Here is a 72,089-nt window from a genome sequence, read left to right on the forward strand (position 1 = left end):
GTATGTGCATGTGTGCGGGGCTTACATAAGTCAAATTTTTATGCAAATCTCGGGTACTCCATTTTTATTTGCCTTATTTCTTCGCACGCTTCAGCGTGCATCACGTTGCAAGCATAACGGCATAAACGCCCAGTGCCACATTGCAACTTGCATGCAACAACATAGAGTAAATATATGGCATTATAGCTACATTTTGCGCACATAGTAAATACATACATGCACACTTGAATATGTATATATACACAAATTCATACATACATTCATGTGTAGCCAGTTGGAGTGTCTGCTGCTTCAGTATGTTAGTGCCATCATCATTTGCTTTTGTGCTTTTGTATGTTGTTATGCCTCGTCGGTGCCTGTTGAATAATCAATTGCTAAGTGCCATGAATTTAAGTGGCATTCAAATTCGAATGTTCGATGCGCACACCCATTTGAACTGCACATATCAACATGGCCGTGTACATACCCACACATACACACACACATGTGAGTAGCTGTAGCATTCAAGTATAAATAAGTGTCCTTGTATTATTTGTAGTCTGCACACATTTTCTTATTTATGTGGTGCATTTTGTGGCAAAGCTTTACGCTCTCTGGACCAACAACTTAATCTCTATTTGTGAAGTGCTAAATTTCATAAGCTGATTAGCAATTATTTGCTGTACGAACTAAAAATCGTAGTGAAAATGTTGCCCTTTTGTTGTCAAATACGGTTTATACTCGTAGGAGCCAAAAAAGAATGCAGGAATTATTTCAAAACCGACTGATTGTTGTGTTGAGTGCAACAAATGTACTGGGCAGTGTAAGCGGCTTGAAAAATCATTACACGCATAAACGGCAGCCATTGCAATCTGTGAATAGTAAATATTTTTATAACTTTGAGGATTTATAAAGGGTATTTCAAATGACGCGCCTAGATGTCGTTTAAAATAAAATATATAAACATTTAGGTGTTTTCAGGTTTCAATATTTATATCACATATTTATGCCCTCTTTAAGTACTTATTTAAATGTTCTCCATGAGCACGTCTAAGGTAAAATCATTGATTGGCTACAATAAGACATTTTGGTATTTTCTAGTGCTGGCCTTGGTCTTAAAAATGTTTTATGCGAGACATATTGAGCAGTTTCGCATTGCCCGTAGTCGCTGGTAATCACCGCATTCACCTTAATTCCGCAGTCAAGTAAGACTTGCGTTGCTCAACGATTGGTCGAGCTTGCCGCACAATTAAAACTTACTTTTGAGTAAAGTTTGTTGAGCTTACTTCCCAGGCTTTCCATTGTTTGCTTGTACGTCAACTTATTCATTTAAATAAGTGTTTAAGGCATATCTATTCAAGCCTACTATTCAAATTAAGTGCTGAGCTAACCAACACTCATTTCATGCAAATGAATTAATCAATTAAATCGACTCTCTTTAATACACCTCCTTTATTCATCCAGCTGTAGAGTTCCACAGTAATTGGCTAAGTTCAAATTTAATTAATAATCGAATACCATATAAAATGCAATCTTCTTTTGATTTCACAAAATTGCTGCCAGACCCAAAATGCTGGCTAATTTTAATTACAATTACAATGCAGGCTTTATTCGTTTCATGCATTCAGTTGCACAGCAACAACTTACTATACTACAAAATAGTATGTGGGTAGAAAATTCTAAGCACAAGCAAGTGCTTCCAGCACTTACCACATATGTACGTACATAAATATGTATTAAGTATACCATTTTTCTTTCAATTTTTATGATACTGAGATTTTCGGGATGCCAGTATTGTAGCCTAGGGATCCCGAAATTAGTTCCCGGATTTAGATGTACATTATTTTGCATTTGGCGGCCGCCGTAGCCGAATGGGTTGGTGCGCGACTACCGTTCGGATTTCAGAGAGAACGTGGATTCGGTCTCGGTGAGAGACTAAAATGAAGAAAAGTTTTTTTCTAATAGCGTTTGCCCCTCGGCAAGCAATGGCAAACTTCCGAGTGTCCCTCCGTTTGAGGAACAACATCAAGACGCACGTGACAAATAGGCGGAGGAGCTCGGCCAAACGCCCAAAAAAGGGTGTACGCGCTAATTACATATATAAATATTTTGAAAATTTAAACTCGAAAAAAAAAATATCATATCGTCCCCTTAGTATTAAAATAGCCTATAAATTTTTTGATGTTTTGAGAAAATGAATTTCAAACTTTTTGTCGAAAGTAGCTCTCACTCAAATTTCGTTATGTCTGTAAATATTTATTATTTTTTGGCTGACGTTTTGACCCACTTTGTGGAACTAGAATTTGACAAAATTTTGACCACATATAAAATCGACGATGGAGAATCCGAAAATTCAATAAAAAAATAATAGCCTATTGTTATACTAAGGGGACGATATAATGAATAAATGTGAAGGGCTGGAATTCAGACTAAGAAACCTTCTCTGCCCTTTTGGCAGATGCTCTATTCTGGCGACTTACCACTAATTGCTGTTATTATTCCGAAATTTCAAAACCGACCTGGACGTAGGGCTTTCAGCTATGGATATGCTCTAGTAAATCAACGATTCCAAAATAAAGTGTTGCGAACCATCGTCAATGCTCCATTCTACGTGCGAATTTTTTGACTTCCATTGTGATTTTGCAATGCTACTCGTCACTGACGTGGCGCAAAACTGTGCTATGGCTCAGGGGCAACACTTCAGCGCTGAATCATTGGCTTTGATCCAGCTAAATACTCCTCGTCAACGGTTCAAACGTAAAACAGTTTTAGACCAGATGGGTATGCAGTAGCAGCAGTAACTCGTATATTTACACGTCCATTCTGAATTTATAAATATTGAGGAAAACTGTTTTCCATTCGTTTACTTTTTCGATGAAAATTACTCGTTCGTATTCTTATGTTGTACTGTACAGCAAATATTAAAAAAAAATAATAATAATAATAATTAATTTAAATAGTTGAACGTTGAAGACATACTATGTTGTTCAATAAGTTTTGCAGTTCGTTAAGAAAAACACAATTATATTATTCAGTATAGACTCGCTGAACATCAATATACTTGTTTCAGCGAGATTCCAATTCATGAATTGCATCCCTGTTGTGAAAATCTCGATGGGCTGCAAAGTACGTCCCCACAGCTGTTATAACCTCATCATTTGATGAAAAACGCTTTCCACGCATGCATTTTTTTTAGGGCTGGAAACAGATGGAAGTCGCCAGAGAGCAAATCTGGTGAACGTGGTGGATGCTCCAACAACTCGAAATGCTCGGTGCATTGTCCTGAATAAAAATATTTTGCAAACCGAATTTTTTCCTTCAGTGAGTCTGAGAGATTACAATAAAATTCAAATTAATTTTTCTTATTATTTTTAAACGCAAAGTGCTTTTTAATGTCTTTTTGTTTGCTATTAAATGAATTTTTCTGTCTCCATTTCTTATTTTTCGTATGGAATTGTAAATCCTGAAAATCTGGGGATGAAATGAAATGGAAATAATAAAAATAAAAATACTAAGATTTCGGTATTGCCATCCCTAATACGTATGTTTATATTATAGTATGCTTACTCTTTGACATATTTTTGTTGCTCTCAGTAAGCTCCGTCTGGATTGATTGTATTCGTACAATACATATTGATTTGCCTTTTCAGTGGACACATAGTAATGTTCTCAATGACACTTCATACAACAGAAGCGGTCTGCTAGCAAGCTACTTTTATTCTCAACGCAGTCTTTTTGGGCTTTTCGAACCACTTGCCTTGCTACTTCAGCTTGGCACCCACTCGTTAGTTGGCTGGCTGAGGGGGTTTCTCGTTGGTTAGCCTGCTGTTGTTGAAAGTAACATTGTGGTTAGTATTTTGTGGTTTGACAAATGTTCATGTCAAGGCAAACACCAGCACAATACACACTCACACGCACACTGAAATACACATACACACTGCAATAGGTATCACACTTGTGCGCTTTTAAATACCCCAATGTGTTGCATCGTGTCATTGGGCTGTCCAAAACACAATAGACTGGCGAACTTCCACCCCACAACCACCACGTCCACCACCACCAGCATCACTACAAAGGAGCTGAGCGTGCATTGTAAGCTGGCTAAGAGCCAAATGATAAAACATCGCTCGACCAACTAACTACCTAACCTTCAGCATCATAGATTGCAACACTGATGTGATGTGTGCTGCGTGAAGTGGCATTGTCAGCTGGTAATGCACGCCTACACGACCGCCTCACCTCACCGCACAGCTTAAAAAACATTTGCTGAGCTGTTGCTGGTGGCATGCAACTGACCGAAAAACCGGAAAATTTTACAGAAAATTAACTGCGAGAAACGAGCAGGCGCAGTCTACATGCAAAATAAAAGAATCCAAAAATCAAAAAAAAAAAAAAACATCAAGTAAACACAACCACAAAACGCATATACATACACACACACACACACGCTGTTAGTGTGTTTTTGTACGCGCGCGCTTAGTTACATTGAGCCTGATGTAGAAGGCACTAAAAGTAAATGTAACGGTATACTCCAAACTTGTGGTGAGTTGGTGAATGAACGGTTTTGATTGTTTACGTGAAAGTGTGTGTGTGTGGGTGTGGAGCATGACGTGTATGCAACGCTTGCATTATCAGCATCGGCAACGTCATCATCTATGTACATCAACGCTTTGACAGTTGTGCCGGTAGTTTGTTGGGTTAGTCGCAGACGGCGTCGGTAGCAGTGGGTGTGGCACACGCTGCTCGCATTCATGTTTGACTTGACAATGTCAGTGTATTAACACCAATACAAGTCAGCCAAACAGCGGGTTGTGATAGCTAGCACACCACATGCGCAACAACAAAGTCAGCATGATAAACAATAATAGCAGTGAATGCAGGCAATGAGCTGATGTGACTAGCATGGTGACAAAACCAAGAACAACAATGGCGACACTACTGCAGCGCATGCAACATGACCAATGCAAACAGGAAAATTGAGAAGGCCAAAGTAGAAGATTTGCAACCACAACAGCTGAGCTTTGGTGTTGAGTATTTTTGCGTTGTGTGAATGTTTGTGTGTATATACGGTACATTACATATGGGGTTTTGTGTTTTTTCAGCAAGCTGTTGTGTTTCATTTTTTGTGTTTTTTATCTTTGTATTTTGTTCTTGTTTTGCACTTTGTATTTTGTTTTTATTCTGTTGCCTACTTTTCATTCTGTTGCGGCAAGTGTTACATGACCTGGCCATTAGCAACATTAAACCGAAAATCACCAGCCGACCATAGCCGCCGTGCTTTTCCGGCACACGAGCAGTGAAGGCGAATGCTGAGGAAATAGAAGATGAGCTTAAGCTGCATTATTTGTAAACAACAGCAGTTTACAAAGAAAAATGGGAAGCAGGAAAGTTTATAAAAAGAAGCTCAGTTGAAAATCTCTTGGTTTTACAGGTACGTAGGTATGCGGCTTAAAATCTGGTGTTCAGAGGATGTAAATGCCATTGTACCCAAACGGACAGGAACAAGTGTATACAACACGTATTGAATGAGAGGAAAAAGCCATAATATGTGAAATATAAGTAGAATATGAAACAAAAAAGCAGGAATGTAATATGAATTTTTGTTTTGTGAACAAAAGTATTCCTTGAAAACTCAAATGAACAGTCTTAATATCAAATCAACTCCTTATATTATGACCTACAACCGCCTCTGCCATTTGTAATGGCTCGTGAATATTATTTTCTTCGGGTCTCGAGCTCCTCAATATCCACAGTTGAAAACTGGACACTAAAGATCACATTTTTTTCTAAAATCAGCTGTCTATCGGCAGCTGAAGTGAAACCTCCATGGCAACCATTTTTAATGTGTAGTCTTAGCTGCAACATAAAAAGTGCTCGAAACGAGTCAAATGAACACTAACAAGCATTTAAGGGAAAAAATGATAATCTTGGTCAATATACAAATGGTTTCAAAATAGTTGCATAATAAGTAAGAGTGGATACAAGTTAAAAATTTTGATTACTTCTGTTTTAATTTGTTAGATTTTTTTTAATTGTTGTTCTTTTTGTAGTATAAACTATATTTTTTATAAAAGTAAAAAAAAAGTAGAAAAAAATTTGTGTTTCTTCACACTGTTCGTATTTTGAACACAGCTGTACACATACAAGTCAATATCAAATCTATATAAAATCATTTTTTAATTCACATTTTATCCAAACCTCTTGTTTACCACTTAAATTTTTCAAAATTTTTTTTTCTTAATTTTTTAAATTTATTTTTCTGAATTTTTCTAAATTTATTTTTCTGAATTTTTAAAAATTTTTTTTTTCTGAATTTTTCTAAATTGATTTTTCTGAATTTTTCGAAATTGACTTGATAATTGTTATAGTTTTATGATATTTTCCAATCCAGTTTTCTGGTTTTATAGTCTCAAAATCACTGTCAATGTTGAGTAAAGTAATCGGACAATATTTGGCTGAGTTATTAAAAAAAATTGAGAAGTAGAGGTAAAAATCGTATTAATTTTTATTGCGTTGATTAAGCTTTTAATTTAAGCTTAAACTTTTCTATTATCTGAGGTTATTTTTTGGAACAAACAAAAAACATGTGACATATGAATATATATGTATGAGCCACTTTTCTATATAAAACATCCGATTGTTGGTGACGCAACGGTTTTTGGTGTACATGCAAAACGCCTGACACATCTTTCTTGTATTATTAATATATAATAATTTTTTTTTTTTCAATTTAAAAATATTGTTTATTTTGCAACAAATATCATGTAAATCAAAGTTTAAAACTTTGTACAAAGTTTAAAAAAATTCAAAAAAATGTCATCAAAACTTTAAAATTTTCAAACAGAATTTATTCACAAAAAATTTGAGTACTCAATTTTATAGCCCTTTAAATTTTAGCACAAGGTGGCTCAAAATTAATCATCCAATTTTGTTTTTGAATAACTATTTTACTGAAAAAAAAAAATTATTTTGAGTGAGGGAAATCTTTATCCTGACCTCTGGTTTTATACCACAGCTGTCTAGTTTATAAGTGTAAAATATGATTGACATATATCGCCATTTGCAGAAATAAATCTTTTGCTGGAGTGATTAATTTGCTGTTTATATGTACCCGTCTTAGAAATGCAAAAAATGTTCCAAATATCAATGCGATTTGGCTTATAATGCCGAAGTAGTGAAGCTATGACTCTTTTATAATATCACATCTCTGAGAAGCGACACAACCCTGTATCTCAGTTATGTTTCTACACCAAATTTCAATGAAATACGTCTTATGATTCATTTTTGGCATCCAACAAAAATGTGTGCAGTGGCATAAACTGGATCGAAGAGACCAACCTAAATCGGGCGAGGTTTAACTTGAAGTTTTTATTATTTTAAAAAATTGTGTGTTGTTTTTTTTTTTTGTTTTTTATTTCAAGCGCAGCGTTGTTCTTAATAGGAAAATGCATGTACATCACCTAACAGTGAATACTCAGATTAATTCGTGTTCAGGGATATAGACAACATTTTTTGGAAATAATTTTTTGTAACTCAATGTGGGTGAGTAACATTCAGTATATTAATTTTTCATTTCCATGAGATTTATATTCCAAAAAAAAAGAAAGATGAGACAATTTTTTTATTTTTTATTTACTATTTTTAAATCTCTACCTCTTTCATATACCAAATATTTAGGCTGACAAAAATAGGTAATACCTCGTGGAAAAAGTACACGACCTCCTTCATATCATCCAAAATAGTTGGCTGCGAATTTGTTCAAGCGAGGCAAATGCAAATTCCCAAACATTTATTGCCATATAGTCAACCACAAATTCACTCACCTTCTTCAAAAAAACCGAAACTTTGGAATTTTCAGAATGTGCGTGTGTGTGTAGTGACTCTCTATAAATTTGTTTTATACAAAATTTTGCTTTTATCGCCAATTTACATTTGAGATTTACTATGACATTGGCTTTTATGCAACTTCCACTCTTCCACTTCGACCCTTTCCTTACCTTGGCTTACTGCAGCAACTATTTCCATGAGCTCACTCTGCTCCATATGATCACACACACACACACAGCAGAGCACTCAATCAATGTCGTTGCACACTGTGCATATGTCGGCAACGACGACTCGACGCCTCATTTACATTTGCATAACAAACAGCAGCTACCAGCCACTACTCAGCACTTTGCCATTGCTAGCTCTCTTATCCTGCTTGCCTCGTTGCCTAGAGTTGCCAGTACTTCTCGCCGCTCTGGCCCTCTACTGGCATTTGCGGTTTCTTAGTTGTTTCGTTTTGTTTTTATTTTCGTTTTTTTTGTTCTGCTCTCTTTTATACGTTTTTCGTCACTAATGCAAAAGTTTTGCTCTGCGGTAAACAGTTGGCTGTTTCTTGCAGCTTGCAACAAGTCTAGTCCATTTGCATATGGCAACAGGCAAGCGCTGAGGTTAGTGACGTTGCAAGCAGTTAGTCGAAAGCCAATTTGATGTTAAATTTTCTTAGAGGGGGAGCGAATAGCAGTGAATGAATTTTTGGTTTCGTGGCTGCGGTTTGACTTTTCTGCTATTTTCCTTTTTTTGGTATCAGATTTTTTTACTTTTAGCAGTGATTGTTGTTGTTTGCCTGTGGTATTGCTGCTTGCATTTCTTTTACATTAGTGGTTTTTGGTGCATTTTTTTGTATATCTACTATGCAAATGCTCTACAGCAAGTATGAAGAAATCCGATCGGGTGTTGCATATTCTATGGCGCTGTGGTGAAATGTTCTCTCTTCCTCATTTGAGTGTTAATTAGCTGGTGAAAAAACGTTTGATTTCTGCGCACATTCGTTGGGAAAAGTGCATTTTTTCTCTTAAGTATATTGTGCCCAATGTGAAGAATAAAAATTGAGCACAATTGATAAAACGATTATCTGCTTGGTCTGAGATCATCGCCTTATTTTGTCTTTGGTTTTACATCTAAATCTGTTCATATTTAACAATGTTTGCTTTCATTTCGGGAAAATTATTACTTAAGGAGGAAATTGAAAAAAAAAACTACTTGTTTGTTTTGGTGAAAAGATATATCTCTTCTTCTTAAATGGCGCTATAATAGCTATATAACAAAGCGCGCCAGTCGTTTCTTTCTCGTGCTAACCGGCGCCAATTGGACACACCAAGAGAAGCCAAAACCTTCTCCACCTGATCTTTCCAACGCAGCGGAGGTCTTCCTTTTCCTCTGCTACCACCAGCTGGTACCGCATCGAATACTTTCAGAGCCGGAGCGTTTGTATCCATTCGGACAGCATGACCCAGCTAGCGTAGCCGCTGGATCTTTATTCGCTGCGCTATGTCTATGTCGTCGTAAATGTCATATAGCTCACTGTTCCATCGCCTGCGATGTTCGCCGCTGCCAACGTGCAAAGGTCCAAAAATTTTGCGTAGAATCTGAAAAGACGTATAGATGTATAAAAGATGAATACTCTAAAATAACTTGTTCAAAGGATTATGAAAAAAAAAATTATAAATCCTTCCTTTATTTTGAATTTTGGCGTAACTTCTCCCAGTTCGATCCGTAACGTACCGAGAGCTGTATACTCAGTAAAGCTTTAAACTTGGAATAAAAGGTTTCAAGCTAGGCAGACTCTTAACTGGACCAAATCTTGGCTGATTGTCTAAATTTTAATTGTATATTTAAAATTACAGTCTGCAAAGAAGTAGGAATGGATTTTGGACCTCGATTTTTAATTTAAAATTTTTGTTTGAAAACGTATATTATTTTTTTTTTAATCGTATATAAGAAGTATTCTGAAAAGATTTTTTCAAATTATTGGAAAATTTTTTAAAAGATTCTCCGAGATTTTTGGTTACTTCTATATTTTTTTCTTCTTCTTTTTTTGCGTTTTGAATATTTTGAGGATTATTTCGATTTAGAATTCTTTCGATACATTACATAGGTTGTTTTATAAATAATTTGGGATTGGTGTGGAAATTGTGTACTTGTCCTGAAAATAGTTTTTTTTTTCTTGTGCAAAAATCGAGGTATTGCAATCTAACTCGGTTTTTTTTTCGATATATTGCTAACTTGGTCAAAAAATCAGACAAGTTTTTTTAGTATTGATTGTGTTTTAGAAACGAGTTGAGTTGGAAAATTCGATACAACAACAAAATTTTGATAATGATTTTTTCGATACATTTTCAGTTTTTTTACGAACTTGTTTTTCGGTATGTTACAGAGTGTTTCCAAAAAAATGTTCGGATTTTTATGTTTACTTTTGAATATTTTTTTAGAAACACCCCACTTTTGTAAAAATTATATTGTAGTTTTATTTTTTATAAATAACATAATCATTCGAGTGTGAAAATGTTTAACTTTTTTTTTTAATTTCAATTTTTTCGCAAAAATCGATTTATCAGAAATATTATAGTACCATTTTTTCCAAAAATCGCAAATTTTTTTAAAAAATTTTTTTCGGACTAACCACGCCGTGTCTGCAAAGATCGACACATCAAAAAACTCTTTTTTCTTCTCGAAAGATTCTTTCGATACATGGCATATTTTTTTTTTTTAAGGGTGGCTAACTTTCAAGGGCCGGTGTTGATTTTGAATAAAATATAATTTTTTTAAGAAATTGTGATCATTTCTCTTTATTATGATAATATTGGTATAGCTCAATTGCGTATAGAACAAAATATCGGCTAAATGGCCATCGCGGACTCGGCGGCACACCTCCATCCGATGGTCCAAATTTTCGATGACGCTGAGGCATACTTAAGGTTCTATGCCGGTTCTGTGCCCAATTATCTCATCCTTTAGCTTTTGAATTGTTGCTGGCTTATCGACGTACACCTTTTCTTTCAAGTAACCCGAAAGAAAGAAGTCCAACGGAGTCGTTGACGTTTAGGTGTGGTTCACATTCAACATCGGCCCTTGAAATTTAACCACCCTTTACATAATTTTTTTGTTTTTCTCTTTTTTTGGTTTTACAAATTCGATGTATCCAGAAATTTCTAAAGCGGACATTTTCGAAAGCTCTTTTTAATTAATTTTGAGACGACTTTTTTATAATTTTTTTCTTTTGTGTTTGAAAATTTTGATTTTTTCTCGATTGTATTGAGTATTTTGGACTTTTATTTTAAACGCGCGCTATTTGCAAAAATCGATAAAGAAAATTGTTGAAAGTTTTAGGAGAGATAAGGCCAAGCTCCTCAAGCGGCATCGCCATAGGCTATGAGCCTGAGCGTATTCATAGTTGACAACCTCTACAATCTAACCTAACCTTAAGTGGAGGTGCAGTTGGTCTCAAGCGAAAACTTCAGACGCATTTTTTGGGAAACCAAATTTTTTTAGTTGGCGCATTTCATAACTCATCAAAACTACGACCGGTTGACTTGAAATTTTGGCTGTATATGGGGAAGTACCATATATTCTGCGTTGACATAAAATGGGGACTGGCTGCGTTGAGTTTTTTCGTATTTCACCAACACAGTCTCAGTTTTTTTTGTAAGCAAGGCGCTGCCATGGCTTACGTGACGTAAGCCTATTTTGATTGATTTTTTAAAATTAGCTTTTCAGAATTTTGATCTATTTAAAGAAATTCCCAAAATGCGCTTATTTTTTCGCCACTACAGTGACCTGAGCTCTTAAATAAAAACAACATTGGTTACAAAACACCATAGTTGGATTACTGTTTTCCCTCGAATTTTGAAAGTTATTTTTTTTTAATATACTTATAATATATTAAGTACAAATAACATACAATATTTTCTGATATAAACACTTTTGAAGGAAAGTATGCCCGAGTAAACTCTTCTAGCCTTTGTTTATGAATTTTAATTAATTTACTCATGATATTAACAAACAGAAAGTACTCCACATACGAGTAGGCATAAGCACATATAAATCGTAAGTGCATTACCTTATTGTTTACTAATTACTTCAGCAGCTTACTCAATATGCAAACAAAGGCCCTATCAAATAAACTATAAATGCATATGTTTTCAAAATCTACTCATGGATACACAAGCATAGTTTTCGCCAGCTTCAGCATCACTCTTTGCTCTCTTTGTATAATTCATTTTCAACATCATTAAATGATTTATGAATATAGAAATTTATAATCAACTCTACATACACAAGTGCGCTGAGTGCACTTAATTTAGTTGCCACAAATTCACTTCGTTCTAGTCACATATGGGGGAATACATTTATTCGGTTGAAATTATTAATTCAGCATTCAATTTGTCCGTATTGATTGTCTTCACATGAAATTCACTAAATATCCTTCACAACATCAGCACAATCACACAGCGACATAAGAGGCATAAGTTCGAATATTGTATATGTGTGTGTATGTGAATATGTACGAGTATTGCACGCAACCTTGTACGACTCACACTCGAACAACTACTGTTATAACTAACTGCTTAAATGTGACAAATTGTATTGCAAAATTGATAGATTTGTGTTGTATCTGTTGTTGACCCACAAACATTTCCATTGGAAAAGGATGAAGTTCGTTCGTGGCTGAAAAACTTTTGAGAAAGAGAATTTGAATATCGTAGGTCAATAAATTTTTGGCATTTCGATTAGAGCAAAGTAAATATTCTATATTTTTCAAAGGGAACTTAGTTCGAGATATTAAAAACAAAGTGGAATAGAGGTTATCATAAATTTGTATTCTTGAAGGAGGATACGCAAAGGGGAAGGGCTCTGTTGGTCACATGACTAGAAATTTGGTACCATTAATCGAATAATGGCTGGGTCACAGAAAAGAAAACGGAGGTACTCATTTAAAATGTGACAATCAAAATCTAGCGAATGGAATGAAGCGTTACATGTTAATGAGAGAATTAAGCTAGCGGCTAATGCTCAAGCCTGATAGTTTCTCAGGTGTTACTAACTCTAGAAAGATTAACTCTACCTAAAGAATAATCATTGTAAAAGTTAACTCAAGAAGTCGTTTTATTTCAAAATTGGGGTTGGATCACTGTGATAAGATGTGCCTAACGAAAGGCCTACGCAAAGACTGAGGAGGTGCGATGACCGAAACACGCAGCAACGGATTCACGCTATTTAGAAAGAAAAAGTAATATCTCGAAAGCACAAGTTTACGTGTTGCGCACTCTATCTTTTCTGTGTAAAAAAAAGTGAAATTCAAAATGAGTTGTTTAGCCATGCGCCAGTAGAATAGCTGGAAAGTGATTCTACATTCATTTGATGATCGTACAGTTAAAGGCACTCAAAGCTAAAATATATCATCAGACAGCTGTCACTAAAGGGACCTAGAGTTATGTTAAATTCGGGGCTCATGTATACCCATCGGACAGTGTTCGTTTAAAACCTTCACCAGCTGCAACATTCAAGACTGGGAGAGTTTTCCCGCGAAGGCTTCCGATCCAGAAGGTGGCCAGAAAGGTCTTGTTAGTGTTTTCGCTCGTCCAGTGCTCGAGTACCACATATCCTGTAGTATACTTTGTGCATTCAAGTGAGCCCTTGCTACCCCTTTGCACAGAGGAAACCACCTCACACTGTCTTTCTCGTCTAACCCTTTCATCAGCTATGCAATTTGGAATGATACCCATTTGAGGGCACGTTGTTATTACGCTCATCGTCTCTAAGGCGCGTGTATAAATTCAAAGGCTTATTCCATGATTTACAACAACAGCTGTCTGGGTAGAGTTGAATTCCAGTGTATCTGTAATTTCTAAAATTTGGCAAATATCTTTGCTTCATGAGTGGCATTATGTGCGTATTATTGTGATGCCGAGAAGAGCTTTGTTTACGGAGCTTTACAGTCTATCTTATTAGTTACATATATTGTAGGATAGAGAATGTTGTGAAGGACCATCAAATTCAAAATGATGAAATCAATAATACATGCAGCGATAAATACAAAAACAACAACAGCAACAAAGGGAAATCGACTACAATGACAGCAATAAATTTTGATTGCGTATTCGCTGTGAAATGTCATCATTATAACTGTTATTATTGCGTTTTCAATTCAATTTCCAACTGCAAACGCGTACGAGTTGGTATCTACATAGATACATATCCGTATACATCACATGTATATGTACAGGGTGCACAATCAAGAGTGCGAAATTTGAGCTATCGATTTTTGTGACCCTGACTGATAAATTACAAAATACAAAAAGTGCTTTTGCTGCTGTTTGCATGAAGAAAGTTTGGAAATATAAAAAACCAAAATCTGCCAAACTCGTATAATCAGCCGAAGTGGTGTTTGTCAATTGAGCACCTTGAAGCAGCGATTTGAGAACACGATATTATTTTTGTTGGTGCACACAAATCAAAGTTGCTAGAGCTGGTGAGATGAATGTCGAAACTCGCGTGCATGTACTGAAAAAATATTCTTGGACGCTTTATTTCTCTATAAAAATAGTGCCAGCCTTTTGACCGATCACTGTTTATGCAAATATTCGGCAATGCGCAGCGAAAAATTTCGATTACATACTTAAGACCCGTCTATAACATACAAGAAATTCGTGTGTTTGCTACTATGAACGCTTTGGCAGCGAAATAATAACAAAATTAGTACGCTTTATTATTTGCAACACATTTTAAATTTACTAAATTTATACGTATTTAAACTTTACTCGTCTTCAAAATTTTTTGAATATTTTTATTGTTTTACACGGACGATTGCCGGACACACACGGAAATATGCCAGTTATCCATCTTTACGCTTCGCTTTGGCTTTGGCGTGCTCAACTTTGGTTATGCGAATGTTTTCATATAATCCTAAGTCAGCCACCGAAGCGACGCCAACGTCCACGCAATGCCAAAGTTGTATGTAGACGGGCCTTAAAAATTGCTAGAGATAGACGTGTGAGTTTTCATCTCCCTTTAACTTAAGGATTTTGTCGAAAAATTAAACATATAGCCGTGCTGCTCACTCTAATTATTCTCTGTAGTCAACGATATAGTAATTATTCATTACATGTGCCAAATCACAGTTGATATATATTAGTTAAAATCAAATTTGATGAGACATACGAAAAAGCAAATGGTTCGAACACTCGTAAACTGAAAACTCTAGAATCAAGAGTGAAAACTCAATACAACTTAAATTCAAAGATTCAGAACTCAAAGCTGAAAATTCAAAAACTCATAACTCAAAAGTCAATATTGGAATTCAAAATTGAAGACTTAGAATTCAAAACTTCAACTAAAGCATTCTCAACTGAAGCATCCTCAACTTAAAGCATCATCAACTGATGCACCATCAACAGACGCATCATCGACAGACCCATCACCAACAGGCGCATCTTCAACTGATGCACCTTCATCCGAAACATCCTAATACCCTTGCCATGGTTACCATGGGAAACTTCCAAGAGCCGTGGCAACCCACATTGAAGACATGAAATATGTAACTGATCAAATACGAGTGCTTAGCTTAATGCTACTACATGAACTTGATCAGCGCATTTGGCTTAATGCTGGGTGTTCAACACTCACCCCAGGTAGGCTTGTAACTGGCAGCGAGACGCTCTCTTGCGCGCTGATCTTGACCAGTCAGTAAAATAAAGGGCATAAATAAAAATAGAAGGAAACGTTAAACAGTGCATAAAGCAGTATTAAATAAATTTATGAACTTTTGTTTGATTTATAACTTATTAAATTAATATACATACTATTAATTAAATTGTTAACGATTTAGTCACGCTTTATTTTCTTAAATTTCATAAACAATAATATTAAATTTTTACTATTATGCGAAGTCTAAGGGCACGGCATATAATGCATTGGTGCGCTATATTGACCATGTCATCTTTTGTGCTATCGCGAATTTCGCCTGAGTGCTGCATTTTTCAGATGGGCACCTTGCATTTACCCATCTTTATTGGTATTTTATTTCAAACCTATCACCGATTTGAAAAATTCGAAAAAAAAATGTTTGCATATTAGTTTTCATTATCCAATGCCTGTAGATTTTGAATGAATTAAAATTCCATTTGCTAGTTCGTCTACCCTGTGTTTTGATGATGCTTGCTGCTGGCTTGACAACAGCGTCAATGGCTGGGTCTCGACCTCATTTTAGCATTTAGTTGGATTTTCTATAGCAAAATGCTACTTCTGTTTCCAATTTTCGCACACACATACACACACACATTTATGTATGTTGCAAATTCATGCACAGTTGCAACAACTCAATTTACACCACTGCAATTTGTTGCAGTTTGTTGGGATTTCCCGCTGTCACTTCATGAACATATTCACCATTAAATGCTTGCCAAACGCACACGCGCACGCGCACGCTCACACGAACACTTTCAGCAAGGTAATCATTGCATTTTCTGGTTTATTTATTAAACAATGAGGTAAATGTGGCATACAACACAGAGACAGAGGCGAGCCTATAAACTGCATACAAATAAACATAAATAAAACATGACCAATGATATGCGGCGAATGTGCTGACACTAGGTTTCCATAGAATACCTCTGCTCGACTGTGCGTCGGTCATTCAGTTGTTTGCTGTTGTCATAAGCAGGGCCTACAATTGAGCATTTATTTGTTTGCTTAATATGCCTACATACACACATTTGTGTGTCGTATCAGTCGCTGTGCTTACCTGTGCAAGTACTATACACACATACATACATACATATGGGTGCAGAGGTTTCCAGCTTATTGGCGCATTATACGTTGGTTCAGCTTATTTGTCAGCTAACCATTTCAAATGGATGAATTGTTGTGGATATTTTGGCATGATTTGCGGCAAGCACATCATTTTAGCCTAACAAGTAGGAATACGAACAAAATACAAAACTCGTACTTGCTAGGTGCATACATACTTACGTTCATATGTATGTATATATAGTTACACGTGCATGCGTATTCGGGAGGCCAATACTAGCAGAAAATGTTGATACCGGGAATTCGAGATAAGTTCTAAAGTAATTTCGAGATCCCGAAATTCACCTTGCGACACACATTTTTCAATATAAGAGAAAATTCAATTACTGAAAGCATTCAATTCTGTGAAATAAAACCTTAACTTCTTTTAATAATATAAAATCCATATAAGCCATATAAAACCATATTTTAAAAATCGCGTATTTATTGATACAGAAAAATCTGAACGTGATTACGTTTCTGGGATCAGAAAATCTGCGAAATCCCGGTACTACGGCTTACCGAGACTGCCATCCTTAATGCTTATTGCATCTAGTAAAGTTTTAGAGAAATTAACTCGCCTACTCACTTTACATGTGAATATCTGTCTGTGGCTAGGATTGCATTTGATGGCGACTGCAATTCGATGAATGGTCAAATGCCTTCACTCAGCATAAATGCAATAATTGAGGTGAAAAATAGCAAGAGAAATTTAGGAATTAAATTGAAATGTTTTCAGCCTCCGACTGTTTGTGGTTTAGTGTACAAAAAATGCCTTGTTTATTAAGGTTTTTTTTTGCATTTAACAATTAAAAATAGTAGCTGCATGCACTTCATTGAAATTAACTAGCTGTATATCATTTGTTTGTTTGTGATACTTTGAGAATCCTTACAAAGCCATTTGGAGTTAATTAAGTCTCTTTGAGTGGTAATCATTTTTAACTTGCAATTTCGCTCAGTTTAATAATAACAAGCCGTATTAGCTGTAGTAGTTCCGATTGTTTTACTTAACGACATTATTACTTAGGTAATTTCTGATTAATTTATTTAGTTGAAATAGCCGTTTTTGAAATATTCGACTTTAAAGATTGTTTAAAAAACATTTTTTTTTTTTATGTTTTTGGTTTTTGTATTTTTAAGTGTTAGTTCAAGGCTGCTATTTTCTCTCTTTTTAAAAGGTCTATTAATTAATAAAAATCATCAATAAAATCTAAACTAAGTCCTGGTAGTTAAAAATGACTGTCTGGTAAAATTTTGAATTTACGATTTTTCACTAAGTGTTTCCCAAATTAATATCTCTAAAGAAAAAATAATTGTGGTGCAAATTGTTCTAAAAAACGAGTATGTGATTTTAATTAAAGGAAGGGGCATGATAATAAGGTGACTGAATAGCATCTGCAGGTAATACAACATAACAAAGCATCGATTACAGAATCTAACTCTTTGGTAACTGGCATAAGTTCAACAATATAGAAAGAAAATCAAAAATAATTTAAAGAAAATATTGAGAATTCGCATTAAGAACAGAGCCAATAAATAGCTTGCGACGTAGGCTTTAAGCAATTGAGAATTTTTGAGAAACTTATGAATACTGAGAGAATGTAAGCAAACATATTGATAAGAATGATCTGCTAGCATTTGAAGAAGAGGAAGTTTTCTTCTAGATTCCTAAGAAGCCATACCGGTTGGCGCATTAATGAACCAATGAAGTCTACTAAGCGCTAATTTAGTGAATTTATTTTGCATTCTTTCATTTTATCGGAAGTGATCGTCTTAGTGTGTATTCCACATAACAGCGACTTGATATGGTAGATACAATTTTTTCAGAATAAAATGCAATGGCAATCCAATGATTCTGCTTTGGTGATATATTTGCCGTAACCACTAATAGTTCGAAACACCTAACACCGTCAACGATAAAAATTCCTTAAAATCAATGATATTTTGGAGTCACTTGAAATTTGCAATTTTTTTATATTAAAACTCAAACTGCATACCCACAAAAATTCTAAAAATGCTGGTTAAAAAGTTGAAAGTTTTGATAAAATTTGAAACACGAAACAAAGTTTGTAATTTTGCGTTATATGGTATTTGTTGGCAAATGTCAAAATCCATTAAAAGGTCTTCAACCATCACTTGAAAAATTTTTTCACTTAGTAAAAAATGTATTAAAAAAAAACAAAATGGATGATTAATTTTGTGCCACCTTGTAGATTCATAAATATTTTCAAAAATTGGGCCAGCATATTAGCTCTTATACTATGCCCCAGATTAGTTAAAAAGCAGTTTTAAACCATTTGCATTAATTTAATTATTGTATAATTTAGCGAATTTACTTGACGAAATAAAGCGAGAAAAGGTTGCAAACTATTTACTTCACCTAATATTTATGAAGTTATAAGTATGTATACTTATTCCTCTACTCAATTCTGTTTCTAATTTGTCGTCTTTAAGTTAATCTGATTCAGTCAACATTTTAATTTTAATATAATTTTCATACTTTGAATTACTAAACTCAGGTTGATTCACTAGCCCACATTTTAAGTTCAGAAGTTTCAACCTTAAGGCGCCAACTAGTTGATTTTTCGTCGAAAAAAAAAATCCGACTTATAGAGAAAAAATAACTGCAAATGTTGCTGTATAGCAATTATTATGGTGCAAGCCTTATAGAATATTGGACCACCTGCCGTTTTGGCTCCTAAACGTCACACTTTTTTTAAAGGGTTTTTGAAGTTTTCCTAATTTGGTTGACCTAAAATATTTGGAAAAAGCTCCTATAAAACTACATACCTCTGTCAGTCTGTCAGAGTCTATAAAAGAATTCAAAGCGCAGAATTTTGTGGAACATTTTTACCCAATATTTTTCACCGCTGTGAGGTAGGCGCATCTGAAGTTCAAAATATTTAAAGTTCTATTAATATTTGCGTTTTATTTATCGAAAAAATTCCATATCTTTGAATACCAGTTCCCGTCATTTATGCACTATTATTATATACTTGTATATGTACATTCAGGTCAATTGAGGTTCTTGTTTGCCACTGCAACAAATTTGCCTTTGGCCAGCAACGTAAACCTTATCGTTTGACTATTTTACGTATTGTGTAATTAATAACATAATTGTTTCTGTTCATCTCTTAATTAAGTGGGATTTATTTATTGACCTGCGTTAATAATCGAGTTAATATTTTAATGACTGGATTTAGTTAGTTAGTTGGATGAGCGCAAGTTGTGTTTTTATGCGTACAAAGATAAATATATTTGCGCAATTTGTGTATGTGTGTGTGGGTGAGTACTTATAGGTAGGTATTGATGCATATTTGTAAATGCACTTTTGCAAGCATTTGAAAGCAGATTCATTTTTTCAGGGTTTTTTTGTAATTTTGCTTAAAATGTTTATTGCTTCTGTGACCAAATTGTTTTATGTATATAACTACCCAATACTACAGGGTGGCCCATTCGGTATTAGAAATTTATTTAAAATTGTTGCATGAATATTATTCAATGATTTTATTTCATTGGGAAGAGTAAACACCGCCACTAAATATGGCCTTTTATTCAAGTGAATTCTAGGGAGCGCGTCATATGTAGCATACCGCTTTCAAAATTTTCAGTATTTCTTGTAAGTTTCGGCACTTATCTTAGTAATGCCAACCTGGCCTAAAACTTCTCCTTCACGATGCATCACAAAAAATAATCGAGTGGCACAATATCGCACTTCGGTTTATTATTCCATTTTCGAGAATTTTCGAGCATTTTTAATACATATTACCCCGCTTGCCTTAAGCGAAAAGCTATCCATTTTGTAAATCTCAAATCATAAACTAAATGTTCAATACGTAAGGGATATTAGTGGGCCACCCTGAAAGTACATATGTATATGAGTGTGGCTGTGCGCATATTTGTCTATGAATTTGTGTATTTGCTGTTGTAAGTGCAATTGCTGCGGCACTCAATTAAATGATCATCATATTTGAACTGTAAGCAATTCTTGTAAATGCTTGTATATCTGTTTTTGTGTGCTCTGAATATGACACTTGAATTTGTGTTTGTATGTGTATGCGTACAATATTCTTTGTTTGCTTCAAGTGCTATGCGCTAATTGGATGTTATTGCATAATCACTCAAAGCGCAACTACTTACACACACTCAGTCAGACATTCAATGAAATTGTGGCGAGTTTAAAAATTATAATTTGCGCAAAAACTATTTAATAACGAATTGCTTTTAGTATTTTTAAATAACAGTTTTTAGCTTTCAACTAAAGCCATAGGTTTTTTTTCCATTTTGAGTTATTTCCTTTGTTTTATTATCCAATAGAATTGGAATAACTCTAGCGAATGTTTTATTGAAAAAAATAAAAAAACAAACACGAAAAGCTTTTCTGAGCGTATCATATAAAGTTCTGGTTGCTTGGCAGATTTGTAAATATTTCGCTTTTATTACAGCTTAGTTCTGGTTAGTATTGCTCAAAGGCACTAATTGCATAGAAAAAAAACTATAAAATGATATGAGTATACAATATAAATATATTTTACGAATAACTTAAAATGAAATTCACCATGGAATACGACTGATTAAATTAAATTTTGCTTCATATTTTTTGGCTTACATCAGCTTATAATTTTTTAATTATGTTTTTTTCTTTTTTTCATTTATTTTATTTTGTTAATACTATTTTTTATGTTTTATTATTGATATTTATTATTAGTTTACTATTTTTAAATTTATTTTTCCATAGAAATACGAAAACTAAATATTTGGGTGCTACTAAACCAGCTTAAATAATTTTTTGATTATTTTTATTTGTAGTTTTTATTAATTTAATTTTTTTTATGGCAGTTAAATTTTTTTTATTAATTCAGGCCGTTAGCCTTAGCTGTTAGTTGCCCTACTGCTGTAATGTAATTATCTGGAATTCATTTTCATATAAATAAATACATAAAAAATAAATTGTTTGCATTATTTAATTACTTTTTTATTTATTTAATTCTATTTACCCCTGATTTATTTTAATAATTTACCTTACTTTGTGTTTGTGTTAGTTACTTTATATAATTTTATTTTAGGTTATTTTATTTATTCTTTCTTTAATTTTTTTATTTTAATAGTTAAATGAATTTAGTTTTAGTTCATTTTGTTTTCATTTATTATTTTTTAATTGTTTTCGCATAATTTTTGTTAATACTAGTTTAATTAATTTATTTTAATATTTCTACTATTTTGATTTAATTTTAGTTTTATTTTACGTTATCTAATTTTAAATTCCCTTATTTTTTATGTTATTCTTTATTTACATAAATTCTCTTGTTTAATTCAATTCAGTTTAATTTTATTTTAATTTAAGTTATTATTTTTATTTTAATTTTCATACAATTTTATTTTATAGACGATAGAAAGTAATATCATAAAAAAGATGTGTGCAAAATTTCAGGGAGATCGGTCAATAACTTTTCGAGTTATCGTGTACGCCAATTCGAAAAATATAGTTTCGAGAAAAACGGGTCTAAAGTTTGAATACAACGTAACTATACCTCTCCCAGCGCTCGAACGCAAAGAATAAAGTCGTCACGATGGACGGTCTATAATATAAGAAATACTTAAAATTACGTTCTAAAATTTTTTTGACATATTCTTAAAGGAATATATTAACAGTTTATGAAAAAAAAAATTGTTTTCGAAATTTTACAGGTATCTGTTCCATTAATGGAATTTAATTTTAATTTTTTAACGTATGTTATAATATTTTGTTTTATTTCACCTAATTTTGGTTTATTTTATTTTTGATTAGTGTAGGTATCTAATTTTATTTCCCCTTAGTTTGATTTAATAAGTGTTTTTTTATATTGGTTTCTTTTTTTACTGGTGAAATAATTTAATTTTATTTTATATTATTCCTTGACATGTAAGTTTAATTGTTATTTAACTATTTTATTTTATTTTATAATATGTTATTATATGTATTTTACTTCAAATAGCTTCATTTCATTTTGTCTTAATTATTTAAATTAATATTATTTTAATATTTTTATTTATTCAGTCTTAATTTAATTTTTTTTATTTCATACTATTCCACTACAAACAGCTTCATTTCGTTTTATTCTAATTAATTTAATTTTTATTTGATTTTAATATTTTTATTTATTCAATCTTAATTAATTTTTTTTTTTTTCATTTAATACAAGTTTTCCCTATATCCTATTTTTTTAATTTGTTTATTTATTTTACGTTATATATTTTTGTTTTTTGGTTTTGTGTAATGAATTCTTTATCATGTTTTGGTTTTTTCCCTTAATTCTATGAGCGCCCTTCCAACACTTATCAATGCATACATAAGTCAATCTCCGCCTTTTATATACAATTTTCTCCACTTTTACATTCAAAATTACTTACAATTGTTTTCTCTTTTCTATCTAATTTCAGGTGAGTCCTCAACTCTATTATCCCGTTATACAAATGCCGTTAGAATTAGTAAGTGCACCATTTCATTAAACTAATTTAATTACTGTACAACCACATTGAAAAGCCACTTGATACCCTCCCCCGTTTTAAATAGTGCCGAATAAATTTCTGCTCTTGTCGCGGCTTCCACTTTGTTTGAGAAAATCATTTGGAGAATTCCACTTCATTTTGGACTATTCAAATTTTATTAAATTAATGGATTGTAGCCCTTTTATTACTCGACAACATTTAGCGTTTTTTTGTTTTTACTACAGGGCAACGCACAAACTTCTCAAAAGTCTTTATCACTTTGTTATTGTCAAATCTTTTGCAAATACAAAATATTCCCCTGCGAGACTCTTCTCACCGCTACTAAATTTGTTTTTATAATTTCCTACAAATATTTATGCCTATTTAGCGAAACTTAATTAGCAACAAAATGCGCGTTCTTCACAAGCCAAATATCGGTGCGCTGGATGCTCGGTATGGGAGCATAATGGTGACTTAGCGCTGCCTTGTTGTACAAAATCATTTGTTGTCGGCCGTCACACCCGCGCTTATTACCGCTATAATTATGACTGGCATTCATAGCTACTTAACTGCTGTGTTTTATTCTCGTTTTTGTTTTTTTGCAAACTGAAGTCTGGGTTGGTTGTGTTGGTGGCGTATGAGCGACCTGTTGTTAGCCTACGAATTTTGCGTTTTTCTATTTTTCAGGGGAATGCGGCTGGGAAAACAAAATGTTCACATTGTTCGAGTGCTTATCGGCTCGCCTATTTTCGTTTCAGTTTAAAGGAAAAATTTCAATAGGCAACAAAAATGTGAAAGCTTTGTTTATCATGCAGTGTTCGAGTTTTCCCCGCTTACCAATTCACTGAGGAGGCTGCACTTAAATGAGTTTTTGATCAATCTGCTGCTAATTAACGTTCATAGAAAGCAACGAAATTGAAACGCGTATCAAAGCTAAAAGTTGAAAGTTACTCTGATGCTGGCGTTTGCTTTGTGCTGCTTGACAGGCGGCCGAAGCGAGTACAACCCACTCCACTATGCCACTTCATGGCATTTAGTCTAGTTATCGCATAGCCAGCCTACGTCTCTACTCAGTTGCTATTTCTATTACCACTGCTGCTGCCGTTGGCGCCGCGGGCATGGCAAACAACTTAATGAGTACGCCACCACAATTGAATCAACAAAATGTGAAAGTCATGCGACCTCAACAACTCCTACTCAGTCATCTTGCCTGTAACTGCCAGCCTTCGCTTGGCTTTAGTTTATTTACTTCGCTTACTTCAATGCTTGAAAAAGGGGTTTGTCTGCGCTTGTAAGCAATAGCGCTACAAATCAATACTCGAATGCTAAGTTGGCAACTTTTTGCTGGAGCAGCGGTTTCACACCACGTCTTCCATCCCCCATGCAACGACCCTTACGCATGGCGTTTCGCTTACGTCGCGGCTCTTTTGCAATTTCTTAAGCCAATTCAACTTTAGCTTCATCTCCTTCCAACAATTTCTCGGCATTCTCCTTATTACCTCGGCGCATTTGCCTATTATGCCTGTTCAGCATACCGCTCACTCGCGCTGACTGGCTGGAGCTTCTAGCGTGCCATAAATTAAATGGCAATTGTCGCGCTACTCTCGAATTTGCATAAAATTTTTGGTATTTTCGGCATTTCCCTCCCACATTTCGCAAGCCCCTGCCACATTCATATACAAATACTTAGTGAAATTTCTGAATGTCGTACCTAATTACCCCGCGGCCAGGGTGCTGCGTCTGCTTGCTTGGCTGTTTGAAGAATTTTCTGTGTGCCAACAAATTGAAATGAACCTTCGTATGCGTCTAAGAAAATAATCACGATCGAGTCAATGGCAGGCGGCGAGGGTAATGAAAGGAAGCAGAAGTCGTATTGCCAGCGCAGCCTATCCATTTGTTGAATGTCGTTCGTAGGCAAAGTCCGTTAGTTTCCCGCTAACATAGTCAATACTTGTATTTGTTGTTGGCAGTTGATTTCTCTGGTAAAAGTGTGGCTGTGACTGTGACAGCATCAGTTGGGCTTATTAGCATGAAAAGTTTGTAGTTAACTCCACTCGCTTTGCCTACACATTTGCTATTTTGAGTTTGCCTAGTTTGTGCGCCTGAAAGCAGGCAGTGTTACTAGGCAGACCGATCGACTCCCATTCTCTGCTTCATCTCCCCTGTGAACTTACTATGCTATGCCGTGGCTTGTGACTAGCAAATATTTTTTTCCAATTGTTGTAGTTTTTGTTATGATTACGGCAACTTTGTAACGGCGGTTTTGGTTGCTGCGGCATATCGAATGCGCACCATGGAAATAGGTTGTGCATATATATATGTATATATACAAACAAACATACATACGTACATATAAGCATACACACGTACAAGTATAATACATATGTACATTTAAACTTGCGCACATACATACATACAATATAAAGGTATTGGCAGCTGAAAGTTGCAACAATTTGCTTTTGTTTTTTGTCGTTTTTTTTACTTTTTCCTATTGTTCCGCCAGTTGCTGAACTCAATTCGTGTACTTGTTTTTATTGTTGTTGTTGTTGGCGACAAGTTCGACGGCGATGTGTGTGTGACTGCATCGCTAGTTCTCGCTTTTGGCGCATAGTGGGCAAACGTTCGTTTATATGTGTGTGTGTGTGCGTGTATGCGCGTGTGCGTGGCAGGTCCATATGGCAAAAGTTTTGACTGCGAAGGGCGTGCGCTACTTAACAGCGAATGCTATTTTTTGTTATTATTAGCAGAATTTCTGCAAAGTTTAATTAATAAATCGAATGAAGCTGCTGAGCAGCAAGGTGGGATATTGCTCGCATTTAAAGCTTTCGAATAACCAAAATTTTAAAGTTGTCATGCAGTTTTTGAAAATTTCCATTCACCAAGTTTTTATGCATTTTTATCACTTGCGGTTCTGGCAAAAATTCAGACTTGCTTTTGGAAAACTTATTAGCTAATAAGTTATGGTAAAAGCAACAAATCACTGTTCAGTTTCTTAAACTTGCTCTACTAATAAGATGAGTTTACATATATTTATATACAATACATACAGTCAGTGTTAAAACAAAGGGTACACTACACATTGACAAGTTTTGACTTTTTATTTACTTACTTATTTATTTTTCAATTTAAAATCTTTTTTTATAAAAACATGGTTCATACTACAGCAAAAATCATATAACATAAAGTTTCAAACTGTGTAGAAAATGTATACAAATTCGGGTAATTTTTGTCAAAATTTAGAACTTTTTAATCAGAATTCCTGAAAAAGTTTCGAGAAAGCATTTCAATTTTGGTGTAATAAAGTGAGAGTTTCAAATATTTCTAATATTATGTTGATTTTTGACAAATGTTTCTTACTTGTTTGTAAATTACTATGACGTATACGGTTTTATATATGTAAATACAGAACTGGAAATAATTGACAAGCTTTTTTGTGTCTGATTTAATTTCAATATTTTTTTATGGAAATATAATTCATTTTACTTAAAAAATTATACAAATTCAAGCTCCGCGCTTTCTGCAAATTCAACAAAGTTCCATCCACTTATCAAACTTTTATTTCAGTACCTTAAGAAAAATTTTGAGTATGCAGCTTCCAGAATTACATTAGATGAGAAGAAGAAGAAGAGTAGATTAGGTAAATTTATTCATTTATTTGTCTCAGAAAAGGTCAGTGAACTACAGAGGTTCTTGCTGACTAAAATAGTAACTTAGAACTAAGCGCAGAAAGCACTAAACTAAAATCGAAATTCATAATTTAGAAAGCACATTATTGGGCAAAGAAAAATCAAGCAAAATAGAATTCGAAATCTCGAAATCGAGTACTCGAAGTGAACGCACTACGCATTTCTTGCGTAATTCATACTAAGGAACTTTACGTAAAAAGGATAACTGAAACGAAGCGTTCTTGCTGGAATAAGCAATTGAGTAGCTGCAGCGAGGCAATCGTTTACACCACTTACCAAGTCATGCACAAAAGACAAGGAAAGAATTTCTACATTCTTAGCGCTCCGTTGGACACCTTTTTTAAAAACTTCGGTTAAGCATCCAGGTTTGGCCTTCTTTCGTCCTGTTTGAGGATGCCTTTTAAAAGGTTATACCCATAAATCGATACAAAATTAAATTTTAAGAAACCAACTAGAAATTCACGTCCAAAGTCGATAAAGCTAGTCCGGCCAGATCCGGATGCTCAAGTTAGATTTAAATAAAAAAAATTGTAGAGTAAACACCAAATTATCAGTTCGATCTTCACCTAACTCCTAATTAAAAAAGTAAAAAATTTGAGTTTCATTGTTTTCTTTATATTTTGGAGAACATTTCCTTAAATGTGAGTTTCCGTTGTGTTTGCCATATCTGAAAGGTAGCCGCTTTTTGGAGCAAAGTAAGACACCCACAAGTGTGTAGACGTAGGCGTAGACGAAGGACGCTGGCCACACAGCCTGCATGATGACGAAATAACCCGCAACGATCTTACCTGTACGCAATTGAGCAAAATGCAACGGGGAATTGAGAATGAAAAAATAAATAATTGGCGCATACGCTCCTCCTCCTTTTTGTGGTGTGCGTCTTGCCACTCTAGTTTTTCTGTACATCTGATAAATTCGATCTTAAGGGGCGACAATTGCGTGATCTCATTGCTGACAATGTATGGACTATGACAAGAATGTTGTAATGACACTACAATGGACATTTTTTTGTATGTTTGTTTTGGTGTTGAGTAATGACGCAATAGTTTATTTTAGTTGTGTAAGTATTTTATTTAATTTTTATGATTAAACTTATAATAACAATTATAAGCTAATGGTGTTCATAGGAGCTATGACACTACTGGATGGCGGGGCAACTAACTTATACAGATGATATTGAGCTTAACTTTGAATAGTTATTTATCAGTCAGAGTGTCAGCTTAATACAGAGGGGTGGATTTCAAAAAGGATATCATTTTTAATAGATTTTCTGCGGTTTTGTACTTTTACACTGATAGTAAAAAATTTAGGATTCTTAAAAACGCATATTTTCATATATAAGTAATACGTTTTTTAGTTATTGCCTTTGATGTCCTCTGTCACAAACGCATGTATGTATGTATGTATGTAAGTCCTAAACAGTTGGTGAAATTGCTTATTCTATAAACGATAATAGTTTTCATAAACACATTTTTTTTTGCTTCTCGGACATACGCAAACTTTAATTTTCTTCTCATTCAGTTGTTGTTTGTTGTTGACTGCTTGGAAATTGTTGATCTATAGTCAGCATTAATTTCTAAAGAAAATCTGTCTAAACCACTCCCTACCGCCCACCGCATAACTTGAACTGCAGAAATGAGTGAAATGCTTGCCTGAGGTCGTCTTTGTACTTCACCGGCACACTGCTGCGCCCTCCCGCTCACCTGCCAAACAAAACTCTGCAAAACGAGATCATTGCAACAAAACAATTAATTCATTGTTTTTGCCAACTTTTGTGTTTATTGTTTTTGTAGTTTCGTTTTATTATTCATTTTATGCTTTTCCACTTTTGTTATTTATACTATTGTTATACTCGTGATATTGTTTCTGTGGGGTGTGTGTATGTGTGTTCGTTTTGCATTCACGCATACAGCAACATATTTACATTCAAAAATAGACAGTGATTGCTCACCGTTGTTGAATAAAGAGGAAATATTTCCTTGTATTGTTCCAAAAGTTTTTATTGCAAACATTTCTCGACTCTTGTTGCTGTTGTTATTGTTGTTGTTGCTGTTGCTGTTGCTGTTGCTGTTGCTGTTCCCATGTTATTGTTTCGCTTTCATTCCTTCCAACCGAGTTGGCTTGGCGCGCAAACAACGATGCAAGCAAATAAACTCCGCACGCAGCAACCCGATAACCTGGCAGGATGAAGAAAATCGACAAGAAGTAGCAAAGGAAGAAGTAGAGCAAGCAGACTAATAAAATGAAGGTGAAAAATTCCCAGTTGAAGAAAATGTTGAATTGCAAAGGTGAAATTTGATAAATTGTAAACTGCTGCAGAAGAGGGGCGCGTTTGTTTTTGTTAGTAGAAATTTGAAAACTGAAAATTAAAACAAAATATTAACTCGCTCAGTTGCAGGCACGCGCGTCTCACAAGCGTTGTTTTGTTATTTCTTCTTTGCTTTCTAGCTGAGTTAGCTATTAGCTGCCATAAAGCTTAAAGGACTATTCATTGTGTGTATGTGTGCGTGTGTACGTATAATGTTTTGGGGAAAGAGGTGAAAAGTTGAATTGAGTTTTGATTTAAAACAATGATTTCTGGTCTTTTGTTAGTTATTTCTGCTTTTGCTATTTTCATTTTTTTCTGTTTCTTCTTCTTTTTTTTGAATTCTTATTTATTTGCGTAATTTTTTGTGTTTTTTTCGTGTGCCATTGCGCATAAGTATGCGCTTATTGACCTGCTTTAGCATTGAACAATGTCAATGTGTCTGTAAATGGCGCACCAACACACGGATTGAGTGCATGATTGCTTAAATAAATGAATGAGTAGTTGGTGAGCATCCTTTCGACTAAATTGGTATAAATAACTACTATTTGTTGTTTGCTTTGTTTTCAAACTTGTTGAAATGCTCGTGTAACCCTTGAATACTCCCACCTCCCCGCACTTGCACTTATTTGAAAGTCTGAGATTTTTGTGTGAATGTAATTGAAAAAGTTAGCCTTCAAACAATTGTATTTTCTTCATTAGAAAGCAAGAGCTGAAACTACAAATATGTTGCGGAAATTTTACTTTGCTTTGCAAATTGACCTTTTTACAATTCAATGAGTTTAGGTAAAATATTTGAAAGCAGAAATGGAAAGGTAAAGAAAGCGCACTTCTTTCTTTGAAAATATTATTTTTACTAAATGGCTCAACTTGTAAGTAATATAATAAAGTATTAGTAAATTAGATTACGCTCGAAAAAACAGAAACTATTTGTTTTATTTTTTGCTTTGATATGAAAGGAACAATGAGGTTTTCAAGACTCACATTTGCTTTTTAGCTTTCTTTTATCATAAAAAGCACTTATATTAGATCGTACCAAAACTAAAAAAAAAAGTTCGCAACACCCTTTAGTCTGAAGCGTCGGAGTCACACTTTAAAATGTTTGTTATATCTCCGGCATTTAAAGTCGGATAAAAGAGTATGACATTCAGATAATTGTTCTTGCTTAAAAGTTCATGTGCATCTAGAACCCATTTCTAGACTTAATCTCCTAGTTCCTGCCACCCTAGCCTACCATCGTAATGGCTGTAAATTAGAGCGCGTCAAAAATGTAGTCTAAAGCATTTTTGCAGCGCGATTTGGAAAATAATTGTTTGCGTAATTTTAAACTTTGCAGAGAGATTAGAAAAAAAAATAAAATTTTTTCACGTTTAAAAAGAAAACCTTCTAAAACGCCTGGCAAAATTATTTAGACTTTGTGAAACTTAAAAAAAAATTGTAACTTAAAAAAAATTGTTTTTTTCTAAATCGGCTTGCAATGTTATTTAGACTTTTGTAAACTTAAAAGAAAAATTTATAAAAAAAAATTTTAAATTAAAAAAAAAATTTCAAGCTAAAAAACAAATTTTAACAAAAACATTTTACTTAATTTTAATTTAAAAATTTTGTTTTCAATCGCCTTTCGCAGTTATTTAGATTTTTTTAAACTTAAAAAATGAAGTTTTAACTTCAAAAAATTTTAACTTTAAAAAACAGTGTAACATAAAAATAATTTACTTAATTTTAACTAAAAAATTTTTTTTTCTAAATCGCCTTGCAAAGTTATGCCTTTTTAAACTTCGCAAACAAAATGTTCATTTAAAGAAATTTAGACTTCAAAACAATTTTTTTCTAAATCGCTTTGCTAAGTTACTTTAGATGCGGAGGTATACGGCGAACTTTTTTTTCTTGTTTAATACACAAGGAGGAGCAAAATTAATCATCAATTTTCTTTTCTAATAACTTTTTTTACTAAATAAGGAAAAATTCTTAATTTAAAAATCTTTACCTTGACCTCTGAACATTAATTTTGTGCCACCTTGTACATGGATGCAGAGTAACTAAATTAAAATGATTTTTGCGAAGCAACGTTTCAAGGTTTCTTATCTGAAATATCAATTCTGCACGTTCGGTAATTTTCTTTAAAAACTGTTATTTCATTGCAACTCCACTAAATATAATCTTTAATAATCCATTCGTCATTGGTGATCACAAAATGTCAACAGTCATACCATTGTTTTAAAAGTAGCTCTTGCAATGGCATACGTAACTACAGACCAATTTCCGAGCTGTCGATTATTTTCAAATTATGCGAAGCTATTAAAGAAACATTTTACTTTATTACGAAAGGCTTAATTTCGTCCTAACAACCTGGTTTTGACTGTAACAGTTGGGCCCACAGCTTTCAGTGAATATAACATTGAATTATACGAGTATTCGTCTGGACTTCAAGTAGATTGCATCAACGCTGATTTCTCCAAGGGTTTTGGCACGTCGTATATCAGCTTACCCTCTTTCCTTGCTTTAATAGTAAAATAATATATAAGTGAAAGGGTCTATTTTGCTATGATTGCGCATGAATCTTTTGCCCCTTTCATTACCACTCTTCTACAAAAACCGCATAAATCATGTAAATTAAAAAAAAAGATTTAATATCATCAAATTTCCACACTTTTAATTATAATTTTTAGAAAGATATCGGGTATGCAGACTTAGAGCCCTGGATATTTTTTCGCATTGATTTTTCACAATTTTTTTTGCGGACGGTCTTTTGTATTTCCTCGATATAAGAAACACTCGAGTTTTTTATATGGAAGAAAACACCCAACAGCGTCAGCAGAAAAAATTGTTAAAAATCAATGCGGTACATGAGCGGCTTGCGCCTTTATAAAATTGCATAATCGAAAAGTTTTTTCTAATTGGAATTTTTTAAATTTGATAAAAAAATTGTAATGTTATTTTTTTGGTTTTTATTTTATTTTTTTTTTGTTTTTTTTTTTTTTGTTTTTTTTTTATTTGTTTTAAATGTGCGCAAGTTTGAAACTTGGATTTATATAGTTTTTATATTACAAACAACTACATTTTGGTAAAAAATTATTAAATTTAAATGAGAGAAAATAAACTTGCTAATAAATCCCTGTGCTATAGTCAATAAAAGCAACTAAATACTTCCAAATATTATAAAACTTCAATAAAACGCGCACAAACGCAGTAAAATACCAGTAAAAGGGTGGCCTGCCTGGGAGGCAGACGTCGTAAAAAGCATAATTTTTCTGCATACTTTACATCCTCCCACTAACACCTCTTTTTATACTTTCTTAGAATTTTCAGCCAGTTAATTAAATATTTATTTATCGCTTTATTGGACTATCGCTGTTAGCCTAAGCTTTCATTATTTGCCTTCCGCTTGCGCTCTCCTCATGTTTCACGCTAAGCTTCCGTGGTGCAACTGAGCATCACCGAGCATAAAAACAATAAAAATCATATTTTTGTAACCATTGGTGTCGTAAACCTTTTTCGCGCTTTGCAAACAAAGACCTGCACACACGCGTGAACCGACGAACAAAACACGAAAAAAACAAAAAAAAAAAAAAACAAAAAATGGAACAGAGAACTCTGTCGTCCTGGCTGGTCATCCCATCTGTGCATGTGTTTGTTGTTATACGCCATACTTAAAAATACTATTACGGCAAAGTTGTTATAAATTTTTAATTAGCAATTTTTCCTATTTTCCTACCGTTGCATCGTGGCAACTTTTAAATTAGCACTTTGTTAAAGCACACGAGCAGCTACCAGTTTTCGAACCAGTAATTCTGCGAAAAAAAAATTTAAGCAATGAGAAAAAGTGAGAAAATAAATGCGAGCATGATAATGAATAGCAAAATAATGATAAGCTCGCACACGCGCGCACACACACACACTCATACACATCTATCACTTACACATGACTACAGTGTGCTGCCGGAAAGGGGTTGATTTGTATATAACCCACCAAAGATCAGCGAACAGCAGCAACAGAAAAATGAAATTAAAAGCGAACACCAAGCGGCGCCTCGTCTACATTAAATAAGCGTAATGTTTTCTCTTTTAATTGCTTTACTTTTATTCTGTGTGCTAGTTGTTTGTTTGATGTGTCTGCGCGTTGCTTGGTGCCTGAGCTCGCGGCTGTCAGCTCTCCTGAATGTTGGCACCGAAAAAGGTATCGACAAATATTATATACCAAAATCCGGAAATCCAAAAAAGTTGTGGCCAACAAAAATATGCTTCTGTCAACCAAACATGTTGCACGTTAAGCTGCCTAAGTCTATAAGCACACACACACACACACACACACACACACACACACACACATAGAAGGTGGCGCAAACAGCAACAGTTATAATGCATTGTATAAAACAAAGCGCAGAGGTGTGAATCGTTATTGGAAAGCTATAAGCACAGCAGAGTAGCTAATTTTAGGCGCACTTTGCTAAATTTATTTGTGCGATTTTTTGTACAAAAATACAAAGCCACACATTTGCATATCATTTGTTTGTGCTTGTTTAGGTCAGGCGCGCAACTGGAGAAGTTTAAGAAAAGTTTATATTTGAAGTTATTCGCTTCCAAAATACTTCAGCTATGAAATCAATTTAAGATTTTCCTGCATAAAAATAGAAATAGGAAAATATTTATATATAATAGATCAAGGATGCATAAAAAATATATCAAAAATTGTATCCGTTAACTTAACGTAAAATTTATTTATTTATTTGTAGTCTATGACAGTCCAAGTCTTAGAGGCTCAAATCAAATTAATAGCTAATTACTAAAGGCGCTATCTTGGAGAAATACGAAATTAAAAATAAGAGCTCACAATATTAATAAAATCATAGAGTAAATCAATTGATAAAGAACTCGTGTTCCTATTCACAAAGAGCACGTGAGCCATTACGAGCATATTCAGTTTTCCAATTACCCTTATAAAAATATCACTATTTAAAGCATGAAGCACTGCTATGAGAACACTGTAGGCTTTTACATAACCAGTTTTGGGCGCGTCACTGTCGTTCTTATAAAAGTTCTACATATTTAAGTCAAAGAATTAACTATCGAAGAAGTTTTTGTTTAGCCGAGTCTCAACGACAACAATAACGGCGTAATCCAAATTGCTGACTAAAAGCTCGGAATGCTTCTGCTTTCGTTCGAAGCCCTGATACAGTTTGAAAATATACCTTCAATTCACTTGAACTGCTCATAGGTTTGGTTCGACCCACTTTGCCATTTCTTGATCCTTAAGTGCAAATACTGATTAGTTTTATATCGCGCGCAATTTCGCACAATTTTATATGGGTGGGAATTATATCGAATCCATGAAAATATTTTATATTGTCAAAAATTACTTAAGTTTTACGCTGTTATCGTTTTTTGGAAAATTAAGCGCTTGCACTTCAATTCTGCCTTCGCACCTACTTGCACAAAAGTGAAGTTATTTCGAAATGTTGACAATTTCTTTGCGTTTTGTATTGCTAAACAAAAAAAAAATAGTTTAAATTATAAAAATAGTTTAAATTATTAATTTGGAAATATAATTGAATAAACACTGGAACACCATATATGGGTAAAGGGTTATGCACCTAAAAGGAATAAAACTTGTCTCTTTCTTACATAGGTCAAGTTTTTGGCAAATTTCACGTGTTGATGCCTGTTTTACTTGACAAGTTTTATTATATTAGTATTTTTTTTTTCTTAGTTTTTGTACGGGGTGATATCAGAGAAAAAAATATTTTTATTCAAGTTTTTTGGAAAATGGAGCGAATACTATGCTTTCGAGAAAATATGGATTTTTTGGTTATTTCTTTATCAAACTTTACTACACCTGGCTCACAAATTGCGGTTAATGAGCAAAGCACGATTTTCAAAGTCAATAAAATATTGTAACCACAACCACATCCATCCTGCATTCAATTAAAATTTTAAATTTCGCCTGCCAGTCAATCTGCGCAACGAACAACTTAGAGTTCCAGATATCTTAGTAAGTTGTTATTTGATATAGTTGAGTCGTTCAACCGTCACGCGCAGTAAGTATTTGTGCAGAGTTCAATTTTTTCGAATTTATATTCCTTTTATGTAAACAAATAAAGACAGTTTTTCCATAATTTAAAAAAATTGGCAGCTCATAACAAATAGTAAATTGTGCCAGATAAATTAGGAAACGCTTCTTTCCAGTTGCAGAAAATACCTTTTAATGCAGTCGGCGAATCAGTGTTTTCTTCAGTCTACACAGCTTTTATTCTTTCATTTCTTACTTGCCATATATGTTTGCGTTCAATCGCGATTTTACTGTTCACCAGCTCATGCAGTAGCAGCTCCTTTTTCCATTATTACTAAGCTGGCTGCGAATTAATCACCAGAAAGGAAATTAGAGACAAAAGAAGTGTAGTTAAGCTGTGAAAAGCCAGGGATTTAGCTAGTTACCTTAATATAAGTGGCAATGTAATTATTAGGCTATGTGGTTAAGCAACCGCACAACCGTTGCAACGATGCGGCAGCAACCTGCCTGATTGGGACACAAAATAGCTGCCTTTCGTCGTTTATACTGCTTCCTTGGCGCTGTGTATTACATAAAATGTGGAAAAGGCTTCTCGCATACATATATACATTTTTTTCGTATTACATAATAATTTTTTCCTTGTTTTTGTCGCCACCGCCACTGATGTATGGCACTCCAACGCTTTTATTTGATTACAGCCTGAAAGTAGACAAAGCCACTTAAACGTGCTCAGGCGTGGGCTATATCGTGTCCTGGCGTTGCTGTTGATTGCTTTTATTTTTATTATTGCTAAGCAAATATTTGTTAATGGTATTTGTGTGACAGGCTTTGTGGCCTATTATTTCACAGCACTAAGCGTTGTACCAGTATTACATCTACATACATATGCATGTGGTGGCCCTGTAGAGAATTGTAGTCCCAGTAAAACCTGCGTGCCCGAAACTCTAACACAATTACACTTTTTTATTTGTTACAAACACATATGCATGCAGGTTTTGCTGGGGCGTCACCGAAACTCTAACACAATCGACTTTTTTTTGATTCTCCGTCACCTTTGGAAAATGTGTAAGCAGTAAGCAAACTTCATTCATATATTTTTTCTCATTTTTGCATCAATAGAAAAAAAAAACAAAAAAAAACGGCAAGTGGCTGTCAAAGCAATAAGTCAAAAAGATATCTTTTCTCTCTTTTTGATATCAAAGTAGGCCGAGAATCAAATTGTCAACCTTTGGCAAATGTGTAAGCAGTAAGCAAACTTCATTCAAATATTTTTCCTCATTTTTGCATCAGTCAAAGTAAACAAACGCCGTAGCCGAATGGGTTGGTGCGTGACTACTATTCAGAATTCACAGAGAGAACGTCAGTTCGAATCTCGGTGAAAGCAAAATTAATAAAAACATTTTTCTAATAGCGGTCGCCCATCAGCAGGCAATGGCAAAACACGAGTGTATTTCTGCCATGAAAAAATTCTCCTCATAAACATATCATAAAACAAAATAAAATAAATGTATTAAATGTATAAAAAAATTTTTTTTTTGTGATTCGAACCAAGGATTTTGGATCGGAAGCCCACATTACTAGCCGCTAGGCTATCGCGCTGTGTTGCCGGCGCTGGCCAAAAAGTTATTTTGTTCGTCGCTACGTTTATATGAAACTGGCACTGGCAAACGAATCCATATGTATGAAAGGGATAAAAAATCACACGTACACAAAATTTTTGGCACGATTTTCCCAACGCTTTTAACAAAGTGATTGTAAAGGGGCGTGGTTAGTGATAGTTTAACGACAACGCGTGGCGGTTACGTGAAGGGTAACCTGACCGCCACTCTTCTTGCTGGGGTAGGTCTGAACTATGTATGAATGTATGTTGGTGTAGCTCCTATTCTTGTTTTGTTCAATGCTAGCAGCTGATATTTTTGAAATGGTAGGGCAGACAGTTAAGGCATTAACTTTTTACTATCGAACAATTTTCAACATTTAATATAATATAATATAATTTGGTTTTAAGCAGAAAGCACAAAAAAATGTTAATGAAAATAATTTTATTTTATAATTGGTGCAAATTGTGAAGTCAATCATACTTTTTTATATTTTATTTGTTACAAAAATATATTCTGCGAAGAGATTTTCATGGCCCCTCCTTCATCGTGCCAGATTATGTGGCTTAATGCGGTGGAGTCGTCCGGTTAGGTCTGTTTGTTTTTTAATTTCTTCAGCGACTGCAGAGATCTCGAGCTCGTAATGAATATCCTGATTGCGAACGAACCAAGGTGAGTTTATTCTGTAGTATGTATGCACGCATATTACTTTGAGTGGCGCAACCACATAATTGTTCACCACACAGGTTTTATACTTTGTTTTTATATAGCTATTTTGTTGAGGCGGCCGCCGTAGCCGAATGGGTTGGTGCGTGATTACCATTCGGAATTCACAGAGAGAACGTTGGTTGGAATCTCGGTGAAACACCAAAATTAAGAAAAACATTTTTCTAATAGCGGTCGCCACTCGGCAGGCAATGGCAAACCTCTGAGTGTATTTCTGCCATGAAAAAGCTCCTCATAAAAATATCGTACGGAGTCGGCTTGAAACTGTAGGCCCCTCCATTTGTGGAACAACATCAAGACGCACATCACAAATAGGAGGAGGAGCTCGGCCAAACACCCAAAAAGGGTGTACGCGCCAATTATATATATATATAGCTATTTTGTTATAACATATGTGGAGAGAGAGCTTTGATCTTCGTCCAATTACCCATTTCATTTTTATTATGTACAGGTCGACTTAAATCATATTTGACACTTGTGAACTACACAGCTGCAGTATTTCCAGATTTCCATCACACAAAATATTTTGGATTTGTTATTTCATAAAAACAGTTACTGACAAAAAAATTAATAAAAATAAATGATTAATTTTGCGCCACCTTCTATTTCATTTTTCAACATAAATCTGCACAACAGAAAAAACCAAGCACCAAAAGTTTTTCGGACAACAAAAATTCTATTTAATTTTGTTTTTAAGTTTTTAGCTCTATAGTTTTGTCATAATTTTAGTCTCCCAGTGAGTATTTAAATATTTCTATGCTCTCTTCGAATTTTTCTTATTTCAAAAATCTTTGAAAACTTTTGAAATATATTTTTGAGCTCTGCTTACGCCAATTCATGAACTTATTCGTAATGCATCGTTTCATCTTGAACGCATGCATCCTTAGTTTATTTGTAAGCTTAGAAGAATATTTGTTTGCCATGCATCTCTAATTGCTCATTCTGTAATTAGTACAATTCTAGACTCACTCGAACCAGTATGACTTCCCCCATCAAAGACTAGTTTTTCAACGAGAATGTTACTGAACAGTTTGGCGTTTCGCTGCATGGACATTATTAGCGTTTTTTGGCGATGCACACATACGAAGTGGCAAAAAATAAATCCCAGAAACATTTTAAAAAATCATTCGCGCCCTTTTCTACCTTTGTTAAATGATTAGCTACATAAATTTTATTACACCGCCTTTTTGCTGTGTCAGAAATTGTCGTTATACATATGTGCGTCTAAATGTAATGTAAAATGTAAATTCATCAATACATATATATATGTAGATGTATGTGTATAATAAATACACATATGCACATGCATATGTATTTGCCACGCACCCCATTGTTGCAATGTAAAATTTTAATTAAAATTAAATTTTATTACTCAAGCGGTGTGATGACTCGACGAAGACTAAGAGCAAGCAGCTCGTCACCATTTGCAATCAAATATATAGTAAATATTGTTATCATGCAATATAACATAACCTGCTTTTAGCCAGCACACGAGCGTGTGCGGTGTGTATGTAAGTGTCCCAGCAGGAAATGTGGCTAATGTCGAGTTAACTTACATTATTTGCACAACGACTAGTGCTGACTATTGCTTTTGTTTTAATAACCTAAAGACTTCCATGGGGCGGTGATCATAGAGGCAGTTGTGTTTAGATTGATATTATAAGTCAACTGACTAGAAGCTAACTACTATAATATATTCGGTATAGTCGATTGATCAGAAATGGCCAGCTCATAGGTAGATTGCTTTTTAAGATTTCAGATATGTCAGCATTAGTGAAAATGTTTCAAATCTGACATTGTTCTCGTACAGTGTGGCATTTTTATTAATATAGTAGTTTTACTCCCAACTTTTTGTTATGTGTAAGAGTGCTGATTGTGTTCCTTACAGGTGCATGAGAGATTTATCTTAATCAGAACTGAACTTAATATAAGTTCTGCTGATTTTCTATGTGTTTTGACGTGGATGAAGGCAACAGCAATAGGCGGTTCAATTTCCTTCGAATTCTGGTGATAGAGCAGAATCTCGAGCCACGCTGTTTCGCATGTCCGATTTAACATACAAAATCTGGCTAGTATATCACTAAATGTTAAACTCTTTTTTGGAAGCGGAGTTGGAATACTTTATCTACAAAATACTCTATTTGATAGATTCCTACGTAGCACCTGATCTAGAAAATAACAAATGGACTATTTTTTTTTTCAATTTCCAGAAAATAGTTAATTGAGTGCAATTTATTTTCAACTGCTGGTATTTTTTCACTGCAGGGATGTTTCCATGAATACCTGCATGTTCTTGTTGGTATTAAATTTTTAAGTATTGTCACATACTCGTAAACCAGGGCGCTTGTCGTTTAGCGCTTGAATATTTTAGAAGCGCATAACAATGGAACGCCTGAAAAACGATGAGAATTTTTGTTGCGCCATTTTCTTGCCTATTTGGTTATGCAAATTCGCAGTTCGCATACGGTATATACCTACACATGTACAAGTGCATGTATGCGTGTGCTCGACTTGTGTATAAAACCTATGCGTCTGAGCTCACACCACTCGGTATGCAATTTACTACCGGTTACGAAGGTGTCTCGTCGGCATATTTTAAAAGCTTTTCGTTAAATATGTACCTTTTACCTATACATTCAAACATACTTACCTATATTATATGCATTTGATGAATGTATAAATGTATGCATGAGCTCTGGTGTACATATCTGCATACGAATATACCAACATAAAACTTGAAATTTCTGCTTGCCTTTCAGAGCCCATCGGAGAGGGAGATGATCTAGCGAAAGATGCTTGCTTTGCCTTAGATGCCAAAAATCGCACAGACAACTAACTTTTTTGTAGGGCAAATGGTGCAGGGCCTGTTTTTGTCATTATTATTGCTACCATTGTTGTTGTTATCTCTGGCGTTTTATCTGGCCGTTTCGTCTTGAACACGCGCCATTAAAAATACATATTTCATATATAAATATGTACATTTTGTGCCGCTCACACTGCTCACGTAGCTACATATATATGTATGTATGAGTGTACACATTTTCACAGGCGTGCAAGACCCTGCAGGAAAATTTACCAACAAACATTCTTATGATCGTTTAATATTCAGTTTTGCGAACTGAGAAAAAAGTGCTCAAAAATGTACTACCCGAGTTGACTTAGATCAAACGGTAGACATGCATCGGCACCACTGCTTAACAAAGTACGCGAATGTATGTGTGAAAGTAGAGTGTAAAAATTTGGCACCTGTGCTTCTGAAATCACCTGCTTTGGTGCAGAACCACACCTTTTCCAAGAGTGCTTCATGTGTGCTTCAGAAAGTGTAAAATGTACTTTAGAATAGTCGAAAATGCGAAACGCAATTGAGAACAGGTTTCTGAAGTCCAGTTTACGTTTGCTGAAGTGAAATTGTCTCTTATGAAATGCATTTTACGGTTTCTGAAATATATTTGACGCTTTCTAAAATACTCTTGGAAAAAGTGCAAAATCTATTGCTGTGTCTGTTGCTACCATTTTGCCACATACTCCTATGTAGGCATATGCATATGTCATTAACTGACGCGTCCTTAAAATTGTAGTACTATTTAGCAGAAATTGCCAGGCTTGATAATGACAATGTGTACTAATTCTGAAAGTTAGACAGGGGGTTTCTCATATGAAACTTGCAGGGAAACCTTCCTATGTAATTGGCGCTTACACCCTTTAATGTGTGTTAGGCTCTGCTCCTCCTTCTATTTGTGACATGCGTCTTAATGTTGTTCTACAAATGAAAGAAAGATTAGAAAAAACGTTTTTTATAAAAAAAAAACAACGACCCTTTCTAGCCGTTTTTCCGCTGGGTCAACCTGTGTGTATGCAATAAACATGTGGCAGTGTGTGGAGGTACATACCCATGCATACATACATATGTATGTAAATGCTCATGTTTAGTCTTCGCTTTAAGGGGTGTACCTACTGAGGAATTTCCGGTTAGCTTTGATTGTTTGGCGTGAAATAGCGCTGACTCGACTGCATTGCATTGTTATGTTGTGCTTTGTTGTTGCGCGCTTTGCTTTCATCGTTAGCTTTGTCTACGACTAAGTGTTTGCATTGTGTGCGTGTTTGTTGCTTTAGAATTCTATTTGTATTTTTCCATGCACACAGATATACAAACATACAACACATACACATATCCATACGTGCATGTACACGCGCTGACTTGCTGCTTGTTGCTTCCTGCTTAACCGCATAGCTGGTTGACTGACTGCCTGACTGCCTATTTTCACTTAGCGCTTCCTTGGCTACATACTTCAACACCTAAAAGCATGCAACATTTTAGCAGCGCAACAGGAAGGCCTAATGTTGATATTTTTATACCAACTTGCGCCATTTTCTCAAAATCTGCCCCACAAAGGCATTGTTACAGCCGCTATCTTGCTCGGGTGACTGACAAAAGTGGGCATGCCATGCAAATGAGTGCGGCTTTGTGTGTGTGTGTGTGTTTGGTTGTCTATATGAGCTTACGTTGCTTTCCGGGTGAGAGCTACCTTTTGAATATTTAACAGTTTGCCATTTTTGTGCTTTATTTTAAGCATTTCCTTCAACTTCTTTTACCAACGCCTATTGTCGTTGTTTTATTTAAAAGTTATTTGCTTTTTTTCTTTTGTTTGCGCTTTTGTATCTCGAGTACTCTTGCAATGGCGTTTAGATGGTGGCCTATGCCATGCAATGCGTATGTCAGCGTATGCCAGTAGGGGCCTTTCAAGTGGTCTTTTGACAGCAGCAGCGTTGGGTGGAGAGAAAGCGTTTAGGCAGTTAGCTAAATTGGCTTATACAACAGTTTGCTGTTTGCTTTTGCTCGATTGTTTTCTACTCCTCCATTTCTTTGTATTTCTAGCCAATCAAGCAGTTTTCGACAATTCTCATTGTATTTGCGAGAAAGTGCAAATTCACGTTTCCAATTTTCTTACAATCCACTTACGCACTTAATTCATTAATTTTTGAAAAAGGATAAACACGCGTGTAACGGAATTTCAATTTACTTAAGTGGATTTTTGTGCATTTAATAAATTAACCGAATATGGCCTCTAACTCATACACATGCATATGTATGTATGTAGGTATGTACTTAGCGAGCAGCAGATGGAGTTGTGCGATATCTTATCAAGCTTTCTATCTAAAAATCAATAATTTATCTATAAATAATATGTTTTAAGTGCTTGTGGTGTAATAAATATCAGTTATCACGTCGATATCTTCGCTTAATATCGTGGTGATATTGGCTTTTATCGACTGCTGTTAAAACAAATAACTGATAAATCCTTATTATTTCTAAAAGCAGCGCATATCTGAGGTGCTGCTTAGTTCAGCGTAATTTTTTTATACCAACAATTTTGCTATCGTTTCGAACTCACTATTAAGGTGACCGCCTTATTGTATCAAAAAATATGGTCTGCAATTATTTCTAAAATAAGAATGAAAGTTTTTGAAGATAAATACATTTCGTTCGTGCTCATATTATTGCGTAAAATTTATAAATCGTTTTAGGAAAACAACCAAGGAACAATTGGCCGCGACAGGAGTAGACAGTAGCCAGTTGAGACCCTGTTTTATTTCCGTCTTACATATTACGATTTTTTTCCGAAACACCTTTTTTTCTTAGTTTTCGCGTTCGTTTCCATTTTTCTATTGAAAATAAGGTAGCCACGTTGCTCAAAAATATTTTTACGTCAAGATTTTCTAAAATATCTCTCGATCGTTGTCCTTATTCAAATATTTAGTTTAATTTTCTCACCCGTTCCCATTTTCTATTACAAATTAGGTCGTAACACTACCAAACAATTTTTTGCTCGTTGTCCATATTCAATTGAATAACTTAGTTTCCTCATTTGTTTCTATTTTCTATTAAAGATTAGGTGGCAACGTTAAAATTAAGTTAAGTAATTTTTTTTATTAGAAATTAGGTGGCTGAGTGGTGGCAACGTTGTTCAAAAATGTTTTTAGACTAAACTATTCTAAACTCCTTTCGCCTGCAGCTCATATTCTGGTATTTCATTCGGTTTGTTAATAAAGAAAATTTTTTGTATTCGAAGATAGGTGTGAACATTATTCTAAAAATTTTTTTGAGGGAAAGTTTCCAAGAGACTGCTGATTCTATTATTATACTAGCAACCCGCCCGGCTTTGCGCGGGTATAAAATATATACCCTATGTCACTTACTGAAAAAATGATTAAAATCGATCCAGTAGTTTTGGCTTATTCATTACTGCCCGTAGCCCGCACGCGTTAAATTTCAAGTAAAACAATTCCCCTTTCTTTATAGCATGAAGATTTCCTGCTATCTTTGGGATATCTAAATTCATACCCTACATTTTTGCATATTAACTTTTTGCATTTTTACATATGTATTTATTTTATTTTTACAACAATTACTATATTACAGAATGTCTTTATATACAACGTTCATAGCCTTCTTGTCATTAGACAATACAAACATGTTTTCTCTAGAGGTTACTCTTGAAAGAGCGACATACAGTTGGCCATGTGAAAAACAGTCAACACTCAAATCTAAGCCTGCAACGTTGAAGGTTTGACCCTGAGATTTATTAATGGTCATTGCAAAAGATGTGTTTAACGGAAATTGTAAGCGTTTAAATTGGAATGGTAGATCCGATGGTATCAGAGGGATTCGGGGAATCAATACATCTTCTCCGGTACCACATCCTGTGAGTATTGTGCACTCTATTATGAAAGTTTTCAGTGATTTTACCAGCAAACGCGTGCCATTGCAAAGTTTATGTGGACTTAGGTTTCTTAATAAAATAACAGGACAACCTATCTTCAGCTCCATTTTGTGAGGAGGGAGTCCAGATGGTTTCAAAGAATTTAGAAATTCTGTAGGAAATTGAACAGCTTCTTCCAAATCGAGAACAGTATCGACCGAGTAGTATATTTTCGTCGGCGCATCAATCTTTGAAATAATCAAGTTATTTACTTTATCAATCAATAATCAAGTTATTTACTTTATCTACTTGTTCGTTAGTTGGTGACAGAATAGCTCTTTCTTTAAACCAAGATATTGTCTTATAACTTATGTTATCAATGTCTGGATAGACATTGTTGACTAACTCTTGGATGTTGTCTATCAAAACACAAAGGTTTTCTAGGTTAATCCTTCCCTCACTTTGTGTTAATTCTCCATTGCCAACTTTTAGCAGCATCTCTGGAAATAGCCTCTTCTCACGTGAAGATGACGAAATCCTCATATTAGTTTTAAGCTCTAATTTATTGACATGCGACCAAAGGTGGGATCTTTTCAGCGAAACATTTATTTCGTCAGCACGTGTTCCTCGAGTCACAACTGGTAGGATTTGACGGAAATCTCCTGAGAACAGAATTGTAGATCCACCCATAGGTGAATTTTTGTTGCGCAAATCGGGCATTGTCCTATCCAGTGCTTCCACAGACGTCTTGTTTGACATGGTAGCTTCGTCCCAGACTATTAATGAGCAGTCACGCATCAATTTTCCTGTATTGCTCTGTCTGGAAACACTGCAGACGCTGTTATCATCATCGGTGGCGATTTTCAGCGGGTGCTTGATTGTAGAGTGTGTGGTTCGGCCTCTTTCCAAAAGAGTAGCGGCAATGCCGGATGACGCAACAGCTAACGCAATTTTTCCGGTAGATCTCAATTACTAATTACTGTTGTAATATCTTGAAAAATATTGTTTTTAATTATATGCTGTAAAGAGCCATATACATAGATCTATATGAAAACAACAATGTATTTAAGGTATTTAATTGGATAAGGATTAATGTTGTACCCATTTGTTGAAATCGCTTCGAAAATAAGCTATTAGTTGTCGTAAAAAGTAAATGACAAAAAATGTTATTGTATGGAATTGATAGCAAACTAAACGCGCTCCGAATCAATAAAAACTATTCAAAAACTGTATTTTAATTATGTGCGATTTACTAATATAGAACCTGAAAATAGCGTTTTATTTCGCTGTAAAATTGTATGTACATATAATTACATGGAATTCAGTACATACATAGATACGTACCATATGTACATACGTCCGAAATGAAATAATGCGAGCGATTCGTAAATACATACATACATACGTCACCATACGATGTAATTCAACATTAATGTGGTGTGGTGAGATTATCGCTTAACGCCTATTGCTTCATTCGGTTGACAGCGAACACACACACAAACAGCTTTTTTTGGAAAAAGAGCTGCTTTTGTTTAAACAATTTTGGTTAAATAACAAATAAATCAATTTTTTTTTTGATGCAGAACGAAAGTAAATATTTCAAAGTTAAACTTCAAGAAAGTTTCATTTTAATTGGTTCATTCGTTTATGATTTATGGCCGTGAAAACAAAAAAATTATGTTTTTTTGCCACATTTTGACCGATTGCCACTCCCCCTTTATATATTTCTTCACATTATATAGATATAAACCTTCCTCTTCAATCAATCTATCTTTAAAAAAAAACCGCATCAAAATCCGTTGCGTAGTTTTAAAGATTTAAGCGTATAAGGGGACATAGGGACAGAAAAAGCGTCTTTGTTTTATAATATGTAGTGATTTAATTTTCTCATTATTTTATATCTCCCATTAAAAATAAATTAAGTGGCAGCATTGCTCTTAAATATTTTTGGATTAAAGCTTGGTTAAAAACCATTCATTTGCTGCCATTTTGCTCAGTTAAATATTAAATTTTACCTCCAAATATCTTCGAATGATGGCATTTCGACGAAATATTTTACGGTGTTTTTGTTTTAATATTTTACATATTTTGATGAATAATTCAAAGTTTTTGGAAGAAAAATTCTACTCTAAGAAATCGACTTTTTTTTAATATTTCATATACTTCGAAAAATGTTTCCACATTTTTGCAGTGCTTCCGTTCGGAAGTGTAACTGGAAGTGTAATGCTACTTATAAGAATTTTCGGGATGTGGAGGAAGTGCAGGTCATGCAAAATTTCCTGTCACTGCTAAGGCATCAGATAAAAAAGTGCTTAAACCATCCGTAGATGCTGAGATGAGGAAATTGGTGATCTCACACTTATCAAAATTAGTAACCTAATATAATTTGTGGGCCCTCTTGTGGGGACACAAAATACATATAGCATAAGGAAGTACCGCCTTAGCTAACCTAGCCTAACCTACTTTTATTACGCAATAACATTTTGTTAATAGGGAGTGGAGATACATAAACTCGCCATTTGGCTACCTAAACTCGCCTCTACCGGTAGACTATGCAAAAATTACTTGGATCCAGTTCGATTAGTTTGTATTTAAATCTATAAGTATTTTGCGTAGTGAAGTAAACGAGGCGAGCATTGGTAGCCGAGTGGGACAAGATTTGCGTGGTCTTGCTAGTCATGCCTTTTTGATAGTAACCCACGAACGTTACCGTTCACTGAAGATGCCCACTTAAAGCGTTACATTAAACTGCACCCTTACTCAGCCTTTAGTTGGCATTCAGATTTGATGGCATAAAATATTAATTTATACTAAATGCAAAAATGTTGAATTCCTTCAAACGGAACGGAAAAAAATACTATGGAATGAAATGCAGTAGAAAAACCTTTCAATCTAAAGTAATGAAATGATAACGTAACCTGTCTTGAATGAAAACAACTCATGCAAAACTTCCTTCTATAATACAAACATATGTATTTATATTTATTTCCTAAGGAAGTTCTACACTGACACCGAATAAACTATCGCAACTGAACTGAAGTAGAAAAACAATAGCAACAGTTGTGAAGAATGACAACTTGTTGCCAAGCTGCGAGATAAAGTTCAGATATCTGCAATGAGATGAGAAAAAAGAAATGTCAGTAAGTTAAACAAACATGTGCAGGCATAAGTATTTGTGCATGCAATAGTAGTAGGTCAGATGTGTCAGAGATAAAATAGTTACGGGCATGTAAAATTAAAATAGAGATCAAAAAGGGCGTTGAAAAGAAAACTTTTCGCAAAGGATGCGCGTATCTGTGCTGGATATAACGTAAATTGCATTGCTTTTAAGTATGTTTAAGTGTATTAATATATAAGTGTGTCTATGAAGTGCTTTGTTGATATGCTGAGGAGCCAATTGAAGAAACTTCGATGTAGGCTTTTATTTTCTCGTTGATTTTTTACTGGCCTTAAAGGGAGAATATGCTAATTAAAATGAGATTCAAACTAGACATACTTTGAATTTAATTACATTAATTATTATTGAGAATTCAAGTAAATGGAAAAGTGCCCTGCAGTCAAACCTATTAAGTACTGCTATACCTTAGGGTGCTCCAGTGGTCTTAATGTAACTAGTACAATTGTAGTCACTTTCGATACAGTTTGACTTTTTCCATCAAATACAAGTTCAGAAGTTCCCACGTTGACTTTTCATTGTAGCGTTGTTGTTTTAAATAAAAGTTTTCTGTTTTGTTTTTTTGTTCACGAATCGGATAAAGAGGCGCTTCTTTTGCAATCAGCGTTGATATAGATAGAACAGCATTAGATATACTTAATAAACATGGTAATTATCTATCGCATTGTTTATGCAGTCCACCATGGCGTGCATGTTTGTATGTAGGGGATATGGCAGCAAGTAGTCCCACAGGGTCTAGAGTTCGCTTTCTGCTGCTGACACAATGAAAAAGTAGGGAAAAACTTCGTTCCTTCGCTAGTTAGTCAGACTAAGTTTCTGTTTACTATATTTGACTATTAAGACAACAACAACGTCACCAGCAACTGGATTTCTGCCACAATCTACCATTTAGTGACGGCATATAACTGGAAAGCTTGCCGCTTATAGCAATAGTAGAATCGATATACGCCACCAACCAACAATTAAAGAATAAGCGCGGTCTTAATCCTTCTGGCTAAAAACTTTATTATAATATACGAAAACACTTACGCTTGGCTTCTATGTGCGCGCTTCCACCCAATGCAAGCAGCAAAATCAGAAACTTTCTATTGTTCTTCTGTTCAATTTTGCCTGCCACCAAAATCTACCGAGCCACTCTCCGCTAAACTATAGCAACTGCAACTCCATCATAATAGATATGCTTTTCCACCATTATATTGACAGTGATGATGGGGTTGAATGCAACAGGTTGGCTTCGTTCTTGCCACAACAAACTCATTTAAACCATTTAAATTTGCCTGACTTGTTGGTAGCTGCTGGATGCCACAGTTGCCATTGTTCGGCATCTTCGCGCAATGCAGGGAAGCGTTGCCACAAACACACACACACAACAATAAAAAGAAGGAAGCGCTTGCTACAGACAAGAGGCAACAGGCAGCAGACAGTGGCAAAGGACGCAGTGGGTGGTTGCAGCCACAGCAACTAAAGCGAGAACAGCGACGCCTTCGAATAATTTCTGAAATATATGCAAATTCGCAAAAGGAGGGCGTCACACTCAGTTGCATGTTGGCGTTGCTATGACTGGCAGCAAGGAAAAACAGCTGTTGCGCTACGCTTCCCATTGCTTGTCGGTTGTTAGTTGCTCATTTGTGTGCGTGTGTGTGGGGTTGTTGCTGTGCAGTTCGCTTTTGTTGCATCATGCGCCGTCCCAATGAGATTTCATGGCATTGCTTGCCTTCTTCCTGTTGCCGTCGCCGTTGCTGTTGCTGCCGAAAGTGTGTTGCATTGTGTTGCTTATGCGGCGGCAAACTGGCGCTTGGCTTGGTGGTAGTATTGGTGGTGGCAGCGTTATCATTTAAAAGCGCATTAAAAACTTTTTAGATTAATTTCACTTTTTACGCGCTTACACTTTGTTGGTGTGCATTTTTTGCACCTTCCACGCTTACACTTGCTTCCTGCATCCTCTGCACTGCTTGCTCACCCTCATCCACAATCTATACTTGTAATCCTTTTATTATTGCAATTACTCTTTTTTTTTGTGCTCGCAGTTTACTGCAAAGTTGATGCTGCTTCCTTCCGTCTCAATGGATGGTTTGTGTCTGTTGCACGGTTGCAGTAGTAGTAGGAAAAAAATTACAACTTTGTGTTATTTTTTAATTGAAGTTGTAATTAAAATTAGTTCATTTCGTAGAAATTTTGTGCGTTTTATTTGAATAGGCCACTGCTTTAGTCACCTGTTTTTCGTTTTTGTTTTTTATTTCCTTTTTTGTTTTTTGTTGCTTTTGTTCTCTCTGTCATATTCAGTTCGAAATTACGGCAACTGTTTTAATGGTGAAAAACTTCGCCTGCCGGTTGAGTGAATCATTGGTTCCTCTAGGTAACTGGTTAGTTAAATGAATGACTGGGGTTAACACTTTTTAGCAAATGATAATGAAAACTTATTTAATTTTTTCAGATAATCGCATATTATACCCTAGTAGTTTGCGCATTTCGTTCATTTTTAGTGAATGATGCAGAGGGTTACACAAAACGAAATTTACTATTTTAAGGTAAGATGATGGGAAGTGATTGCCGAAGTATGTATGTACTGGCAGTGATTTAGATTTCGAGGTATTTTGAGAGCTAGTCTCACCACAACATTTGATGAAGTCTAGCAGCAGTTTTTCGGAATGAAAGTTTAAATTAGAAAACCATCTTTTCATTTGATTCCATTAGTATTCAATCTGCTCTGGTAAACCATTTGATGCCATCAGTATTTTCTCGGCTCTGGTAACTTACATGATCCTAGAAATAGTTTCTATACTCTGGTGCCTCATTTGATTCCAAAAATAGTTTCAATACTCTGGTACCTCATTTGACTCCAATAGTATTTTTTTCCACTCTGATAACTTGCTTGATCACACGAATAATTTCTATACTCTGGCAACTCATTTAATTCCAGAAGTATTCGCTGTATTCTGGTAACTAACTTGTCTCCGAAATACTTAAACGTTAGATATTTTTATGGAAATTAATAATTTAATTTTCTTTTCGCCAAAAAAAGTGTGAAACTTTTAGTTGTAAAGTTTTTGTTGTAGTATGAACTATATTAAAAAAAAATTAAATCAATTTAAATGTAGATAAATAGTCAGAATTTCACAATATGTCGAGAGCAACAACAATTCGGGAAATTTTTTTTAAACTGTTCGTTCTTTTTTTTTTCAAAGTTCGAACGCTCTATTAAAAAACTCTATGTAATACCTGCTGAGAGTACGACAATATTCTATTGGCATTACTGCTGCGAACCAAATTGAACTAAAATGCACTTTTTGCTACCCAATACTCCATACTATTATTGATTTCCTAAGTCTTTTTGCGCCACAAATATTCTCTGCTTTATACTATGATTTCATTCAAAACATTATTTAATAATGCTAGCTTTCATATCTATCAGTGAGATACAAATATAACTTAAGGTTTTATGTCGTATGTAAAAATTCAATTCAGTAAACAAAAGTCAGCATATTAAAATCTGCTTGTCTATAAAATCGATTTAGTTTTCACAGTCAGCTTTTTCCGCCCTGCGAATTACACGCAAGTAATATGAGTACCTAAGTGCTTGTGTGCATACAGGGTGATCCAACTAGCGCTTGGAATATCATTTGTTTCAGCTATAAGTAAAAGATATAGGAATATTTTTCGAAGAATAGGAAAGAGTAAATATTGCCTTTAAAACTTTATTCAAGCCGTGAAGATTAGTACACATTCGCGAGTTTTGACATTCGTCTCACAAAACGCTAGCTACTTTGGTTTCTTGTTTTAATTGTTGAATTGCACCTCTGGAGAACTGGCGTAACATTTATACTTCCGTGCCTCAGTGAAAAATATGCTCATGGGCTCATGAATCAACTCATAGCTTCAAGGCAACCAATTGACTTCACCGTTTTCGGCTGATTATTCGAGTTTCGAAGAAATCGGAATGCTTTTTTTTTACAAACCTACAACCGATATCAGCGACCTTTCTTTTAATGTCTATCCATAAAGTAAGTTTCTGTCAAAGTAAAGAAAAATCAATAAGTTCACTCGCTAAATGGTGGACCAACCTGTACAACTTTTTATTTGCTGCGCTTGCATGCAACATGTGAGCCCTTCTCACACATGCAATTGTAGATTTTTATCGATAGCAAAACATGAAAAATACATATGTATGTGTAACGAAAAAAGCAAACGGTAAAATTGTGAGTGTAACTTTTATGCATGTTCAGGTGCAAATATGAAGTCTGTCGCAAGTTATACATACATTGCATAGTTATTTGCCACAGAATAAACGTGTTTTTTTTATTTTCTATCAATGTATATAGGAGTATTTGTGGCTCTTTCATTCGAATGCTCCTGCCATATTGGCGTTGCAACATTTTCACAATATGCTTTCGCTATATCATCAATATTTGATCGCTTCTATATACGAACATACATACATACGTATACGCATTCCTATATACATACACACATTTGTACATTTGTGCATTTGTGCGTGATTCAGCAGAAGCAGCTTGTGTATACGTTTACAATATGTAAGTGTGAGCAACAAAGAAATGTTCGCTGCATGATCTGTATGCTATAAAAGACGCAATCGGGGAAACATGCAACAAATAATATTTTCAATACATTTATCGAGGTTTATGAATTTCTACGTTCATTGCCATTGCATTTGCCATTTTGAAAGTCGTTTCTCTCCTCGATGTGATATTTCACATATTTAGGAGTTTTTTCTTTACACTTTTCATATAAATTTAATGGCTTTTTTGCTTTAGAGAATTGAAGCAGAATTGTGGGGATTGTAGAAGGTTTCCTGGGTTCATTATTTTTGTTTTTTCCTTCTACCCCCTTATTTTATTTTACATAAATAGCTATATAATTTTAGATATGGGTTATGTTTATTATTGTGGGGACAAAAGCGTTTTTCAATCGCCTAAAATATTCAGGAAATGACTGTTTGTTTATGTTATAAATACAATTTTGGTCAAAATAATAGTAAATGAAAAATAATAAAAAGCAATAGCAAATAATAAATAAATATATCAAAACAAGAAAAGTTATAAATGACAATAAATAATTAAAAATGAGTAATAAATAACAAATAAAAAATGAACAAATGATAAGTTTCGCACTAGATAATAAATAATAAGAAATAAATAAAAAGAATAAAAAATAAGTAAAAAATAGATAATATTAAATAACTGAAAAAACCAGAAAACAATAAGATATGAATAAAATAAACTATATCGAATTAATAGTAAAGAAAAAATATAAAAATTGATAAATAAGATACGATAAATATGACAATATATGACAAAGTAATAAATAATGCACTCTAAGAAATAAATTAAATAATCAAACATAGTAGCATAAGTAAATAAAAAATTTTAAAATAGTAAATGCCAAATAACAAATAGCAAAACTCTAAACAAATAAGAAAATAATGAATAGTAAGAAATGATAAGAAATAAATAAAAAATTTATAAAGTAAAAAGTAAAAGTAAATAAATAATAAATAATAATTTAAATAATTAAAAATGATGAATAAAAAAAGTAAAAAATTATAAGTCACATTTCATGAATAAAAAATAACAAGTGATACATAATAAATAATGACAATAAATAAAATAATTAAAAATACTAAGTAACGAAATAACAAATTTAAAAATAATATGTGACAAATAATAAATAGTGAACAATAAATAATAAATAGCAAAAAATTAAAAATGATAAAAAAGGAAACTAAATAATATTAAAAAATAAATGATAACATAAAAATTAAAAATAAAAAATGAGAAATTATAAATAATAATAACTAAATAACTAAATAAGTAAAAAATAGTATATAATAAAATAATTAAAAATAGATAACTAATAAAGAATAAATAACAAAAAAAGAATAATTAATAAAGAGATAATTGATAAATAGTAAAAAAATAAAATAATTAAAAATAGCAACCAAATAATATAAATAAAAAATTTAAAAATAATAAATGATAAATAATAAACAAAATATTTAAAGGAGTTAAATAAAAAAGTGAAAAAGAATAAATATATGATAAATAATAAATAATAAGTAGTAAAAAATAAATAAAATAATTAGAAATAGTAAATGAAAAAATAAATAATTTAAATATAATAAATGATAAATAATACATAGTAAAAATTAAATAATAAATACTAAAAAATTAAAAAAAAATTAATTAAATGTGGGAAGTAAAGAAAGGAAATAAGTAAATGACAACTTATAAATAAATTAATTAAAAATAATAAATAAAAAAATAAAAAGCAACTAAAATAAAAGTAAATGGGGAATAAGAAAAAAAAAAGGATTAAAAGTCAATGAAAAATGCGTGCTTTAAGAATTTTGTCGAGGCTACAATTAGTGTTAGTTTATTCAATCAGTTTTCATATACATTTTCATTGCAAAACTTTGAAAATTGAGCGAGTGATAGTAAATATTCGAAAACATCTCGAAAGAAAGAAGTTTTGCGGTGTAACAGAATCATCTGAAACAAAAAAATGTATATGCATTCAAATATTTTTTTGTTTTTTGATTTTCCAAAATTTCGTAGCATTTGAAATCCCATAGACTAATTTTCACTGTACAGAAAATTGGCGAATCACTACATATTATAAAACAAAGTCGCTGTTTCTGTCCCTATGTCCCCTTGAATGCTTAAATCTTTAAAACTACTCAACGGATTTTGATGCGGTTGTTTTTTAAAGATAGATTGATTGAAGAGGAAGGTTTATATCTATATAATGTGAAGAAATATATAAAGGGGGCGTGGCAATCGGTCAAAATGTGGCAAAAAAACATAATTTTTTTGTTTTCACGGCCATAAATCATAAACGAATCAACCAAATAAAATGAAGCTTTCTTGAAGTTTAACTTTGAAATATTTACTTTCGTTCTGCATCCAAAAAAATAATTGATTTATTTGTTATTTAACCAAAATTGTTTAAACAAAAGCAGCTCTTTTTCCAAAAAAAGCTTTTTGTGTGTTTGTTCGCTGTCAATCGAATGAAGCAACAGGCGTTAAGCGATAATCTCACCACACCTAATTAATGTTGTATTACATCGTATGGTGACTTATGTATGTATGTATTTACGAATCGCTCGATTGTGATTCATCCCAACAACAGCAAATGCTTTTATCTGAGAATGTTACTTCATATTGTAAAAGGCCCGACATCCTTTGCTCACCTAAGCACTTTATAAGGTGTTGTTTACAATACTTATCAAGCAGCATGCAAAGCTATGGGGCTCTTGGAAGACGATTCTCACTGGGAAAATACATTATCAGAAGCAGCTGTTTGTAGTTCAGCTACATTATTAAGATATTTATTTGCCGTCATAGTAGTGTTTTGTCAAGTAACTGATTCTGTTAGTCTATGGAATAAATTTCAAGAAAATATGGCCAGTGATATTCTGATTCGGCGACGGCAAGAGTTAAACTCTGTTGATGTACAATATGACCAAAACATATTTTACGAAGAATTATTTGAATTAGACAAAATAGTGCAATTACTTTCGGGAAAAACGATCAAGGATTTTGGGCTGCTGATGCCAGCTAATACTACTAACTCTGATTTTACTAACAGTGCCGAATACACAAGAGAAACATCATACGATCAAACGAGACTTTTACAAAATATAGCTTAAGATGAGCCACGATTAAACATCGATCAGAAAAAAGTATTCACTGCATGACTATCAACAATTGATAACAATGAAGGGAACTTATTTTTCCTTGATGCCCCAGGAGGCACAGGAGAAACATTTTTAATCAATCTGCTTTTAAAAAAAGTGAGATCTACCGGAAAAATTGCGTTACCTGTTGCGTCATCCGGCATTGCCGCTACTCTTTTGGAAGGATGCCGAACCGCACACTCTACATTCAAGCTACCGCTGAAAATCGCCACCGATGATGATAACAGCGTCTGTAGTGTTTCTAAACAGAGCAATACAGGAAAATTGATGCGTGACTGCTCATTAATAGTCTGGGACGAAGCTACCATGTCAAACACGACGTCTGTGGAAGCACTGGATAGGACAATGCGCGATTTGCGCAACAAAAATTCACCTATGGGTGGATCTACAATTCTGTTCTCAAGAGATTTCCGTCAAATCCTACCAGTTGTGACTCGAGGAACACGTGCTGACGAAATAAATGTTTCGCTAAAAAGATCCCACCTTTGGTCGCATGTCAATAAATTAGAGCTTACAACTAATATGAGGGTTTCGTCATCTTCACGTGAGAACAGGCTATTTCCAGAGAAGCTGCTAAAAGTTGGCAATGGAGAATTAACACAAAGTGAGGGAAGGATTAACCTAGAAAACCTTTGTGTTTTGATAGACAACATCCAAGAGTTAGTCAACAATGTCTATCCTGACATTGATAACATAAGTTATAAGACAATATCTTGGTTTAAAGAAAGAGCTATTCTGTCACCAACTAACGAACAAGTAGATAAAGTAAATAACTTGATTATTTCAAAGATTGATGCGCCGACGAAAATATACTACTCGGTCGATACTGTTTTCGATTTGGAAGAAGCTGTTCATTTTCCTACAGAATTTCTCAATTCTTTGAACCCGTCTGGACTCCCTCCTCACAAAATGGAGCTGAAAATAGGTTGTCCTGTTATTTTATTAAGAAACCTAAATCCACATAAACTTTGCAATGGCACGCGTTTGCTGGTAAAATCACTGAAAACTTTCATAATAGAGTGCACAATACTCACAGAATGTGGTACCGGAGAAGATGTATTGATTCCCCGAATCCCTCTGATACCATCGGATCTACCATTCCAATTTAAACGCTTACAATCTTCGGTAAAGGCATCTTTTGCAATGACCATTAATAAATCTCAGGGTCAAACCTTCAACGTTGCAGGCTTAGATTTGAGTGTTGACTGTTTTTCACATGGCCAACTGTATGCCGCTCTTTCAAGAGTAACCTCTAGAGAAAACATGTTTGTATTGTCTAATGACAAGAAAGCTATGAACGTTGTATATAAAGACATTCTGTTCAGGAAATCTTCATGCTGTAAAGAAAGGGGAATTGTGTTACTCCAACTTTAACGCGTGCGGGCTACGGGCAGTAATGAATAAGCCAAAACTACTGGATCGATTTTAATCATTTTTTCAGTAAGTGACATAGGGTATATATTTTATACCCGCGCAAAGTCGGGCGGGTTGCTAGTTTGTTAATAATTATTAAAAATTTACAAACGATTAATCCAGTAGATTTTGTGTTATGGCGCGCACGGAGTTAAAAAATAACAAATTACAGCAAAACGCGCAGCTGTCGAGCAAGTGAAGGTCCCCGATCTGCAGCAACGGGCGCTAAAGTACTCTTATCTGCGTCAATTTAGCCCCGATCGACTACAAATTTGGGCATAATATCCATTCTCGAATAAATACTTTGCTTCGAGACATTTTCAGTATCTCAATGCGCATCGAGTCAGTTAAAATTTGTATTTCATTTAGACAAACAATCACACATACATGCTAGTGTATTTGTTTATATGAATATAATTTGTATGTTAAACCACCTTCTCCATTACAAATATTGTTGCGAGTTGAAATGTAGCGTTAAATAAATTGTATTTTGTTCATTCTCCACGCCTTTGATATAGTGCAAACCAATATAATTTTTTCGCTACCCACAACCTGTCGACCGCAAGTGTAAATAAGCAAATTTAAATTTTCAATTGCTTTACCGCAAATGCTACAATTGCGGCGACCAGAAAAAAAGTTAAATAAAAATAAAATAAAAAACATTTTAATCAACGCAAGAAAGGGTAAATCTAACCTTCTCAATAATACAAAAATTACGGCAATAACAATTTGTGCAACTTTCTCCTTCCACTACCTCTTTTGTATTCTTTGCGCGCCTCCACCTCAACCAATGGCAAGTTTGGCGCCTTCGTTAGAGAGTTTATTTAAGCATTCTTAGAAAAATATGCAAATTATGGAGCGGACAGCTTTTTTATGGATACTTGGCTTTTATTTTCTATTTTTTTGTTTTTTGTTTTTGTATGAGAATTTTCTGCTGTACAATACTTTCTTCTACTCTAGGGCATTCCGCCTTTTTTGCTATTTTTAAGGTCTTGCATTTTCTCCTATTATATCTACTTCTATTTTTGTTAGTAGTTCTATTTTGTAGCCTCCTTTATTTATTTACCTTTGCGACCATTAACAAACCAGTCATTTATTTGTTTGTTTGTTGAGCCATCAACAGCAAATCGCCACCCAACGGGTTCGCCTTTTGCAATCGAATTCATCGACCATCTGTATGTATTTGTTATGGCCTTTGCTTGCTGTGTCGTTAAGTTGCTATGCTGAGCCACGAGCTTTGCTACGTCACCGACATTTCTAGTTTCGTTGTTCTTCTTGTCGTCAGGTTTTTCATCGACTTGGTCGTTAGTGTCTCAACAACACTTCCGATTTCCGTTTGCAGGAAAATTTTCGGTCTGTTTTCCGCACATCAATGCACTAATCTGCTGCTAGATATTTTCTATTTGCTCACTTTTTGCTTGCTCGCATTTGTTTACTCGTTCATTCTGTTGTTTATTTTCCATTAAGTTTTCGTTGTTGCTTCCTAATTTCCGCAGCCATTCTACGAAGTTGAATTTGTTGTTTTTACTACATCGAAAGCTTGGTGCCTTGTATGAATGCATATACTTCTACATGCAAGTAGTTACTGTTGCAGTATTCCCCGGTGTGCCCTGTCGCTAGTCGCAAACTTGCCTCCAGTTGTTCATTTCAATAATTCTCTTCCTTCCCTTTCGTATTTGTATTTGCAAATATATTATCGATAGTTAGCTTCATTTGGTGCTTTCTATTAACTTGACTGCTGTCTTTGATTGAAATCGATGCAACAATTGATTCTCAATAGATTTTCTCCTTTAAAATGTCAACCGCACACATGCGAAGGTCGCATGAGCAGAACATGGTAATGGCTTGTCAATAACTGTGGGCCGATTTCGTACTCGATTTATATGCCTTTGTTTCGACATAATCTCTTGAACTGTCAGCAAAAAAAAAATTGTTGACTTTCCATATCCTTGCCGGTTTAAAGTATTTATAATACTCGTTTTCCTAACTCAATGGTGCGTTCTTGTCGTGCGTGTGTTGGTGTGTGTGATGTGCACACACAATTATTACTCAATTACACTGCATTTAACAACTGTTTTGTGTATCAAGTCGTAAATTATGCAATCTGTGGGCAATTAAAATTAATGATTGCAAATAATATTTTTATTTATTCATTTATATATTTAATATATTATTCACATTTCAATTAGATATAGATATAGGAAATGTATTCGAATTTACAATATGTTAATGGTACAATATGCTAGTGGTGGAAGTGGGGTAAATGTGCACGTGTGCGAATTTTAAGCTTTTAAAGGCGGCCGGATGTGGTGACTGTGCGAAAAGCTAAAGTGGAAATGAATCAATTAGTTTTGTTCTTTATTAATAATAAATTAAGCTGATAGTATTTCGTTTTTTTCTTGCTTTTTGTTATTAGTATTTTTTCCTTTGTAAACATTCTGCATATGGAGAATTAAATCAACTAATTGCTATTATTATAAGAACAATAACGGCAGCTTACGTGAAAAAGAATGGAGTTGCATAAAATGAAATTTGCTCATTTTAAATTCTTGTACGAGCCGAAGGCCTTAGTAGCCAGAGTTCTTGTTAAATTTTTGTGTATTGGTTATTTATAACTATTACTCTTACATATAAAAAAAAAATAAAAAAAAATTCTTGTAATAAAATGAAATAAAAAACAAATAAAAATATGGAAATAAATGAAGTTCATATATAAGTACATTATAAACAGGTGGCGCAAAACAAATCATTCAATGTGGTTTTTTTCTTTTTACAAAATAAAAAAATGCTTTTGAGTGTTGTGTATTCTGACCTCCACCTCCGAATAGCACATGGTTTTTTATGAGGTGTTGTGTTATGGCAGAACTACACAAGGAAGTTTGTCATTGCCAGCCGAGGCCGACCGCTTTAGAGAAAACTTGTTCTATTAATTGGTGTTTTGGGCCCGGGCTTCGACCTGGTGTACTTCCAGATGGTAGTAATGCACTAACCAATTCGGATACGGCGAGTATATGGAGCGCGAACTCGTTGCTCATACGCCCGGGCGAACAATGTGCAATCAAAATTGAGAGCTCTAATACGCAGGAATTAAATTTACAAAGTATAGAAATAACTAACTGTAATAAATTTTAAGAATTATTGAAGATAAATAATACAATGAGTAAAAATAAGTAGTTCGACAGTTAAACAGCAATCGCATTGAATTTACAGAGTTAGAATAACCATGAATAACATTTTTCTAATTATCCCTATTCATATTAGCATTGACGTAAAAATTACAAGTAAGATTTTTGCTTCACAGTTAACTTTTGTGGGTGTTTCATCTTTACTTGGCACATGTAAACTTCTGAAATAAATAAAATTGTCGTTTCTAGAGCACTAAAACTCCTCGAATTGTGCATAAGCAACTGCGTCTTCTTCATTATTTGCAAATTCTTAGTACAGAATGTAAGCGAGCACAGTAATAAATTGTTCATTAATTTTAATACAAATATGATAAATAATTATTTCTTTTTATATTTAACAAAACTAAAATATATTAAATAAAATATTATGTTATATGTCTCTGCTTTGTGCTGCTTCAACCAACTGCTCAGTAGTCCTTAATCCTGTGCACTCTCTTATGTTACGTAGTCAAGGCATTTGCTTCTTTTTCAATTCCTCGTTCGCCTTCGATTTCACCTTCCGAAAATTCCTCATGGTGCTAAAGTCACTGTTTGATGGGGTGGGTGCGCTACGAACATTACAGGATCATTATATTGGGGGAATGACGAAAGCCGTATTGTAGCTTTAATTGTGGCCGATATCCAAATGTGCGTTTGCTCGCTTGTTGATATAAGCTATAACCCTCGTGGTTTGATTCGGAAAAGTAAAAACCAGTCCAAATTGAATTTGACTGATATCTTAAGGTGTTTAAAGTTCGGTCCGTACCGTTTAAGACTTGATTTGCCTGTTTTATTTTATGTTTTTCTATAATTTTAACCTATTTTCTTTTGATGTTATTGTTTTATTTATTTTGATTTGATCAATTATTTAATTAACCTTGTTAATCCGTTTGATATTATTTTTTTTTTAACTTTAAATGTTTTTCGTTTTAATTCTTTTTTTTTCATTTTATTTTATTTACTTTTAGTTAATTTATCTGGTTCATCTTAAACCATATTATTTTATTTTAATTTTGTGGTACTTTACTTTATTTTATTTTATTTTATTTTATTTTATTTTATTTTATTTTATTTTATTTTATTTTATTTTATTTTATTTTTTTTGAGCTTAATCCATCTCGGCTATTGCCGGAGATTACACATCCCGGATAAAATTTTCAAGGGATTGTGCTCTGGTGGGGCGTAGTCCAAGTTCTACACCCATGCGATTGCTATTGCTTAAATATTTAAAAATCTACGAACTATTGCACATGTGTCCAGTATGGTCGACTTCTGCATGTCTTCTAAGAGGTGTTGACAGTCATACTTCTTCAAGTTTTTTATTAAATGCTTAGGCACTAATCCAGTGGACGATATAATTATTGGAATTATATTCACTTCCCTCGCTTTGTACATCTGTTTCAGTTCTATGGCCAAAGCTGCATACTTCGATACTTTGGTGGAGTATGTGCTTTGGATGTTGCGATTAAGGGGCACCGCTATATCGATTACTTCGATCGTTTTATTTGTCTTGTCGAACAAGATAATGTCAGGTTTGCTGGCAGCTGTTGTTTGATCTGTGGATATAAATCTGTCCCAGTACAGTTTAAAATTTGCATTTTCGATTATTGCCTTTGGTTCATATTTAAAATACAAGATTTCTGCTTGTAAGAGACCGTGTTTTATCGCAAGTTGTTGGTGGAGGATCTTTGCTATATTGTTATGTCTCATGACATATTCACGGGGGGCAAGTACGCTACATCCAGCAATTATATGGTCGATTGTTTCGCCGTAAATGCCGCACCTTCGACATCTATCTTCTATTGCCTCGCCATGTATCGACCTTCGGAAATTCCTTGTTGGAATAACTGGGTCTTGGATAGCGATTGCGAAACCTTCTGTTTCAGAAAATAGTTTTCCTTTGTTCAACCATAAATTGGATGATTGTGCGTCTATCCATTCCATTTCGAGATCATGGGGATGGGCACCGTGTATTGTTTTTGCCTTCCATGCTGCGATCATGCTGGGGATTTAACCCCCTCAGGTACTGGGAAATCCAGCTCTATCAGACTTAGCGGGGTAAAGCCCTTATCTGCCATAGCTATTGCTTTAAATAGGTGAGACTCGCTGCCTAGAAAATATGTACGTAGCTTTAAAGTTTGCGAGAAGTGTAGACGCGCTATATTAGTGATTCCTCTCCCACCAACGTTTCGAGGAAGCGATATTCTTTCCACAGCGCTTTGAGGGTAATGGCTTTGGAGCTTTGTAAAAGTGGTGCGTATCAGCGTTTCAATCCGAAGGATGTCTGTCTGAGACCATTTTATTACTCCAAACGAGTATGTCAAAAGGGGTATGGCCCAGGTATTGATTGCCTTGCATTTATTTCCACTGTTCAGACTAGTTTTTAATACGGCTTTCAGTCGTGCCTCAAATTTTTTAATGAGGTTTTGCTTTACTAGCGTGTGGTTGATTCCTTAAGTTTATTTTATTTTATTTTTTTTTTTTTATTTTATTTTATTTTATTTTATTTTTTTTTATTTTATTTTAGTTTATTTTATTTTATTTTATTTTATTTTAATTCCTTTTACCACATATTTCATTTCACATTTTTTTATTATGTTTTGTTTTATCTACATTAATTTAATTTGTTTTGATTTCTTTTATTTGGGGTTATTTTTCTAAATTGTTTTACTTTATCCTTTTTGATTTTAGTTTGTCTTACTTAAATTTACTTTAGCTAGTTTTTTAATCATTTTTACCCCATTTCTCTTTATTTTATTTTATTTTTTAATTTATTTCCATTTTATTTTATCTTGATTAATTACATTTAGTTTGTTCTACAATAAAAATAAATAGAAATAAAATAAAAAATTTCACTTTATTTTATTTTCTTCCATTTTTTTACTCGATTTATTGTATTCATTTTGTCGTATTTTATTTTAATTTTGTTTTATATTAATTTTATTTTAGTCTATTTAATTTAATCTAATTTTGTCTTATATTATTATTTTCGTGTATTTTATTCCACTTTATTTTATTATCAATTTTTTTAATATTTCATTCATTTCATTTGATTTATTATATTTACATTTTTTAATTTAATTTTATTTTAGATTTGCTTTACGCTTTACGCTTTAATCACTTTTAGTTCTAAACAAATGTTCATTGAACTCATTAGCCGTAACGGTGGCAAAGGAATTGGAAATCTACTTGTGTCTCACTTGAATTAAAATCCAATTAAACTAATTTTCTAAATTGTTGTCTTTTGAAATAGAAATTTCCAAAGGCTGAAATTATCAATAAAAGCATTTTTTCGGATTTATTTCGCAAGAACTAAAAATGCACACAAATATTTGCTCATAACCATTGCATTCATAATAATCAACAAAAAGCGTTATAAAGCAATGAAGGGTACTCATACGCAGTGGTGGTTCAAAGCTACTATAGAATTCGCTGTTGTATATCCAAAGCAATTAAGTAATTATGCGTTTATAAACTTGCGGCTAGAATTATGTAGTAAACAAATGGAATTGCTAAAGGTCAAAGTGCATAGTAAATGCGTGTAAACACACATGCCTGGGCAGAATAAAACCAAAGCTTACTTTTCATATTCAAGTAGCATTTGAGGGCTGATAAATGTGTGGAAAAATATTTGCCTCTCAGGAATGGTACGTACAAAACGAATTCATCAGTCATTCTGTTTGTTTTTCTATGTCCTTGTTTTACTGTTTTATAGGAACGCCTGTATGTGTATGCATGCACGCTTTTGCTGTTATTATTTTTATTTTTTATTTTTATTTTTGTGCACACATTGCGCTTTTGATGTTTATGAATGCGCTAAACCGCAACAGCTGTGGTCAACACCACCTATGGCTCTGCAACATGCAACAACTACGGATGCAAACGCGTGATCAACAGCGCTTCGAACGTTAAAGTAAGTTGGTAATTCTGCGTGTGTTCCACATTTCTATTTGATTTGGTGCTATTCAATTGTCTCTATGAAAATACGCACGTACACAGCTGACATAATACTATTTTTAACAGTGCTACTACATACGGGTACCCATGTATGCCTGTGTGAGCGACCTTCTCCATGTACTGGGTTCTTGGTTGTGTTGGCGTTTTGTTGCTGTTGTAACGGTTGGTCATTATTGCAAGTGCAAACTCATTTGCATGCGTGCATGCACAGTAAAAGTATTTGTACTACTACGGTGCAAGTATTTCCTTTGCATGTGGTCCGGCGTTCGTGCATGGCGTCCGGCTTGGTTTACACTCACGCATAGCAGCGATTAACAACGATAAAGCAGTTTTTTGTTTGCAGTCAAGCAGCATCATTTGTGCACAGTGGTGGCATGATTGTGTGTGTGTGTGTGTGTAGGTTGTGGTGTGTGTATATACGCGCTTCTGTTGCTGTTGCTTTATATTTTTCGCGCGCTCTTCCAGTTGCCGTATTACATCCTGTATGGCAATACATAGCATACGTTCATTGCCATTGTCCATATATGTATACATACATATGTACATATGTAGTTGTATGCATGAGTGTGCAACTATTGCAACCATACATATAATTTCCTCTTACATTTTGTTGTTGGCATATTTGTGCACATTAAATCCCCTACAGTTATGTCCGACTATTGCCATTTATGCCCTATTTGTTTTTATTGTAAGCCATATTTATTCAACATATTGAGGATGAAGATAGCGCTTTTTTGCATCCAACTGTCCAACCAACCAACCAACCGAGCAATATCATCATCAGCTCTGGGGAGAACCAAATACAGCTGAGCAACATCACTGTCAACAGCAACAGCAACAGCCGTTGGCATTGGACATTGACGACGCTGACGCCGGCTATGTAGGCGTTGGCGCTGATGTCGGCATTGGTCATTGCCGTGTTCATATCCGGCATAGTTCCGGTGCACCAAGGCAGCACATACTACTTTTCAACAAAAAAAAACAAAAGTGGCAAATGCGCAAATGCCTTCTCACTATTCGCTGTGTGTGAATTTTGCATATGTGGGCTTGTGTCGTTTGAATGGTTGGTCGGTTTGTTCGTTGTTCATTCGAAAACCGGATATTTATTTACATATGGCACAAACATATATACACATAATCCTAATTATGGGATTTATGCCCGGTGGTTTAAGTCAGGGCGAATCCTATGGAGAATACCAAACAAATTTAATGGTAGATTTTTTTATTTTTAATTTTAGATGACATACAATCAAGATCAAAATAATAGATGCGCGATTGATCAGTTTTGAATGCTCTTCTTTCATTTGTTTTTTTTAATTTTCAAAATTTTTTTATAAAAAATAGTGATCATCCTACAACAGCTACTATATAAATCAAATTTTTAAACTTTGTGCCCGATTAATAAAACTACAGCAAATTCTCATTAAATTTGCAAACTTTGATCAGTTAATCAGTCACTTTTAGTCACTGTTACTCATTCTTAAAAAAAATTAGTATGCTCTGTAAAGAAACATTTTCATCAATAAAACAATAAAATTTTTTATTAGATTAAAAAAGTTCTGGGAACGCAGTTTTATGGGCCATTCAATTTCAGACCAAGAAAATGCAAGTTTGATGTTACTCAAATTTCTCGTTGGGTTTTTGATAATTTTTTTCTCTCACAGCGTTGCCCACTTTTTCCTTATAACGAATGGAACCACTACTTCTTGGAGCGTCAAAAAAAGTCATTACTTGGCCGTTTTTTTTTATTAAAAATGCTATAAACAACTCTTTACAATGTTTTACAATAACTCTACTATCATTAAAAAAGCCTAATCCCGTCGATCAATTGTGGAATGCAATTACATTCAACTTGCTTGGCTGCCTTGTACGGCTTTGCAATAGCGCCTTTTGGTAATCCAGTTATACAAAAACTTCACCAAATCGTATGGCTTTCTCTCACAAATAGAATAGCCTCCCGATATTCGCTTCCTCTGATACTTGTTTCTTCAATTTATAATTAGATTTTCAATGTTCAGAGTAGTTACGAGTAAAGTGCAAGGCGATCTATTATTGAAAAAGCTGCAAAATAGTGTCATTTAATACGAAATCACTCGACAGTTCCTATTTAATTTAGGTTACTTTGATTGCCGCTCTCCATGAAGGTGTAAAGGTGGTCACTGAGGTGTGTAGGCCCGTTATGTTTTGTTTTTTATCGTCAAAATACTGATCTACACTCTCTTACCGTCAAGTATTTAGTCGGAAGGGGCTTTGAGCAATAAGCTCCACGTCAGCAACTGTGCTAATGCAATGTCAGAAGTTGTAGCTACCTGTTGCACCAGACTGTCTATCAGATCTGGAACTCCATTTTGTAAAAAGAAAAATTTATTAGGATAAACAAAGGTTCCAATTAGCATTTTTTAGGATTTTTATAAATGTTTTTTATTATACATTAGTAGTAAATATAGTTAACAAATTTGTGTTACTATTTTATTATGAAATTTACAAAACTACAAATGTGACCGAAAATTTGAAATTAATGAGATTTTTTCGAATTTCTCCCCCCAATTTAAGGCCACACTGAGTCGAGGTTCTTTGAGCTAAATCCCTCGAATATGAATATATCGCTCATTTACTGCAAGAATGTTATAATAAAAAAAAAAAAAAAAAAAAAAAAAAAAAAACACGAAATGTTGACAAAATTGGCTTCAAAGTTTCCAATCTTGAATGCTTTCCTAAGTAAAAGAAAATACATATTTTTATATTTTTTCTAATGAGCTGTTGCGAATAGATATCGCCAAGATTTTTTTACACAGCATAAAAAGCAGAAAAGCTTGTAATCATATCTCCACCTCTCTAAAACAAAATTAATAATACAAAAATAAAATCTAATACAAAAACATTTATTATTAATCCGAATTTTTGTATTATTAATAAAAAAAAGTCATAATAATAAAAATTTTATATTATTAAAATCTTTTTATTTTTTTATTTATAAATTGTACTTTTTTATTTATCAAACACGCAACCAAAAGTTATTTTACAGTGTTGGTTGCGTAAGACTTTTACTTATAGGTAAAAATTATTTTAATTTTTGTATTTTCATATTTTTATTTTTATTTTTATTTTATTTTTTTTTTTATTCTTTAGTTGTTTCTATTTTCATTTTTAGTAGTAATAATTATTAATAATAATACAAAAAAAAATGACGTATTCAACATATTTTTTGTTCAATAATTTAACTGGAATTTCGCTTCCAAAGAAATTTGGCCAGCACTTTTCTTGATTGTAATTTAACAGCTGAGATTAATGGTTAATTTTCTGTTCAAAAAAATGTTAAAAAAAAAAACGAACTTTGCAAGATAGAAGGTACTGCCAACGTCTTTGTTACTTAGCATCACTTTAGATTAAGAACTAATATTCTTAAACCCCTGTCACCTGTGGATGACACCGGGCGCTTAGACTCATAACTGCTTTATTTATACGTACTACATACATATGTACGTGCAAACAACTATAAACAACAATCATCAAAGTTTAACTCTTGCCACTTTTAGCAAAGGTCAAACTGTCCATTTTGCTTGAACGAAAGCCTTAAAATATGCAACAACGGCTACAACACAAATCACCGATCCACTGTGCTCTACTCATATTGTTACTGTTCTCTTGGAATGTAAATTTTATGCGCGTACAAGTTTTTCTTTCACCTTTGAACCTTTGAATGCTGTCCGTTGCCCCGAACATACCACGTACCTCATTCACTTGAACAGGATTTAATCCACTTCAAATACTCTCTTCCTTCCTTCCTACATTTGGCCTGACAAGCTGCTTAGCTGCATATGCAACAGTGCACTACACTTTCGGCATAACTCATTATATAATTTTGCCTGCCACAAGCTGTTGTCTTTAGCCTCTCATATTTGCTCTATTTTCCGCTCGGATGTATGCTAAATGGCAGCAGCACATCAGCAGCAAAATTTGCAAACATTTTTTGTTTTTGTTTTTGGTATTGTGATGTCGCTTTGTTTGCATACAAGTGGTAGTAGTGGGGTGTTGGTGGTTGTGATAGTGGTGGCAGTGGCGGGCTTAGAAGTATTTGCTCTGCAAACTGGTAAAGTCTATTTGTCTGAAATCTACAATACCTATGCCTAATCACTCATACGTATGTATATATGTATATGTGTGTATGTGTGTATGTGCTTTTATTCATTTCAGTCTGGCCTGGCGATGCTCTCATTCAAATACATATATGCAGTGTCCCATTTCCTTATACCAATCCAAATACATACGTTCATGCGTGCGTCGATTGTGTAGGTATTTGCCTAAACATTGAACGACCAGTCGTATACGCAACATAAATACTTGCACGGGCTCGAATACGGCACGGAGCGAATACGGGGGAAACAACGCATGCCACTGCATCTTGTTTTTGTTGTTATTTTATTGCTATTTTTGTTGCCAACTGCTTGAAAATGCCTTTGGTGCAATAGCCGCAAACAAAAATATGAAATTTTTTTCTTGTCATCCATTCTATTGTAGCACTCTTCATATCGCGTATACAAGTCTAATGCCATGAAAATTGTGTATCCTCCGAGTGTGTGAGTACTCGTACACACATATATACACGTATATGTGTTTAGGAATATGAATGTAGTTTTGTTTCTCTGATTGGGGTTGAGTTCTGCCAACTGCTGCAGCGTAAGCAACAACAACATGTGCACCTCCCGACAGACGGCTGTAATAGCCATTTCATTTTGCGCTGCCGAGATTGTTGCTCGTCCTGTTGCGGCATGCTTGGTTGCAAGTATTTGTATGTATGTGCGTATGCTTGTGCCATTGAATTGCTGCACCGTCACCGGAAATGGTTTTGTAAGCATATTATTTTCTACACACACACGCGCACTCACAGAAATTCGTACTCACACACAACTATCTATGATCAATTTCGTTTCACGCTGTTACATTGTCCGCTGTATTTCATCAAAGCACACATGGCTATAATGTCACCTGCCACATGCCACATAGCTTCTAATGCTTTTGTCTTTTGTCGTTGGATGCTATGCTTTAAAACACTCGCAAACGCGCACGCACATGGGCACCTCCTCCACTCTTTATCCGATTGCATTCTTGTAGCAGCCGCAAATGTATTGAGCATCGCGCTTATAACAAGTTGCAAGCCATGTCGGGTTATTCTTCGACATTACAGCTCACTTGCGAAACTTGAATGCTTATGCTTCCTAGCTGTTGCTGTTGGTTAGGGTTTTTTCAGCTTGTTGTCGTTTTCGTTTTTGTTTTTGTTTTTTGCTGATTTTCGCGAAATTATGGTTTTCACTTTGAATTTGAGTTGACGGACGCAAATGTATTCTTCGTTGCATGGTGTTGTGGTCTGGCGGTCCGTAGTTCGCTACTGATGTTGTGGTTGTTGTTGCAATGTGGTGTCACGCCGCTGCGTCTATACTTTCATTGCGTTGCAACAGCGCTGTAATTCAACATGATTTGCTTGTTTATTTTTCGGTTGTTGGCTACAATGTGGTTTATTTGGTTAGTTGGTTAGGTGCCTGCTCGGTTATTCATTGTGGTATTGGTTGTCTGAAATTGCTACAGAATTGCAAAGTAGCGGTTGCAAAATGTGCGAGCGCAAACAGTGCAGGCCAAACTCAACGCTACAGAATTAACTCGAAATTCTCAGAATGTTAGAAAGTAATTGATGTGAAGTGTAAAAACCCCTAGCACTGAAACGTTGTGAATTATCGTACTATGCAGTGGTAATCTTGGCAATGTCACCCCGCATGCAGAAAAATGGATCTTTAAAAGGTATTAAAAAGCAAAAAAAAGGTACTAAAAATACAAAAAATTCTCACTAGCAATGCAGATTTAGAAAAATTTTTGCCTCATAGTTCATATTTTTTATGCCAACAATTTATCCTGAACAATTTCTCTGTATCAAATTAATGAAAAAACTCAAGGATACTGCTTTGGCACATTAAGAACTGAAGCGTTACCAATGTCACCCACATGGAGTGATGGTAAATTTTTTGTTTTCCTTTCTAAAGTGACATTGGTTACATACAAGTATTTACCTCATATGTGTCTTTGTTTAACAACCGCGATTTAACAGAAAAATATCATTTGGCCTTACCATAAATTTCAATCAAGAATAGTGGAGCAGAATTTTCTTTGAAAAATTATTGTTAGCTTTTTCTAGTTTTTATATATTTCTCCTTTTTATTTTACTAATTACTATTAGTAACATAGCCGAATGGGTTGGTGCGTGACTACCATTCGAAATTCAGAGAGAATTTAGGTTCGAATCTACGTGAAATGAACACCAAATTTTTTCTGATAGCAGTAGCCCCTCGGCAGGCAGTGACAAACCTCCGAGTGTATTTCTGCCATGAAAAAGCTCCTCATAAAAAACCATCTGCCTTTCGGAGTCGGCTTGAAACTGTAGGTCCCTCCATTTATGGAGCAATGCCCAGACGCACACCACAAATGGGAGGGGGAGCACGGCCAAACCCCCAAAAAGAAGAATGTAAGCGTGAATTATTTATTTATTTTATTTTTTTTATTTTTATATATATATATATATTACTATTACCGAATAAAAAAGTGAATAAAAATACGAAAATATAAAACCAAAATAATAAGAAAATAAAAATTGTCTTTACGTGTAAATAAACACAAGTAATTTATAAAAAAAATCTTAAAAATTTAGTTAAAAATTTTGAGCAATAAAATATTTTTTATAAACGAAAAAAAAATTAAACAAAATTTTTTTTAAATACTTTTTTTTTATATTATTTCTATATTTTTTATTTTTAAATAATTTTTTTAAATTTTATTTTTAATTCCATTCCTTTTTTAATTTCTTATTTACATTTGGACTATTGGCCAACAAATTTTCATAAAAGGAATGCCCATATTATTGCAAGTCATTTAAGCTGCGACGTGAATTAGCTGTATGTTTTTGTATTTTGTTTGCATTACAATGATTGTTTTTCTCTATTTTCCCTTTTCGCAAAATATTGTGAAACATAAAACTCTTTACAAAAAAAATCGTATCTTATCATATTGAAAAAAAAAAAAAAAAAATGTTTTGTTATTGGCGGAGTCTTCTAATCTATGGTTGACCTGAAACTGTTAGATAAAAAACCTGCTGTTAAAAAACATCTTTCGACCTCAAAATTTGTCGACTGAGCTGCCAATGGTATAGCCATGACCACTGTCGCCACCATAAAAAAATATTTCAACTTCTTTTATCAGAGCAACGCATAAATTTTTGGATTAAGGGATTGATTCAAAACTTTTTATTTCGTTTGCATTAGTGACGCTATGAGTACATTCGTTTAAATCCTCTTCACAAGAGACACAGACTGCAATTTTAGGGCTTATTCTTAATTGTAGTTAAAAATGACATTTTACAAAAATCTTAATTTAGCTCAAATATTATTGAGATTCATTAGGAAAGAGCTAACGTCAAACATTTTTAATTATTTTAACTTCTTCAAACTAAAACAGGTCTCTTGAATTGAAGTAAATAATTGAATTAAATATTGTTATTCAATTTTACTGCTTGTACAATTTTCAATTCGATGTTTCAAATTTTCCTGTTTTCGGGATAAAACATTAATTTACAATAATATAAACAATATGTAGATAACAGAAACTCATTAACCTTTCTTAGGTTAACTGAAGCCAATCCACCATAGAAATGAGCTTCGTAGATGCAGCATTTGGTCAAATGATTCATTAAGATTGGTCTTAGCGTGTGCTAAGAATGTGCTTGAAGAAGACGAAAGAAGTAGAACTGATTAGACAGAGTACCTGTGAGGTAGTTTCCCTGAGAAATGAGACTTCGCGTTGACTTGCGCAAGTATACAAATTTGAAAGGTAGCGATATCCTTCAGACCATATGTGGATCTCAGGCTTTCGAGTGATCTATTGACGCTAACAGAATTTCGTTGGTGCCCTTACCGGACATTGCCCGCAAGGTATGCATTCTGTGAGACTCGACATTACTTGGCGTTCTTTCTGCGCCAGCCGTCTGACGAATGAAGTAGAGTCATCTCAGTACCTTAGCTGTCTTACTCGCGGAGGGCTATGATTTCCCTTTCTTGGCATTCACTTCTTTGCCACGACTGCTGATATAAATAAAGCAGGCCCCGATAGTAGCACGCTGATGAAATTTGTTAGCAGCAGCGGTTAATGCATAAGTAATTCAGTCATCATTTGGGCCTTACCCAAAACTCCCTTCTATTTTGCCCCATTTGCTGTGTCTCCCCATCTGTTTTAATTTTTGTAAGATATTTAATGTTTTTTAGAAGGCATAGTAAAAATGAAGGCTGCAGTATTAACTCCAATTGATGTCTATCTGTCTACTCTCTCACTCTGGTTAAAAATTATAATATTGTAATATATTACATAATTTTTGCTTTTCCTAAACATCACATGCTTTTAGAGAACTATACTTGCTACCCATTGAATTTATAGTAAAAAATAAAAAAAGTATCAGCTTTGCACACAGAATGAATTTATGAAATTTTTTAATTAATGTCAAATAATTTTAAAACCCTGTATATGGCCCACTCATCTTTTAAAGTAATTAT

Source organism: Anastrepha ludens, chromosome 2 (assembly GCF_028408465.1).
Source record: "Anastrepha ludens isolate Willacy chromosome 2, idAnaLude1.1, whole genome shotgun sequence".
In the NCBI taxonomy this organism is placed as follows: domain Eukaryota; kingdom Metazoa; phylum Arthropoda; class Insecta; order Diptera; family Tephritidae; genus Anastrepha; species Anastrepha ludens.